The sequence below is a fragment of the Nilaparvata lugens genome, chromosome 4 (assembly GCF_014356525.2).
Source record: "Nilaparvata lugens isolate BPH chromosome 4, ASM1435652v1, whole genome shotgun sequence".
Taxonomy (NCBI): Eukaryota; Metazoa; Arthropoda; class Insecta; order Hemiptera; family Delphacidae; genus Nilaparvata; species Nilaparvata lugens.
In genome coordinates this window covers 73,303,056-73,375,144 of record NC_052507.1, presented here as the reverse complement: position 1 = coordinate 73,375,144, position 72,089 = coordinate 73,303,056, and the positions used below count along the sequence as shown (strand labels likewise).

The 72,089-nt window shown below is 36.5% G+C and overlaps 3 protein-coding genes across 3 annotated transcripts; 1 reads left to right on the top strand and 2 right to left on the bottom strand.

Annotated features, from left to right (window-relative positions):
* Positions 1-2,262: 2,262 nt before the first annotated feature.
* LOC111063919 lies at positions 2,263-9,427 on the bottom strand. The gene is made up of 4 exons (XM_039426412.1): positions 8,918-9,427; positions 5,585-5,641; positions 4,070-4,342; positions 2,263-2,297 (listed from the first exon to the last, which is right to left on the bottom strand). Exons 1-4 carry the CDS (start codon positions 8,940-8,942, stop codon positions 2,272-2,274), a joined length of 381 nt encoding a protein of 126 aa, XP_039282346.1. The 5' UTR covers positions 8,943-9,427; the 3' UTR covers positions 2,263-2,271.
* Positions 9,428-13,842: 4,415 nt separating this feature from the next.
* LOC111049174 (ATP-dependent RNA helicase dbp2) lies at positions 13,843-57,762 on the top strand. Its single transcript, XM_039426415.1, has 12 exons — positions 13,843-13,978; positions 22,955-23,472; positions 26,518-26,751; positions 29,231-29,340; positions 32,360-32,610; positions 35,731-35,896; positions 41,159-41,268; positions 43,576-43,708; positions 50,575-50,825; positions 51,759-52,060; positions 57,447-57,558; positions 57,613-57,762. Exons 2-12 carry the CDS (start codon positions 22,969-22,971, stop codon positions 57,717-57,719), a joined length of 2,280 nt encoding a protein of 759 aa, XP_039282349.1. The 5' UTR covers positions 13,843-13,978; positions 22,955-22,968; the 3' UTR covers positions 57,720-57,762.
* Positions 57,763-58,606: 844 nt separating this feature from the next.
* On the bottom strand, positions 58,607-66,761 carry LOC111049160. Its single transcript, XM_039426411.1, has 3 exons — positions 66,523-66,761; positions 64,755-64,935; positions 58,607-59,242 (listed from the first exon to the last, which is right to left on the bottom strand). The coding sequence occupies exons 1-3, from the start codon at positions 66,587-66,589 to the stop codon at positions 59,065-59,067; spliced, it is 426 nt and encodes a 141-aa protein (XP_039282345.1). The 5' UTR covers positions 66,590-66,761; the 3' UTR covers positions 58,607-59,064.
* Between the last annotated feature and the right edge of the window lie 5,328 nt (positions 66,762-72,089).

Here is a 72,089-nt window from a genome sequence, read left to right as displayed (position 1 = left end):
AAGTAAACAAAAATATTTTTCACAGATTTACAGATTCACGTCAGAGCCAAAACGTTCTTTTAAATCCTTTCCTACCGGTTTCTTTTATGTCCAAACCAGATCAATAAACAGTCACCTTTTTTGTATTGCTGATTAGGATGCTGGAGAAAGTACCTATGTATGTTTTAATTTAGAGTTTTCTTGGAATTTGATATGTTAATCAATGGCGTATCCAGACAAATATATTTCGGAGGTGGGATCAAACTTTGACGTCAAACCCAGGTGAACATTCTTCAGGGGGGGTCACTAGGGGGTGTGAGGGTATGAAGTTATCCCTCACTGAAGAGTGGTTCGGAAAATATTGAAAAATACCTTCCATTTGGTGCGATTTCACGCAAATTTCACTCAAAAACTAACATTTTTTTGTCTGCATTGGGCTACGATTTTTCCTTAAAAATATCATAGGCCTATGATGATTTTAAATTGAATAACAAATAGAATGGAATGTGGTAGAATTTTATAAGACATGCTATTGTTTTAAAAGAAAATGTTGTAGTAGGTACCCCTGTGTATTCCTACTCATTATTCAAGATAGTAAGACGTGTGTGTCCCCAGTGTCCCCTCCTCTAGATATGTCATACAGAGGCATTTTTTGAAACCCACCAAATGGAGAAGTAAGAAAAGTACAAAGTAATGGAAGTACCTACTCTAGATAGATATATATGGATGTATTTTTAAAGATGAAAAATAGGTTTGTTGATATATTGTTTGTGAACTTTCCGTATGCTTACAGTTGCCATATACATTCTCTGATCCCTCCAAGTACAGACCAAAAGGATTGCATAGCATATAATATATGAAACAAAATTATTTGAGCCTTCTGATGTCAATATAATTGAAAGATCTATAGATAAAAATCTGGTGTGGCGCACTCACACAACTTTCCTTGCCGTTATGAAAATTGATCACCTGACGCTAGTGTTCCCGCGCATCTCAAGTCTACTACTATTCAAAGATCTGAGCCAGCTGGTGACAGTACAATAACGCTATAGACACACGAGCTCTGCTATCTCTTCATAGTGAATGATTTAATAGAATCAACAGTAGTTGTCAACAGTCTGCAATTGAAATAATCACATTTTCTCGAATTTCGAGCTTATTTTCAAATTTAGGTAAAAATGTTACTAAACTTTAATTTTAGAGATTTTTATGCTCAATCTTTTCCACTTGAAATTTTTTGTTTAAATTGTATCTGAAGCCTGATAATTGGGAATCTAAAATCAAACTTTGCCTAGATGGGGCGGAGCTCCTGAAATTTTTACAGATATGGGACTTATGGCAGTTCATAGAACTTATCAATGCCTAATTTAGTCATTTAACAATGACTAATTGAGGTACGGTATGAATTTGATCAAAATCGTTGGAGCCGTTTTCGAGAAAATCGCAAAAAACCCTGTTTTTGACAACATTTTCGCCATTTTAGCCGCCATCTTTAATTGAATTTGATCGAAATTGTTCGTGTCGGATCCTTATATTGTAAGGACCTTAAGTTCCAACGTTCAAGTCACTCCGTTAATTGGGAGATGAGATAATATCGTGTACACACACACACACACACACACACACACACACACACACACACACACACACACACACACAGACCAATACCCAAAAACCATTTTTTTGGACTCAGGGGACCTTGAAACGTAGGTATAGAAATTAATTAAAAATTGGGGTACCTTAATTTTTTTCGGAAAGCAATACTTTCCTTACCTGTGGTAAAAGGGCAAGGAAAGTAAAAATCACTTGAAAATATCAATATTTAGGTAGTTATTGATAATATCAAATTATCCCAAGAATCTGCTTTTGGTAAAGCCAGCAGGCTACAGCTTTCTAAAATATTTCGGATCTTTCATTTGTATTTTTTTGTTCATCAGACTCAATGTTCAACCTAATATTTCTTCATATAACTATTGTTTTCGATTATAATACGAGAACGATATAAATCCACAAACTAGAGCAACGTTGAATTTCTGTTTGGAGCTCTTGTTGACTGAATTATTCATTTTTTGATTTCCCCATATTCACTGAACATCTCAAATAACAATCAATGTGAATTATACAGTCACGGGGAAACTGGCATTTTGTAGTTTCCAAGTGCAGATTGTGTGGCTCTATTTTAAGAATTGCTATTTTGAAATCATTATAATAAATAAGCTATCATAGGTCATAATCCTAACAAGAATCTATAAATTGTGAAAGGAAATCTGTCAAATCAAAAAGTTTTATTTCTCAAGAGATACGTTTCATGGTAACATCTGCAAAAGAGAAAATGCAGTAAAGTGGAATCCCAAAATGATGCTTATCGTTTTGCCTTATTCATTCACAATATGAAATTGAATAAAATTATCAATTTCTTCAATAAAATATAATAATATATAATAATAAAATATAAGTGGTAACTCAAAATGATGCTTTTAGTTTTGTCTTATTCATTCACAACATGAAATTGAATTAAATTATCAATTTCTTTAATAAAATATACAATATAGATTTCCAGATTATTAAAAATAAATCAATTACATTATAAGTCATTGTGACTGCCTGTGCTCAAATAAATAGTAGAAATAGTAGAAATAAAAACTACTAAGGACCGATTATTAGTTATGAATGTTAGCCTGTTAGTAGGTAGCTTAATATCATTGTAAAATGTTTGTCATGAATCAAACTCATAAGAAAATAACATTATTTCCTCAGTGATCATTTCAAGTGGATGACATTTCAGAAGTTGATATTCAAAGATTAGGAAAAATTCGACAGGGTTATGTTCTACTCCATCAAAAACTAGCCACAATTCAATATTATTTTTCTTCTTATGTAGTTATAGTGAGGTCCACTTTATAATGTCAGTATTTTATCAACTTTGGAATTGCTATCCTTGTCTATTATTCGACAAAGCCGGTGGTACTATCCTTTTCTAGGTCCACAACGATGCCAATTATGTTTTTGACTGTGTAGAAATATAATTAATTAATGCAGAGAATCGGCATCGCTATTCTTCTATCTTTATCCACTGCTATCTTTATCTTTAACGTTGACCTCACTATATGTAGTATTGGAGTGAATCTGGATTAAGTATGAAGGATTCATCTAAATATTTATGACTATAAGACCCCTCACTAGAATATTTTCATTTCAAACTTATCAAAAAGGGAGCATTCAAAAAAGCTAGAATTTAGCAATGATTTTAACAAAATTCATCAGTTTATCAATTAAACTTCAACTTTCATTCTGAGTTTTCTTTTTTATACAATTCTCAAGTTTATTGATGCTCCGTATACAGTATCCAGGTACAAGTTTATTACGACTACCTGGTAGTTCGAAACCCACGTAAATCATGAATCAATCTCATCATTCCTACCAATACTCATGCACGCAAGCTCGTGTAAGCTTATCATTATTCCTTGGGGCATGATTTTTCTTTTCAGTTGTTTTCAGACAAGTTTGTAGGGCAGGAAGCTCTCCGATTGGCTGATTATCAGCTTCTTCCCAAACGCCAACCCAATCAGCCAATCGTCAGCTCCGCTCATCCTGTCTTGACGAATCGTCTGAAAAACGCCTGAAAAAAGCCTAATTTGGTCTCGCCCATAATGTTGTTGTTTTTTTAGTCTCCTTTTCTAGTATTCTTGTCAACTCTCCTCATATTGTATTTTCAATTTTTGCTATTGTGTTAAAAAAATAATTATATCGAGTGACCTGGCTGGCTCAGGCCTGGTGTCAGAGTTTTCAGGTCGCAACTGATCAATTTCAGGGCCTCTGACATGACCTAATGACTGCTTTTTAGGCAGCCGGGACCGAGGACTTAATGTGTTCATCCGAAACAATATTGTGATGTATTTTTGTGATATTAGAAATTTTGAAAATATAAATTAGAATAATTAAACTGGAAATAATGTGATTGCTTACCAAGGCCACAGACTCGGTGAGTCTGGAACAATATGGTGTTGTATTTTTGTGATATTAAAATAGAAATAGAAATTATGAAAATATAAATTAGAGTCATTAAATTGAAAATAATGAGATTGCTTACCAAAGCCACAGACTCGGTGACAATCGAGCACCAGTTTGTTGGCATAGGTGCGGTTGTCAGAGCCACAGACAGGGTTGTACTGTTGGGTCACCCGGCATCCGGAGCACGGGGAAGTGAAGATCACTGTTCCCGGATTGGCTGGGTCCAGGTCCATTGGGGATATTGTCGACGGTGGTTGAGTGGGTCGCTGTTGTTGTTGTTGCTGCTGCTGTTGTTGAGGCTCTGGTCTCCTAACGGGCCGTTCACCACCAGGTAGATTCTCCTCCATGTCAGCTGAAATTTGCAAAATAACTATGAATATTGTACATTATATTATTGAATATCTTGGATAAAATACACCCAGTCAAATATCTTGGACAAAATATTACCAAAGAGAAAAGATGATATATGAAGATAAATCCCATATTATGATACAGATAGTTTATGTTCCAAATTTCAAGCCGATTTTTGTTAACTCAAGCCGATTACTATTTACTACAACCATAGAGAAAATATAGTACGGTACCTATGCTATCTTTTCTCTTTGCAACAACATACTGTCCATTTATTACTGTTTTGGCAGGGTGAGAGTGTAAGAACGGCACAGTAGTATGAGAGACTATAACAGTGTTATACATAGCTTCCCACAAAATAACTTCTAGGACTATCAGCTTGAGTTGACAGTGTAATTTGGAACATAAACGCCCTATACCATGGGATATCTTCTTATTCTATCTACTCTCTATCTATTATTCAATAGACCTATGATATTGACTGTACACTACATTGTGTAATTTGGAAAAATTGCTTAGAATATAGAATAACGTGGCGAGGTGTGTACAGTAATGTCCACTCTACTAGGTACCGTACTACTCAACAACGTTGTTAATATAACATGCTTCATAATATTACATGGTTGATTTATCTTAAGTTGTACCTTTATTCTTCACTGTCAAATTTTTGCTCATTTCTTATGAAAAAATCTGGTGTGGTGCACTCACACAACTTTCCGTGCCGTTATGAAAATTGATCACCTGACGCTATTGTTCTCGCGCATCTCAAGTCTACTATTCAAAGATCTGAGTCAGCTGGTGATAGAACAATAATGCTGGAGACACACACGAGGTCTGCTATCTCTTCATAGTGAATGAATTAATAGAATCAACAGTTGCAAACAGTTTGCAATTTAATAATCACATTTTCTCAAATTTCAAGCTTATTTCCAATTTTAGGTGAAAATGTTACTGGAGATTAATTTATTGTAGAGATTTTCATGCTCAATCTTTTCTACTCGGAATTTATATCTGAGACCTGATAATTGGGAATCTAAAATCAAACTTCGCATAGATGGGGCGGAGTTTCTGAAAGTTTTACAGATATAGGACTTGTGGCAGTTGATATAGCTTATCAATGACTATTTTAGGTAATAATTATTGTTATAGTTATTAATGAATTTATGAGTTAATTTATTATTAAAAAAACCTAAGGATACAACAGATAAATCAAAAATACCGTAAATATCAAAACAAAACTCACGTATCTCTTCGGGGAAATTCCAATCTTGAGCTCCAACTGTAGCTAGTAAGAATATCCCTGTAAAATTGAAATGAATTAATCATCTGCAATAAAAAATCTATTGGCAACATGCTGAGTATGAAACAATTCAATAAAGAATAAACCAGTCAATCATTTACGCATATTTATCAATACAATAGTCATACAGATAATCTATAATAGCCTCTAATAGATATCATAATCTGAAAAAGGGAAACTGATAAGCTTAGCTTGTATGCTACATAGAATAAAAGGAGGAAAAAATACGTTGCCAACTACGGTTTACCATGTAACAGGCTGGTAGAGGGTGTAAATGTAAGGAATGAAGGGTGAAGAGGAATTCATATGCCATGAATGATAGCTTATGTCATGTGATAGAGTTGCATGATAGCTAAAATATTCCCGATTGGACATCCTTCATAATCAATCATAACCTTCTAATTTGATTGTATGCTACTGGGTTGAATACTACTATTACACTACTAAAACACTACTATTACAGTAGTTTTGATAAAAATAATCTAGTTTTCAAAATACATTATTACTGAAACTGTAACCGTCAAAAATATGAAACGTGAACCACAAAATGTTTCATTTCTCAATCAACACAATGTATTGTATTTTATAGAGAAAGATAAATAATAAAAACATCAGATAAGGTAGATGAACTGAGAATCATCCAAAAGTATGTAGGATAATCATTTCCTTTATAATTAGGCTATATTTTGAAACATTGTGGTTACAGTATTCATTTGAGAGATTCATTTAATACCGTAATTACTGAGATTTGAGTTAAAGAGGGACATAATCTGTTTCATTATATTGTTGAAGCTAAATGTCTGATTTCGAATTTATAAAACACTGTATTCTTCTGTTATCAATTGTAAATAATAATACGCGTATTGTAGGTAGTCTTTCTAGCCTACCTATACACACAAAGTTTGCTTGATTATACTTTACAAGTTTTTTCATTGGTTATCCAGGAAACTGCAAGCTACTTATACGGTAACAGAATAACTATACAAACAACATATAAGCAACAAACTATATCAAAGAAACCAGTTTGATAAGATCATCAAACTTTTGAATTGACGTGTTGAAGTCTCGCATGAGCAATAATAATGTGCTAAAAAAGGGAATTCACTAGCAGAGCAAGCTTCTAGTGTCTAATCATGTTTACTTCAAATATCAACAGCATCAGAAAACCAGAGCTACTACCTAAAATGGATGGATGAAAATTGTAGAAATCTACATTTCATGTCATCCATAAGCGATGACAAGTACGTACAGTATATATATACTGTAGGGTACCTACATTATTAACATACGTAGTATATATGCAACCTAAGGTAATTTAAATTTTATTAATTAACCGAGTGAAGTGAGGTTTAAGATTCAAGTCGACGGTTTGGCATTTCTCTTAATGTTTAAATGTTCATATGTTGCGCATTTACGGCGAAACGCGGTAATAGATTTTCATGAAATTTGACAGGTATGTTCCTTTTTAAATTGCGCGTGGACGTATATACAAGGTTTTTGGAAATTTTGCATTTCAAGGATAATATAACAGGAAAAAGCAGCCTCCTTCATACGCCAATATTAGAGTAAAAATCAGACTATAGAATTATTCATCATAAATCAGCTAACAAGTGATTATACAGATGTGTGGAGAAGCTAGTCTATTGCTGTATTTCCATAAGGTCTATAGTTTCAATCAGGTACTTGTGGATGAGAATACTGCGTGAGGTCTACTGTTCACAGAACTACTAGTATAATAGTCTAAGCTCAAGGCAAGATCTACTACGTCTACTTAAAAACAGAAGATTTATACTCAAATATTAGTATTACATAAAATATTCTAATGTAGAACTAAATATATTCCGCTGGGATCAAGAATGGATTTCACTTGTAACTCTCTAAATTAAATATGATTAAATTTAAATATTTATTATAAAATATTATTCTACGCAGTACGTTATTCAAAACAAGTTGTCTGTTTTGAATTTGCAAATCTAAAAAGTCAATGAGCTATTTATTTGTAAACGAATGCAATTTCAATTCTCATTTCAACTTTATGTAGAATATTTAATCAGGAGGACTTTCTTCCTGAATATTTGAATATAAATTGTGTTTGCTAAACATACCTTGCAACTTTTTTACTCATGAGGACTAAATCTTATGAATTTTTCCAGTGTGTTACTTAATCAACTTTCTCTTTTGATGAGAAAATACCTACATTACATTGATGCTGAATATTAAGGGTACCGTATAGAACACTTTCAATCATGATTAGAAAATGAAAAAAATATATATATTGAGAATCAGGCTAATAGCAGCTCTCCGTTGGGAATAAAATGTAGCACTTTGCTATTCTCGTATCTGAAGATTATTATAGTACGGTACCAGTATTTTAAATTGGGAATAACAGATGAGCTGAAGAGCTTTGTTAATATAAACTCTGCTCATGACTTTCAAAATGTTTTCAGGATTTTAACCCTATTATGGCCTATACATTTTTCAATTGAGAGTTTTTTTTTAAATTAATTGATTAAACTTGAAACTACAGAGAATAATATGATGATTAAGTTTGACTTGCCTACATACCGTTTAGGTAAGTAAAATTTAATATTATAAGGTACTGTACTCGGGACCGCTTTGTCAAAAACACTATATAGTGAAAAAATAATTCTACTATCTTTTTTTAATAATTTTGTGTGAAAAGCGAATAAAACTTTAAAATTAAGGGTTACATTGGGTTACAAAATCCAGGTTGTTAACTCATTAAAATATCAAGTACTCTGTACATGAAGTTATTCTGAGTGAACAAGTAAATTGGAATTAATAACTCCAATAAATTTGATCTAATGTCACATTCGTCATTTAATTATTAAACAATATAGGCTATATTGTGGGTGTTTTTTCAGAGAAAGGCTATTTGGAAGATAATTAATTCAATTATTTTTCATAGATAAAGTACGGTACGGCACTTATAATGCTTTTCTGATTGAATTAACTGGAAACCTCCTCTTTTAATACACGTTTTCAATAATTATAACATTCTCAAATATCATTAGGACACTTGGATTTTACCATAGAAGAATATAAGGTGATTATTATTAAACGAAAATCCTAATAATATGAAATATAATCATATAGAAAAGATCGCATGCTATCTTTTCTCTATGACTATGATATAATAGAGTAATTCATGTGATAATTCAAAACATTCAACTTCAATCAATATATTATAAAGAAAATAAATCTCATATGCTATCTTTTCTCTATGATATAATACAGTGATAATAATTATCTCACCAACTAGAAGAGCTGCCGTTGCCATGGTGATAACTATCTGACAAGTTTGGTGTCTGCCGTATGCTCTGCTGTGATTACTGATTAGAGCACTCAGCGAGCAACTCAACTCTTCACATTGAACGAGACACGTACATTTCAACTGGAAAATCCAGTTTTGTACTCAAATCCCCCTCCATCCTAATCAGTTTTTTTCATTCAGATTCTGTCCCATTCTTACTCGCAACATTATTTCGCACTTAATTTCCTTTTATTTTTCCTGTTTTGTGAGTCTCTCTCTGTGTTGAAAGTGAGTCCTATCCTAATCTAATTCTTAGAGAGCGAGTTCTATCCTTATATCAATAGCGGTGTAGCAGTAGGCCTACTATGATATATATGAACCTATATATAATATGAACAACATATTTTATTCTAATAAGAATCCAGCCTTTACCGTATCTAGAATCCATTCTACTGAATATTTTCATACTGTACCGGTACTCTAATGTTATCTAATGCAATGACCCCCTGGAGGTATGTTTTAATAATTGAGGTATGAATTCAAGGAAAAGAGTGATTTCAATTTGAACAGCAACATGCCTGTACTGTATGTATTATCTTAAAAAAATAGAACAAGTGTATTTATAATAATGGCATTATTATAAAGTGTATAAATAATATGAATAGGATAAACGAGTACTGAGTACATATATGCTACCTATACAATATATACACATTATAATATTAATATACTCTAGTCATTATTATTAAACGAAAATCCAAATTAAATGCTGTAATTCACCCAGAAGACTTCTGCTACTGCAAACATTGACAACAGGGTAAACAGCTAGATGGAAATTCGATGAGCGCTACTAATCAAAAATTATTTGTCAGCCCGGGAAAATAATTTCCATCTAGCTGTTTACCCTGTTGTCAATATTTGCAGTAGCAGAAGTCTTCTGGGTGAATTACAGCATTTAATTTGGATTTTCGTTTAATAATAATAGTAATAATTAATTCATTAGCATTTGAATAATTGCAATATCTCGGTAATTTCTATCTGTATACAACTATATACAGTCCGTGCGAAGTTTGCAGCACGAAGCTTTATGGCCATATTTATTATTTCAATAAATTAAAACATTCATAGTTCGGACACAGAATGCATAACAATAGGTGCTCTTTACTCCGTGGTTCGGACCTCTTTAATTCGTAATCCTCAATAACTCGTAGTGGAAGCTCGGTCTCTTAAAAAACCTGTATAATTATAGTAGTAAATGCAATAATGTATTACGGTCCCCTCGATAATTCATAGTAAAATCGGACGATGGATAAGATCGTTGATCTTTATAATTTATTGTAGTACCGTATTGCTTGCGAGAACCTCTATAAATCGTATTATGTGGACTTTTTCAAACACCAGGTGTTCGGAAAATGTCTTATTTTTTATTAAATATACCGGTAGGTGTTTATATTGAAACAATGAACTAAGTTGAGGTGATGAATTTCCAGCTATCACAATTTTCTTAAAATATAATGACAATATTTCTGGCTGAAACTATAGTCTGTGCAAACCTTAGTTTGCAGCATTGCTCTTATGGAGTAGCATACAGTGCTGCCAGATTACAAACAATAAATTCAAAGAGCCTGTGAGCTAATAATAGTGTGAAAGAAGAGGAGGATCGTGGAGACGAAACAATAGGCTATCCTAAGGAACTATAAAGACTGGGTACACGCAGTCCCCATTTTGAGTCATAGCATAGCATTCGTTTCAACGGCTTGTATTGCTTTGCTTTGACAGTGGTGATTATATTTTGATATTTTTAATAATTCTAATTCATTATGGTAGGGTGCTCGGCAATAAATTGTGCTAATAAAACAGATTTAATAAGGGTTTCGCTTGTTTAGATTTCCTACAGATGAAAAAATAAAGGCAATTTGGCTTCAAATTTATTACTCTACATTGAAAGCATTTTCTATTTTACTAATTGATTATCTAAAAACAATATTTCATTAATAATTGACAATTATAATGTGAACTTACAAACTGTAGGCTACCATACCTATTATAAGGTACCTAATACAGGTAAGTGTTGAAGCTGAGCAGTGGCTTGGTTTACAATATTATCACTAGTTTATAGACTTACTTACAAATTCTCCTTGATATCATGAACTCTATAATGAATATTAATATTGTCTTCAAAAAATACCGATCCTAGTGGCTAAGAAGACTCACTATTACAATACACTTGTAACGGCAAGTCTTTCAAGCTTGTGCAAGCTACAGTAGTATTATAGCCTAGGCCTATATCTTTTTCTCATCCAAAATCGGACTGATATGAATAATATTTACTGGCCTACTGTGGTATTTGTGATTTTTACATCTAATAATAATCTATGCAGTAGTGAGTAGATTATTAATTATGATTGATAGAAACTTTTCCCTGAAGACTGCGCCATTCGAAAACTAATAATGTTGAGGCACAGGGTTGAAGTACCGGTACTACAGCTGGTCTAGTTTTGTACGGTACCGGGTTTTGTTTAATTAAATACAATCATTTTATTTTGTTTATTCATTTATTACATTCCCAACAGTATACACCAATTTCAAAAGAATACAATAGTAACAAGATAAACAAAAATAACAAGACAAATATAAATATGAGATACATAACATAAAGACTGTGTATTGTTTGTTCTGAACAATAAGTTCATTTTTTGAATGTATCCTTGTTGGAAAAATATTCTCATCAATTTATGAGCCACTTCAGTTCTTCAGTGATGTCAATGTAAATTCTGTCCAAAATCATACAACATAGCGTATACGGATACAATTCAAATTTGGCTCCTTCTTCTGTGACTCAAAATGGCGACTGCGTGTACCTGGTATTTATAGTTCCCTAGGCTATCCCAATGAGACGCTCATTCAAAAGCACTCCAAAGACCTTGAAGAACAAACCACTCCTTGTCTCAGACAGCACCGTATCGCGCATGCGTTAGCAACGGGTTTTTCCCGTTCCATTCAGTCAGATCTTTGAATGTAACGTTCTTTGTGATGAAGGTTACCGAGCACTGTAACTGGAGCCAATCGTCATTCTATTTGATGAAGATATTATTATCCAATGATGATTTATCATTAAATTCAATATAATAATCAATTTATTATTATTTATTTAATAAAAGAAAGAGTACTTTTGAAAAATATAATTAATAAAATATAACAGTTGTTATTTAACTGATGTTAAAAAACACTATAACTAAGTCAGCATATTGTCATTTCAAAACAAAAACCGAACCCTCAACCTCCCCTCTTACATTTAAAACATCAATAAACATAACTATTTGAAAAAAACTCTATTCCCTTCAAGCATATTGCAATTTCAAAGCAAAATCCTAACCTATCTATCCACCTTTGAAATATCAAAAAGCATTATTCTACCTGGACCCTAGCCCTTTCTAGCATATTGCAATTTAAAAGCAAAAACCTAACCTAACCTTATGGAACATTATTAAATATAATCCAGAAAAAACCTAACCACTAACCCCTAACCCCTTCACATTTAATAATTTAGTTTTCAAAGCAAAATCCTAACCCCCTAACCTATCCTTTCACATTTGAAACATCAAAAAACATAACTCTAACTGCACCCTAGCCCCTTCTAGCATATTGCAATTTCAAAGCAAAAACCTAACCTATCCTAATAGCACATTATCAAATATAACCTAACCTCTAAACCTTTCACATTTAATACTTTAGATTTATTCGTCATCTTTAGAACAAAACATAAACATGTGGTTCATTCCATGAACATGTTCACAAACATGTGGTTCATTTTATGAACATGTTCACAAACATGTGGTTCATTTCATGAACATGTTCACAAACATGTGATTCAAAGCAAAATCCTAACCGCCTAACCTATCCTTTCCCCTTTGAAACAGAGAAAACTCCTATAATAATCCTATAAAACTCCTTGTAATTCTGTGCTTTGAAACATCAAAAAACATAACTCCACCTAGACCCTAGCCCCTTCTAGCATATTGCAATTTTAAAGCAAAAACCTAACCTATCCTAATAAAACATTATTAAATATAACCTAAATAAAAACTAACCCCTAACTCTTTTACATTTGTTGAACTAGACAAGGATAGCAACACTATTGCAAATCGTACACTACCATTATAACGTGGACCTCACTATAGGTACTCAAAGAATACTTTTTAATAACTGTGACTGTTGCTGGCCATTACTCTGTTTCTGAGACAAAGAGAAGCTCCTCCTTGAAGATGCAGAAGATATCTCTTTAAGGTCTTTGGTACACTCTGACGCCACTCTTTTCCCGCGCTAGCCATCTCGGATTGACCATAATTCAAATTATGTCATTCCAATTTATGCATTTTCTCATAATTATTTACGAATGGTTGAGTTATTATCAATGGCTCTAGTTGAAAATGAGTATTTGGACAAAACTGATAATATCAATGTTATTATTTATATACTTATAAAACTCAAATACCACTGACTTCTCACTGAACGATTTGTGGAAAACTACTGTAGGCTACCCTATGGACTGCAGTGATTGGAATGTTCAACACATTATGGCCCGGTTGCACAAAAGCCGACTAAATTTTAAACGTGCTTAATTACACGAGACCCAGTCAGAAAAGGCCTTTTTGATAAGACGGATTCTCTGATTGGTTCTCATGGAATTAATCATGATTAAAATTTAACGTGCTTTTTTGCAACCGGCACTATGTATATTATGTTATATAAATATAATAATTATATTCATTTTATATGATAATTAGATGTACATTATATTAACTTTTGTCGTGTTATAAGTGACACCCTCAATCAAATTAACCGAGGCATGTGTGGAACGCATACTGACGGACGCACACTGCCTCGCCAAGTCCTGCATCAACGTATTTGATCGCCTGTCGGTACTGGTACTGGTACAATTACAAAGGTTTGAGGTTAGATACGAAATTTAGTACGAATTTATGAAAGTTGAAAATTACTGTTCATCATACCATTGACTGATTGAAAGTTGTATCTTTCTTTTCAACAAAAACAAAGATTTTGTAAGTAAAACATTTTTTATTATTAATAAAAAAGTTATCTGTATGTAACGAATTTTCTGATTTCTGGATATTAGGCTACGTTGCACAAACATTTTTTGATCCACGCTGATTTCAAACAAGGCAATTATGATTTTATTTATGAATAGCCTAGCTTTTATTGTACTTAGTTTTTATGGAAGTTACATTAATTTTAGTGTTATTGAAAATCACTTTACACTAAATATAAATAGAAATGAGTTATGCGATTTTTAGCTTACTTTTTGAAATAAATTCTTGTTGCTACAAGATCACCGGCAAGCACCATCATTAACTTATTGAAAATTCAATTTAACATTAACTTGACTTTTTGAAAATTAGTTTTTATTCTTCTAATCTTTTGCAGAATAATTAATAATTTCGTTTTTTTATTAACTCATGATATCCTTGTGATTCTTTTGACTCTTTGTAAACATTTAATTATTTTGAAAACTGTTAATCTATTCTATAGGTCTTGATCTTGTGCATTCTGCATGATTTAATGCTGTGTACACACAGAGCGGTCTTAGGGGACACACTTAGGGGAATATAGATGTATCAACATTTTTGATACATAATCAAATCAATAATTGTACTATATTTATAATAAAATATGTCTGCAAGATGTTTAGAGCAGAGTCCACAACCCCATAATAACCAGGGTAAGCTTTTTGATAAGTATATGGTGGTCAACATAGTCAAGAGCTCTGCTCAAATCACACAAGGTCAGTGCCAGGGACTCAGCATCCTTGAACACTGACCAATTCGCTCAGCCACTCGATTTACTGCATCAACAGTTGACCTCCCACTGCAAAAACCGAACTGCATACTTAAGAATAGGTTATTTATCTCAAAGAAATTTTCAAGTTGAGGCTTGATGACTGCTTCACCCACTTTTCCAAAGATTGGAGTCATTGATATCGACCTGAAGCTGTTCAAGCTCTGGTGATCACCCTTCTTGTAGACAGGAACGGTCCTTGAGGTCTTCAGAAAGTCAGGAAAGATGGCGTATCTCAAGCTACTGTAGTAAGAGGTTCTGCAATAGCATCCACCACCTCCCGTAGCATGAAAACGGACATTCCATACACGTCAGGGCTCCGAGATGGCTTGAAAGACCGGACAATCTTAATCAGGGCAGGTGGAAGAAAGACAGACGAGCATGCACTGGTGGAACTCGTACAGCCAGCAGCTCAACTGGATCACCATCAACTGTAGGCAGATCTCGCACAATGCTGTTTACCGACTCGATAAAAAAAAAGATGAATCATTAGGACTTGCAAAATCAAGCTGTCTTCTTGACAAGGGCCGATGTGAGTTTATCATATCCCATGCTGTCTTACAGCGATATGTTGCATTCTCAATCCTTGCAGCCGTTGCCAGCTTCCTAGCCTGCTCAATATGTTTCTTATAGATAGACTTTGCACGACGATATCTATCCATGTCACCAGCACTGCCACCAACACATCTAACCTTCAAAGCAAGCATGAGTCCCTTCAGCCTGGCAAGATCATCAGTATCTCTTGATGACTTCTCATACGGTTCTGTCATCTTAGGGGATTATCCTATTATATTAAGCGAGCAATTTCTTTATATATTTTTATATCTGGTTATTTATGTTTAACGGTTCTCGAAAACGGCTCTAACGATTTACACGAAATTTGGAACATAGTAGGTTTATGATATAAAAATTCGATTGCACTAGGTCTCATCCTTGGGGAAAACTCGCTGAACGACATTAAAAGGATAATTCATCCTTGGCTGAGACAGCTGTGGATAGTAAAAAAGTGAGTGAGTATGTGGAAAATCAAAATATCGCATCCCCGAAATTCATAAGATGACATATATAGCCACCTGTGAAATATAAACATGATCATTTTAGAGAATTGTGCCTTTAGAAGCCCTATCAACTGACACGAGTCTTATTTCTGGGAAAATTACAGGAGCTCCGTAAAATTCTTGAGAAAAATGGCGGATAATTACTAAAAAACAATGTTTTTCACGATTTTCTCAAAAATAACGACCGAATTTTTCCAAATTAATACCCTGTATAGTTATTTATCAGCTCTATCAGCTGGCATGAGTCTTTTTCCTGGGAAACTAATGGGGGTCCACCCCATCCTTGAGAAATGGACTTTGTAACCTCCTTCTCGTGCATGAGGTAGGTAGGTAAAGGAGTGTATAAAAAGAACACAAGTCGAGATATTTCATCTGTAGAACAGCTGTTTTGACGACTTTTAAAACATCATTGAATTTAACAATTTACACAAATGAAGGTGTTGTCATTCACTAGGGATTTTATGTTGCCAGGAAGCAGGTTAACAGGTATGCCCCCGAATAGGCCGGAGATCTACTATACTTCTTAAGTCGATGCTGGGGAGGCTTATGTCATCCACGTTGCGTGTTCTATAACTATGCTTATCTCGTCTTAAAGCCGGACTTTGGTTACACTAGGATGATGGATTCCAGGATGTATATTGAGATCACTGTGAGGATACCTGTCTGCTTGAAGAGTGGGTTACAGTGTTCTATGTAGTTTTCTCTAGTAGGATTCGCACTGCCCTTTTTTGTATCCTTAATATTCTCTCGAGATATCCCTGTGCTGATGATCCCCATGCGACGATGCCATATCTCAGTGTGACATAAATAATGAGTGATAGCGATTAGTGCTGTCCTCTCATCAGCAATATTTCTGTCGCGGATGACATATGTAGCAGAGGAGAGTTTTTTACACAAATAGTCCGTGTGTTGCCTCCAGGTCAGATGGTTGTCGATAATTACACCAAGGAACTTTGTGCTTCCACTGTTTTTATATTACTGTTTTGTGGTTCATCCTGGGTTTGGTTTGTTGGGGTGAAGTTCATGGTACTGTTTTTTCATTATTTATGGCCAGTTTCATTCTATCGCAGATCGAGGTAGCTTCAGTAAGAGTTGATTCAACTATATTGTTTCGATTTTCCTTTCTGTTGTTGGAAGTAGTATAGTTGTGTCGTCTGCAAATAGGATACACTTTTTGTTTTCTTGTAATTCATCCGGAAGATCATTTATGTATATAAGAAAGAGCAGCGGTCCCAGGATTGACCTTGTGGTACTCCTCTTTTGACTGATCGTGCTGTTGATTGAAAGTGATTATTTGATTTTGTCTTTGGAAATCCAGCTCTACATATTGTTTTCTATGTTGGAGGTAGTATTCAATCCACTTGAGTGCTCTGCCTTGAATTCTCATTTTATTAGTTTTGTTTTGAGTATGTTCCAATCGAGTACATCAAAAGCCTTCCGGAGATCGACAAACAGTCCTGATGCATATTTTTATCCTCCCATATCTTACACACCTCATCACAGAGTTTGGAAATCGCTGTGGCTGTACTATGATTTTTTCGGAATCCATGCTGGCTCGTAGACAACAGCCCGTTCGTCTCCAGATATGAATCAATTGATTGTATGCTGCCCGCTCTATAATCTTGGATACAATGGGAAGGTTTGCTATGGGTGTGTAGTTTTTTTGGATCGATATGGTCACCTGTTTTGAATTTGGGGTAGATCTTGGCTATTTTTAAGCTATGTGGAAATACTGCTTGTTCAAATGATGAGTATACTATGTGCACACAGTGGGTTCTAATTTCGTCCTCACAGTACCTTAGAATTTTCCCTGTAATTTCGTCATGACCTGAAGAGTTGTTTGTTTAGTCTCATAAGAATCTGGTTAATTCTGTGTGAGTAACTGCATCAAAGTGGTCGAATATTTGAGCATTCTCTGTCAATTCCAGATTATTGGGAGTATTATTATGTCCATTCAGTTCTTTTATTGACAGCATGAAGCCAGCGTTCAAGATGTTGCAAATTTGATAGGGATCTGTAATTTTTGATCTCGCACAGTTAGGTAGAGGTTCTCATTTCTGACATTTTTGGATTTTTTTCTTTCCTCATTTATCGTTCTCCACAAGACTTTGGTTTTATTTTCTGCCTGTTGTATTTCATTTTCAATTCGAGTTGCTTTTTGTTTTTTACATCCAGGTCATAAGCTTTTTTCATTGTCAAATGTTGTTCCTTGTCTTCCATACGGCCTGTGAGCATATACTTATCATATGCTTGCATTGTAGCATCTTTTAGTTTTGTGGTTTCTTCATCCCAAAAAATTTTGTTTTTTGGTAGGCTATGTTAATCTTCTTGGATTCTCTTGGCATAGTTTCATCTATGTTTCGATTTCCAAACTCTGTGATGAGGTGTGTAAGATATGGGAGGATAAAAAATATGCATCAGGACTGTTTGTCGATCTCCGGAAGGCTTTTGATGTACTCGATTGGAACATACTCAAAACAAAACTAATAAAAATGAGAATTCAAGGCAGAGCACTCAAGTGGATTGAAGACTACCTCCAACATAGAAAACAATATGTAGAGCTGGATTTCCAAAGACAAAATCAAATAATCACTTTCAAATCAACAGCACGATCAGTCAAAAGAGGAGTACCACAAGGGTCAATCCTGGGACCGCTGCTCTTTCTTATATACATAAATGATCTTCCGAGTAACGGGTGTGGTAACGAGTGTGTAGCCAGGAATATGTGTGCTCAATAGCTCATCTAGTTGTAGGCCGTGTTCGAGAGTATGAGAATGTCCGGAGTGTGAAAACTTATTTCCATCAATAGTCTGTCAATCTTATTTTGTAGGCCTCTCTGAATATTAAGATGATAGATTTTCAATGTATCGCATTATTCTTTGAAATTTTTTGTATTTGTCTTCCACTGAATGAGTCGTAGTTACTGGTTTCCAATTTACAAGGCCTAGTTGCTGTTTTAGTTTGTATAAATTTGCTTTTGAATAATTTCTGGCATACTTATAAGTGGCTGTTTGATGTTCGACTTTATATTTTATGTCACATAGTATGAGTGATGATCTGAAATTAAATTTGGGTATGCTATTGCTTTTACTTTTTTAATAGGTATATTAAGGTAGCACCCATCTATACTTGTGGCTGTTGTCTGGGTTTTTCTAGTAACCGGTATGTCATATATGTAGCAGCCGTGCTGTTTTAGCAAGTTGTTTAAATCTTTATAGGTTTGTTTATCTGTTTTCAGTATGTCTATATTTGTATCTCCTAGTAGTACTATGTGGCATTTCTTTCCTGAGTATTTTTGCAGTACACATTCCAACCTATTCAAGTATTCCACCTCTGTTCTAGGATCAGGTGATCTATAGGACCTACTAATATCAGATTCTGTTTCTTGAGTTGGACTTCGGCTGCTATCGTCTCAAAGATCCTCTCTGTTGGCTTCTGAAGTCCATCGAACACGATCTCTTTTATTCTTGTGGTTAAGGTGTCTTTTTTGTACAGTGCTATACCTCCCCACATATATACAGTTCGACAGAATTTGGTAACGAGTGTGTAGCCAGGAATATGTGTGCTCAATAGCTCATCTAGTTGTAGGCCGTGTTCCGAGAGTATGAGAATGTCCGGAGTGTGAAGACTTATTTCCATCAATAGTCTGTCAATCTTATTTTGTAGGCCTCTCTGAATATTAAGATGATAGATTTTCAATGTATCTGTTTTTTGTGTCTATTCTGTTGTATGTCCTGATTTGTTTGCTCCTGATCCGTAGTGCCGGCTGTGATGTGTTGACCTGGATGTGTTGTAGTTTTCTGTTTGTCTAGTTTGGATGAGGGGGTGAGGCTGTCTCGTAGTTTGGGTGCCGTGTGCCGCCCTCCTCCACCTCTCCAGCATCAAGTGCGCCCATCAATCTTTTGGCCAGAATCGTAGATCCTTCTATGTTAAGGTGAACTCCATCCCAATTTAGGTGATTTTTAGTGAGGTGCTGAGTGTTGTCTATATAAGTAGCGTTCAGCTGCCAGCACATAAATTTCAGTGCCTTGTTGGTTTCCTGTATAAATCTCTCATTTATGTCCTCACGCAGTGGGATGGATGATACATACCATTTTATGTGTGGAAAACGCTTGTTGTTGCTTCTATGGTGAGCCATAGAGGTCTCATCACGTGATTTGGGGTTTTTGACCCAAGTAAGTTATTTGAGCCTATGTTTAATACTACCTTAGTTGGCAAATTGGATTTGTTTTTTAGAACCCTGCTGACATCCTGGATTTTTCCACCTGGGATGATCTCTATATTTATGTCCTGTTCACTATTTTCTGTATAATACTAGTTGCATGTTTCAGCAAAGAGTCTCTATTATCAGTGGTGCATCACTCTTCTGCTTCTCAGACAGCTGTGAGTTATCGTCAGGCTGTGTTAATGGTAGCCTCTCTCCTGTTTTTGCATCAGGTGTATCATGTTTGGTGTATGTTTTGGGGTCGGTTTGTCCTTTGTTTGTCTGTATTTTATTTTTTGTCAAAACACCTTTCGTATTAGCTGATGGGCAGGGATTTTTTCCGGTATAACTTGTGTGGACGGGTGAGCAATGTAAATCTGTGTTGTTCCGGTTATTCTCTCCAGTAATTCTCTCAGGGATTCAGCGTCATTTAACAGGCGAATTGTGTCCTCTTCAGCTTTCTTCCTGATGGGGCATGTTGGCTCGGGATAGATGCCCTGGGTGAATTCAAATATGATATTTTCCAGTTTATAAACCACGTCTGCCTTCCTAGCAAGTGAATCTGAAATTCTGTCCCTATCGGATCTAAGTAGTCGAATTTCATCGTTAAGTTCCTTTATGTCAGCTAATAAAATCTTTATTACTCCGTCCAATTGATTAGATTGACTTAGCCTAGTTTGATTTGTTCTAGCTGTGAGTTTACAGCGTGTACAAGAATTAGATTCTTCGTTTGTCGATTCGTTGCTTCTATTCAGCATTGTTGAGATCTGCATAGCCTCGTTGTTTATGAGATTACTACAACTCTCACATAGCCATGGTTGCTCGGTGCATCGTCCCGCCTTCATCAAGTCATATTTTAGGTCGCTAATGCCTACACATTTTGTGTGGTACCATATGTCCTCAATGCAGTCGCTATTTGATATCGACCTGAAGCTGTTCAAGCTCTGGTGATCACCCTTCTTGTAGACAGGAACGGTCCTTGAGGTCTTCAGAAAGTCAGGAAAGATGGCGGATCTCAAGCTACTGTAGTAAGAGGTTCTGCAATAGCATCCACCACCTCCCGTAGCATGAAAACGGACATTCCATACACGTCAGGGCTCCGAGATGGCTTGAAAGACCGGACAATCTTAATCAGGGCAGGTGGAAGAAAGACAGACGAGCATGCACTGGTGGAACTCGTACAGCCAGCAGCTCAACTGGATCACCATCAGCTGTAGGCAGATCTCGCACAATGCTGTTTACCGACTCGATAAAAAAAAAGATGAATCATCAGGACTTGCAAAATCAAGCTGTCTTCTTGACAAGGGCCGATGTGAGTTTATCATATCCCATGCTGTCTTACAGCGATTTGTTGCATTCTCAATCCTTGCAGCCGTTGCCAGCTTCCTAGCCTGCTCAATATGTTTCTTATAGATAGACTTTGCACGACGATATCTATCCATGTCACCAGCACTGCCACCAACACACCTAACCTTCAAAGCAAGCATGAGTCCCTTCAGCCTGGCAAGATCATCAGTATACCACTCTTGATGACTTCTCATACGGTTCTGTCATCTTAGGGGATTATCCTATTATATTAAGCGAGCAATTTCTTTATATATTTTTATATCTGGTTATTTATGTTTAACGGTTCTCGAAAACGGCTCTAACGATTTACACGAAATTGGAACATAGTAGGTTTATGATATAAATATTCGATTGCACTAGGTCTCATCCTTGGGGAAAACTCGCTGAACGACATTAAAAGGATAATTCATCCTTGGCTGAGACAGCTGTGGATAGTAAAAAAGTTAGTGAGCGAGTGAGTATGTGGAAAATCAAAATATCGCATCCCCGAAATTCATAAGATGACATATATAGCCACCTGTGAAATATAACATGATCATTTTAGAGAATTGTGCCTTTACAAGCCCTATCAACTGACACGAGTCTTATTTCTGGGAAAATTACAGGAGCTCCGTAAAATTCTTGAGAAAAATGGCGGATAATTACTAAAAAACAATGTTTTTCACGATTTTCTCAAAAATAACGACCGAATTTTTCCAAATTAATACCCTGTATAGTTATTTATCAGCTCTATCAGCTGGCATGAGTCTTTTTCCTGGGAAACTAATGGGGGTCCACCCCATCCTTGAGAAATGGACTTTGTAACCTCCTTCTCGTGCATGAGGTAGGTAGGTAGAGGAGTGTATAAAAAGAACACAAGTCGAGATATTTCATCTGTAGAACAGCTGTTTTGACGACTTTTAAAACATCATTGAATTTAACAATTTACACAAATGAAAAAGTACTCTGAAAACAATTATACAGTATACACATATACAGTAGTCTGATCGTAGTTTCAAATATGTTGCCGCTAATCGTCATTATGTTATTCCCCTAAATTATTCTCGTTTAAGAATGAGGCTTTCAGTTCAATGAGCAAGGAAAGTTGTGTGAGTGTACCACACCAGATTTTTTATTTTGTTGTTGGTTGGCAGCTGATCAAATATTATAATATTGTAGACTCTATTCTTTTCAATGGCATTTGTGTTTATCTTAAGGTGCGTACAGATATAGGCGCCGCGAATATATGAGCAATTCACTTTTAATCAGCTGACTATTTCTGTATTTTTACAGAAACGGTATAAGATATAGATATAAAAACCTTGGCATCAGCTGATTAAAAGTGAATTGCTCATGTTCGCGGCGCGTAAATCTGTACGCACCTTTAGAAATCGGTAGCTGATTGAATATTGTAAATTTGATTCGTTTCAGTGACATTTGTGTTTATCTTAGAAATCGATAGCTGATTGAATATTAAAACTTGATTCGTTTCAGTCGCATTAAATCTTTGCTTGTCTTGTAGATTCGTTGCTGATTGAATATTATGTTGTAAACTTTAGCCTATTGGTTTCAGTCGAATTTAATTTTTGTTGTAGATTGACAGCTGATCATGTCGGATGACGGGTGGAATTCGGAGCCGGAGGAACGCACGCCTGTCCAGCAATCCTCCTTCAATAGGTCAGACGACAACAATTACGGCGAACAGAAATCACGCAACTTTGGCGAGCGTACATTCAGCCGAGGCGGAGGTAGGGGCGGTGATCGCGGTAGGGGTGGGAGAGGAGGGTTCAGTGATAGGGGCGGTGGCGGAGGTAGAGGGGGTTTCGGTGATAGGGGAGGGGGTGGAAGAGGGGGATTCGGTGATAGAGGAGGTAGAGGTAGAGGGGGTGGAAGAGGAGGAGACAGTGACAGACCTTGGAGAGGAGGGGAGTCGGGAGGTGGAAGAGGGGGTGGATTTGGCGGCGATAGAGGACAGGGGGGTGGTGGGGGTGGATTTGGCTCGGAAGGGGATGCAACAGTGCTGCAGGTGCCATCAAACTGTGTGGGAAAGATTATTGGCAAGGGTGGTTCTCGTATAAGGGACTTGGAAGCTGATAGTGGAGCCAGTATTAAGGTAAATTTTTTTAATTTATAAGTTTTACAAATAAAAAATTGTCAGTAGTCTGACTATTACCATAGAGAAAAAATCGCATAAGTAGATATCCCATGGTATAGGGCGTTTATGTCGCAACTTTTACTGTTATCTCAAGCCGATTACTGTCGATTATTGTCAATTTGTACTGTTTTGTTGGGATGAGAGTGTATGAATGGCATATGAGAAACTAGCAGCGTCACACAGCTTCACGAGAAAGAACTACTTGAACTATCGGCTTGAGATAACAGTAAAAGCTGCAACATAAACGCCCTATACCTTGGGATATCCACTTATGCTATTTTCCTCTATGCTTTTACATTTTTAGCTAACGACGGGAAATTCATGAACATTGATGATATTGATAAAAGCTTAGTTTTCCTCTTTTAGCTTCATATTATTATTATAGAGCATTATAATAATTGTATTGATATTTGTTTCGGATGGACAGGTTAATTACCGGTCCCGGCTGCCTAAAAGCAGTCGTTAGGTCATGTGAAAGGCCCTGAAATTGATCAGTTGCGACCTGAAAACTCTTGACAGTAGACCTGAGCCAGCCAGGTCACTCGATATTATTATCATTAGGCTATTATTATTATTATATTATTATTATTATTATTATTATTATTATTATTATTATTATTATTATTATTATTATTATTATTGAAAAATATTTTTTGTCTTCATAACCAAGTAGCCGGGGATCAATTCTGATCTCAAGACTAAATAGATGCAATTCAAAGCAGAGACTCATCTACTCTTTTCCAGATCAGAGGCTTAGAAACTTGCGTACAATATTAGTTGTACCAAGAACTGCTGCTTTCTGCATAATTTTATTATTATTATTGTATTGATAAATAAATTATTAATTAATATTGATTGATGATGGAAAGATTTGAAATATATTGAAGATGAAATTTGAAGTTGATCAATGAAAGCAAACAAAATTTATCGTCGAACATACTAACTGTCAGCCTCTAGTCAAAAGTAGCTGACTTGATCTTTCCGATGAAAGAATGCAAGAAGCTTGTAGCTATTTCAATTATTTGCTTCCTAGATTCACCATTGTAAACACTAGTTCAAACCTCTTAAGGGGCTTATCATCTTTCACAAATACGGTAATACTATATTTTATACCTCACTATTTAGTTTGATGCGTACATATAGGTCCTAAAGAGTTGGAAAATTGAAAAGTAGATTCTAGAATTCCAGAATCAGCTGTGAGCTGCATCTTGCGGCATTGAAAGATAGAGTAGAATTCTTCAATGTTGTTTTCCATCACGAACTGCTTATTATTAACGTCGAGTGCTTAGCTCTAGGGACAAACTAATTCCGCTAGATCGCTCCAGCTGTACTATTCACTTGTTTCCCGAGCATAGCAGGCGTAAAACCGTGCTTTAAAGGTACACATACCAGCGGCTATTATTGTGTCTATAAAAGAAGTTTAAGCATCAACTCCATTCATCAAGAACAGCGCTACAAGTTGCTATGAATTTTAATGTGAACGAACATTGAATGTGAAAAAGGAGTTTAAAATGCATAATTTTTTTCAGATTTTCAAAAACAAAGTTGACGTAATTTTTACTATATTGAAAAGGAGACTTACATATTTTTCTCAATTTTTTCTGACCAGTAGTTTTTGCAGGGAATGTGTACCATCTGCCTCAAAAAAATGACTTTTGAAGCCCTATTGTTAGCTAACAGAAGCTGATAAAAATGTTTCAATTGCATAGATTATGTCCTAAGAACCTGTCCAATAGATTAGAAAAAGAAAAACAAATTTTTTCGAAAAAAAATTATTGAATGCACAACCTTAAATCACTTTTATTAGCAATTAAAAAGAACGACTAGTTGTCAGATTTTTTCCAATAAATGAATTAATCACTCACTGTAACAACGAGATCTTTCGGCAGGTCTGCCATGACAACCAGGAAGATGGCGGACCTGCCGAAAGATCTCGTTGTCACAGTGAGTGATTAATTCATTTATTGGAAAAAATCTGACTGCTACTCATTCTTTTTAATTGGAAAAAGATAGAGTAGATCAATGGCTCTTATTAAATATCGATGGCTTGCAGTGCATTTTAACCTATCCTGAACTTTTTACTGATATCAATTCCATCTGGCCCGTAGATCGAACCTACTTATGCCACCTCGTCATTCTCCTTAGGCCGGTTACAGAGCTCGACCGACCGTCAGTGCGTATGTACCATCCTGACCATACGCATCCATACATCAGCTTTACACATTCAGAGCTCTCCTGACGAATCAACTGATCTGACTCACTAAATGGACGCGTTTACAAGTTGTTTAATTGCAGCTTATTATCCTAGTAACTTAAACGGAGGCGCAAAAGAAGTAGATATCAAGTTCACCCGATGGTCGCCCAAAGAGCATTTCAAAGGGAATTTAGTACCAAAGGGATTCTAGTTTGCTTGGGGATGAAGATACATTTTTGAAGATAAAACTACCTCAGAATGTCCATCAGAAATTTTGATGAGTTATTTCGAGCTTGTATCACCATTGGGAATACTTGCAGTCACTTTAAGCTATGGATCAAATAAATTTATATAATAATATATGATTTATCCAATAAAAATTTATAAATGTATAGAAAAACTCTGAATTCAAATATGACACTATTATAATTGAATTTATTCATTATGCTATTCAATTCAATATCAGCTGATTGTCTATGTTGCGATCGGGCTACTGATCAGTACAGCTCTGAAAGCTTCTATTTGCTTCAATAGTGCGTCAGTCGACCGATGGAACGGATGCGCACGAGCTCGACTGATGGTCTTCGTACGCTGTATAAAACGCATGGTCCTGACTATGCGCATGAGTGCCGTCAGTCCTGCTCTGTACGGATACATGGAATATCTATGGAAAAGACAAGCGCGACTGACGTACGCACTGACGGTCGGTCGAGATCTGTAATCGGCCTTGGGCTGAAAAATCCGAATATCGAAGTCTGTATTATTATTTATATATGGATTAATTCATTCAAATTGTGTGCTTTATTTAGGTTAACTCGAATGACTCTGGCCCCACAGCAGATGTCACATTGAGAGGAAGCGCAGAGGCGGTTGCGCGTGCCAAAGAAATGATCGAGGAGATCACCAGCTCACAGAGTAACAGCAGCTCTTATGGATCTTCTTCCAACAATTACTCCAACCCGTATGGATCTTCGTCCAATAGCTATCAAAATAGTGACGAACCTTCACCAATAATTGATTGGGATAAGATAAACCAAGACTATGTGAGTAGATTTCCAATTCCTTATAACGAAATTCTACATTTATTGAATTGTTCTCTCCACACACAGGCATAAGCCTTCATGGATGAGATGCATATTATAATTTTTTTTCTCTTTTCACATTTTGGTTTCATAAGGATTATTATGATTGTATACAGTGCACAATATGTATTATGATCAATCTTGATTGACTACAACATAATATAAGTGTACATGTTAATTCATTCAAAATTGAACTAATTATTATTGTGAAATATATTCAACTGTGTATTAAATTCATGCAATAAAATCCATTTGAATTTGAAATTTGAAAATTTGAAATTTGTTAGGTATAATATGAAATATTCTTCAATTATTATAGAAAATTACTTGTACACTCTTTAACCCCAACTATATTGAGGTCCACGTTATAATGGCAGTGTTTGATTAGCAATGGTATTGCTATCCTTGTCTATCATTCAACAAAGCAGATAATGCTATATCTCTCTCGCTTTGCTCTGTTGCCAAATCATCTTTTAACAATGAAGAATTCATAATTAACAAAATATTTCATCTTAATCATTAAAATCAATTATGAAATTATTGAAAAATATAATTTCTTGCTTAATAAAATATAATTAATTATTTTAACACGCTATCTCTTTCTCGCTTTGCTCTGTTGCCAGATCGTCTTTTAAGAATGTAGAATTCATAATTAACAAAATATTTCATCTTAATCATTAAAATCAATTATGAAATTATTGACAAATATAATTTCTTGCTTAATAAAATATAATTACCTATTTCAAATGAGAATGAACAGTATTAATATTACATCAATAAACCTGTATCAGCTACCATCTATTGAAGGCATTGACAAGATTGAGGATCGGCAACGTTCTGCTATCTTCCATCACTGCCATTATAACGTGGACCTCACTATAGTTTCGAGTAGTCATGCCATTTTAAAGTGTCAAAATGAAACTTGGCACTTGAAAAAGGCATAAGTGCTAGAAACTAGTTTTGTTATAAACCATTTAGAAATGGTTCTAGTAATTTTACTAACTTTCATAATAATTTAACATTCAAGTGACCCTATTAAAATACTTTATTAGAAATATTCTTTATTAGGTGAATTCGAGAGCTCTATACTCTCATACACAGTTTCAAATTATGAATTCAAAACATATTCTTCCATATTCCGACCTTCATTATTTTCGATGTGAGAAAATTATTAATCTGTACGAAGTAGGTACTAAATTTTAACCAACTTTGGTTCAAACAATATTGTTCTAAAGAAGAGTAGTTGAAACTGCCAACTACTGTTTTCTCAATTTGTTATTTATTTTGTTCACTGTTCATGATTCATTTCATGTCATGTAATTCATTATACCTAGAATTAACTACAGTATTAGTATGTTGAATCACATTCAACTACTAATGTCTCATTCCTAAATTTAGTAACCAGAGTATTGTGATGCTACTGACTATCAATGAACCTACAAAGTTTTGAAATATTATTTCGATTGAAGTGCTCTGTAAAACTGATGAAGTATTCAGTAATAAAATATCAGTTTCCTATGCTCAAGATCCACCCTTAATTTTATATTGTATAAATCACAATGGAAATTTCGGAATTATTCTACCATCTTGAAATGTAGGGTAGTTTCCGAAATACTTCCAAAGATTTTATCTCCATGTACAAGAATGAGGACTAGTCACATTGGACTAGTAACAGCTGAAAGTTGAAAATCATGCAGGACTATTATTTTCTCTCGTAAAACCTGAGTGATTTTTGCATTGAATTGGTTTAAGAATGACCATAAAATTAAATTAAAATGTAGCAGTTATAATTAATTTCTCATTAATAATTATTGAAAATCATGCAGCACTATTACTTTCTCTCGTGAAACCTGAGTGATTTTTGCATTGAATTTATTTAAGAATAACCGTAAAATTAAATAGAAATGTAACAATTATAATTATTTGCATAATTTTTTTTTAATTTTTGAAAACAATCATGCTTCACTTCAATAAATTACTTGGGTTCGGTTGCACAAAAGCTTGTTAAATTTTAAACATGATTGAATTCCATGAGAACCAGAGATGATTTTTTTGAAAAGAAGGCTTCCCTGATAGGTCTTCGTGGCATTTAATCGGCATTAAATGTTAACAGGCGTTTGTGAAACCGGGCCTTGGTCATTTTTTGAAAGTGGAACATAATTGTTTCCAGCAATTAAAAGTGTTAGATGCATAAAAGTACGTTCATGAATAATTGAAGTCATACCTGTTGTTCCTATTTTTTTCTATTCATTAATTAATACAGTAGTAAATGAGAAACAGGAAAACTCGGACCCCTTTCTTCCAAGTTCAATAAATTTTCTAATGGTTAATGCTGTATTAATCAAAGTTTGTGTTTTTCTCTTTTTCTTTCTCTAACGTTCAATTAATTTTCCAATAGTTTTTAACATTAATCAAAGTTTGTATTTGTTTTTGATCACAGGAAGAGGCACAGAAGAAAAAATTTGCAAATTTACCCCCGTTAAAGAAGGATTTTTATAAAGAGCACCCAAAAGTTACTGCTCTGACAAAGGAGCAAGTGGCAGTTATAAGGTAATTTCTTATTCTTATATACGGAATAAGTGTTCATTTATCAAACAAATTTTCACTTTTAGCTGTTCCAAAGCCAAAACAACATATTTTCAGGATAAGACCATATTAGGCGTTTTCCAGGTGTTTTCAAAGTCGGCAGAGCAGGAAGCTCTTTGATTGGGTTGGCGCCTGCAAAAATGCATAATATGATCTTACCCTTAGTCTATTGTAAGCTATAGCTAAAGTGAGGTCCACGTTATAATGGCAGTGGAGAAAGATAGGAGAACAGCGTTGCCGATCCTCCGCCATGACACTGCCTTCTATGGAGGATAGCTGATACCGATGTAACTGTTTATTCTAGTTGAAAATAATAAATTGTATTTATTCATCAAGAAAATATATTAGTCAATGAATTTTAATCAATGAGGTGAAATATTTTGTTAATTATTTAATATTTCTACATTGTTAAAAAACGATCCGGCAACGTTGCGGAGCTAGTAAAAGATAGCGCTGTTTGCTCTGTCGAATGATAGACAAAGATAGCAACACCAATGTAAATCAATTACTGCCATTATAGCGTGGATCTATTAAAGCTGTGCAAAGGCTAAAAATAAACTTTTTACTCGTGATATTTTTCAAAGTTTGTATATCATCAAGCTATCAAAATGAAAAAGTTTTCACAGGAAAAGATTTTTTTCTGATCATTACTTTTAGGCGATATGAGCGCCTAAAGTTTAAATTTTTGGGACAACATTTCAAATTCGGTACGATATAAATCCATGAGATTTAGAGGATGGATTCTTCATGGTATTGTTGATCTAGTAAAACAAAAATTTTCTGAAAATATCAATTTTTGGAAAAGTTATTCAATTTACCAAAAATAACTCAACTAAAAGTTATAAAAAGTTGAATATCTATCTTAAAAATTAATATTTTCAGAAACTTTTTGTCTTACTAGATAAACAATACCATGAAGAATCTAACCTCTAAATCTCATGGATTTATCTCTTACCGAATTTGAAATGTTCTGTCCCAAAAATTTTAACTTTAGGCGCTCATATCTCAAAAAGTAATGATCAGAGAAAAAATGTTTTCCTTAGAAAACTTTTTCATTTTGATTGCTTGATGATATTATACAAATCGAAAAACTTGGAGAAATATCACGAGTAGAAAGTTTATCTTTAGCCTTTGCACAGCCTCAAGAAAGATATCTCTCTTACTATCCAATTGAAATCCATATCATGTTTAGTCCGGGTCTTGTAGCTGTGCTTATCGCCGGAGGGTATGCTTATCTAGACTATAAGCCTCAACCCACACTTACGCGACTCAGGTCGAGAAGAGACTCGACTTAGTCGAGAGCATGTGTTTTCAAATGGTGACGTCGCGCGGAGACTAGAGTCGACTGGTCTGAGTGTCACCATTTGGAAACACCATGCTCTCGACTAGAGTCGACTCTCTTCTCCACCTGAGTCGTGTAAGTGTGAGTTGAGCTCAAAATTTAACATTTTTGAAAATGTATCTTTCCATAAGCAACAGATGCTCTTCTGTATCTTCTCAAAAGCAACGTGTTGCATCCTAGAAGATACACAAGGAGCTTTTTGGAGTTACGTCCTTTTAGCACAACACTGTTGAAAGTCTGGGTGATGTACCTTTGCCTACCGACTTACTTCAAAATTTTCACACTGGCTGCCGATACTCTCTCATATAGAAAATTATGGGTCTACGTTTTGGTAGAGAGTTAGTGGGGAGGATATTTTTAATATTCTTTCCGAAGAATGGACATTGATATGTCCAAAGCTCCGCCAATTTATGTAGATGCATAACAATATAATTATTATCTATAGTTATTATATTACAAATTGCTTTTTCATATCATATGCAGTTCAATAATTATTTTCTTAGTCTATATTATGTAAATTCATCTATAATTTTGCTGTATATTAAGCTGTATTGTATGTAAGTGTATAAGTCAGTATATATTGTAATCTACATAAATAAAGTACTCAATCAATCAATCAATATAGAGCCACCAGACCTGTGCCGTATCAAATCAAACAGCCGACTGTGGGAACAAATAGAGAGCAACCTATCCCTTCCCATACATCAATTTCTGAGTGATGAACCAGAAATAAGACTGAGATCACGAAGACCTCCATGGTTAAGTTGTAGGATGAGCAACCAACAAATCTTGGACACATGGAAAGAGCTGTGTGAACAGAATGAGATTGGAGGCACAGTAAATGTGACAGCCTCTCCAATAGGTTTTTCTCTCCGTAGAAAATTATGGGTCAGGCTCAATAGGATTAGGACCGGTTGCAGCAGGGCAAAAGCATCCATGTATAGATGGGATATTGCTGATTCTGAGAATTGTGATTGCGATCAAGTTCAAACTCGTCAACATATAACAAATGAGTGTCCAATGTACAGATTTCGAACAGGGGCTGTGGGCCTCCTCACTCTCACCACAGAAGCTATAGAGTGGCTGAGTGACCTGGAGGTTGACATTTGAAATATGGAGTTTGATTTTCTGTGTAGGGTACTTGAACCCAATAACTATTTTTTCTATGTTTTACATTTTGACAGAGCCATTTGACTGGCAATGACATTCTCATAATATTGTTTGATTTTTATTATTATTATGACAGCACTTCATACAGTGTAAATGATATTATTTATGTTCGTTTTCTTCCCTCACGCCATAAGCATATATATATCAAAATTTTCAATGGAAGCCTATCAGCTAACATGCTCTTTCCATTGTTGGTGATACGTTGCAACTCTCTCTCATTCATGAAGAATCTCTGTGTCTAGCGAGCTTCCTTTCTATCTAGGGTCTCTGAACCTGATGTTTTTGCAAAGCCGTGAATATTACCCCCGCGAACCATACCTTGCCTATATGCCGTTTCAAAATCACGGAGGCAGAGCTACGGGACGCCTACTGTAAGTTGATTCCTTGCAGCAAATAGTTTTATTTTTCAAATCGATTTTGTAAATGATAGTGTCGGTTTTCGTGGAGTTGATTTTGTAAAATTATTTTCAGGAAAGAGAACAACCACATCACAGTTTCGTGGGCGAAAGTGGGATGGAAAGAGGACGAGCCGGTGACAAACGTACCGATTGACGACATCCCGAAGCCGGTGACGACATTCGAGGAGGCCTTCCACAACTACCCGGGCATCCTCGAGCAGATCCGCAACCAGGGCTTTGAGAAGCCATCGCCCATCCAGTGCCAGGCCTGGCCCATTCTCTTGCGCGGCTACGATCTCATTGGCATTGCGCAGACTGGAACAGGTACACTCAATCTACTCAATAGCCCATATGAATAAAACCAGAGAAAATATTCGCCAACTGAATGTCATCTACCGTCAACATGGATGTCGATGTTCATGAAGCTCTTCTTGCTTATACTGCTTTTATAAATAAACCAATCTTACACTATGTACCCCGGTCAATAACTGTATAGGACATGAAAAGCCCTAGAATTTTAACTTCAATTGATTAAAAATATTTGTAGAAATTTTAAAAACATTGAGGGCCGGTTTCCGAGCTCGGGATTTAGCTAAGTTCTAGACTTTGAACAGCTGGAGTCAGAAAATTAGCTTTCAAAACGGGGCGTAGTCGTAGTCATTGTCATAGTCACGTTTGAATTAAATTTCGAAAAACTAAAAATTGGCATTAGACATCCACACTCATTAACAAACACAGAGCTGTTATTATTTGTGGATTTTGAATCATAATGAAAATCGAATATATTCTGATTACAAAAATATACTGTAATCGATTTCCACCAGCAACACAAAATAAAATTAAGAGCAAATAGTGTAAAGTTTCAGCTATTTCGAATTATTTAGGAATGTTTAATTTCGTCAAGGGAGAACGTTTCCAATTATAGAAATGAGAAAATAAAAACTGCGACTACGCCCCGTTTTGAAAAGCCAATTTTCTGACTCCAGCTGTTTAAAGTCTAAAACTTGGCTAAATCCCGAGCTCGGAAACCGGCCCTTAAAGAATTCAGGTTGTAATTCAGTAACCTGGACGGGATTGGTTATTATCTAGTTTTCATCAAGATTTGAATTTGATTTGAAAATGAGCTTCTTTCTTTATAATATTAAAAGTGATTGATATTAATAACTTAACGATCATGTACAGACTGTAATAAAATAAACATTTTATCTACAAATTAACATAACCTCAATGTAGATCCAAATCCAAAAACAAACAACAAAATGATACAAGCACCAAGCCGAATGTGTGGATGATGGAAAGTTCGCCTTTTGCCGAACATTCGTTAACTTTGATGTGTGCTAAAGACCTACACGGATCGGGAAACAACGAGCACGAATGTTCGCTGCTTGCCGAATAGGCAAACATCCATCCACACTACGCGTGATTGGGCGAGTAGCTAATCGGTGTTCGCTGAATGCCGCATATCTGGAGCTGGCTTGTGGATGAGGGAAAGTTTGCCTTTAGCCGAACATTCGTCCACTTTGATGTGCAAAAGACCCATACTGACCGGGAAAACAACGAGCACGAATGTTCGCTGCTTGCCGAATACCAAACATCCATCCACACTACTCGTGATTCGGCGAGTATGCTTGGTGTTCGCCGAATGTCGCATGTCTGGAGCCGGCTGAAACAACAAGCACGAATGTTCACTGCTTGCCGAATACCAAACATCCATCCACACTACTCGTGATTCGGCGTGTAGCTGCTCGGTGTTTGACGAATGCCGCATGTCTGGAGCCGACTTAAGACGAATCTAATCAATCATACAGATACTGGGAACATAACCTCATTTGTACTGCAAAATTCGGCAGAGAAACAAATCGAACTTGATTTCCAATACTTGAAGAAAAACACTTCCATGAATCAGATTTAATCTGTGTGACAACAACAAATAAATGTAAATAAAGTACGAAATATGAAGCATAATGAGTAATCAATAATCAATAGCCGCTGGCCCTGACTCAATCTTCTTCTTCTTTGGCTGTGCCTCCCATTTAAATGGGGTCGGCATTCCTTCCTCTTAGTCTGCCTCTCCACAAAGCCCTATCCAATGCTTCCTCTCTCCTCCAACCAATCTCCCGCGAGTCAGCCGCTATTCTGTCTCCCCACCTCGTCCTCTTACACCATCCAAAACCAAATCCTGCACTCTTCATCCAACATAATCCTCCTCCCGTCGCTGTACATGCCCAAACCACCTCATCCTTGTCTCCTGCATTTTCTTTCCCAGTGGTCCAACTTTTACAGTGCCTCTGATCAATAATCAATAATAATTATTACAGAGTAGAGGAAACGAAAGAAAACGAAAGACATCCCAAGGCTTAGCCTGTGAGGAATGGAGATTTGGGATAATCCTTGATTTAATTATTCATCCCAAGTTATAATTATTCGAATAGAGTTATAATTCAAGTTAATCATAATTACTCAATACAAAGACTAGACGTGCCTAACTTTATCATTAACTTTAACGTTAACGTAGGATCACGTTATAATGGCATTGGAGTAAAGCGTTGTCGATTCTCTGCCTTGCCTCTGCCTTCTATAGAGGATGCCGATACCGGTATATCTGATGAAATATTGACTGTTCATTATTGTTATAAATGATCAATCATTTTTTAATTTTTTAATAAAATATAGCCTATTTTTAATGATTCAATAATAAATTTCCATAATTGAGATTGGATATTTTATCAATTATATTTCTACATGTTAAAAAACGATCTGGCAACTTTGAAGAGCTAGAGAAGGATAGTCCTATCTGCTTTATCGAATGATAGATAACGATAGCAACAATAGTGTTAATCAAATACTGCCATTGTAACGTGGACCTCAATGTACTTGAAAAGTGATATTTTATGTTTTGAAGACGAAGGTCTAAGACCTGAAATTTATTTCCTAGAAGAGAAATTAAGGCTGATGTTGGCATCAAAACCATAAGATTGAATGAATGAATACTTGGATTTATTTATTTATTTAATCATTCAGAATTACACAACTTACAGAAAAGTACCACATGCTTATAAGCCCAAAACGGTTCCAATTCTAATTTATACAACAGTCCAAATGTAGCTAGGTTATGTGTCACAAAATTCTTCAATTACACACTCAACAACACCTGGAGAATAGCATCTGGTTGCACAAAAGTCTGTTAACTTTTAATCCGGATTAAACGCCATGAGAACCAATCAGAGAAGCCTTCCTCTCAGAAAAACCTTCTCCGATTGGTCCTCGTGGAATGTAATCATGATTAACATTCAACTTGCTTTCGTGCAACCGGGCCTAAGTCTATGAGAGATATTTCAAATCCTCCATACTTCATTGGCCATACCTGTATAATACTTTTAATTGTATGAATAAATGTGTTTATAATACACTGTTTTGTACAACTTTGCAACTTTGATTGTTCAGGAAAGACTCTGGCATTTCTGCTGCCAGCTTTGGTTCACACCGATGGTCAACCCGTGCCCCGTGAGGAGAGGGGAGGCCCCAACGTGCTCGTGCTCGCGCCTACGCGTGAGCTAGCTCTGCAGATTGAGAGTGAAGTCAAAAAATACCACTACAAGGGTATCAGATGGTCAGTGAGCTCCACACATTGTCGAAATTAATATTTATTCATTTGTTATTCATTCATACAATAAGTACATCATAAAAATGTACAATCTACATTGTCATTGTATCTAAAGGTGCATTTTCGTTTATGCGTAAATTTCTGCAGTCGACGACGACAAGCATTGTTGACATTCATATTGTCCAAATTTCAAGTGTGCTAAAACAGCTGATCAACTTTTCATTATTTGTCTTTATTATTAAAGGATTAAACATTTCTAATAATATCAACATATTGCCATTTAAAAGTATAAAAAAGTATAAGCTCAACCTGCCCCATTAAAACATAATTGAACATAATCTTTTAGGTTATGTAGACAAATTGAAATCTACCCAATCTGAGATTCTCGACGGCAACGACATTTACGCACAAACGAAAACCCAGCTTTAAATCGTCAACAACGATCGTGAATCATTTTTATCGTTTGCTTGGTCTGTGTGTCGAGTTCTTCTTCTTCTTCTCAATGTCTAGTTTTGGCTGTTCTACCAACAACTTCCTTGTCCTTTGATAAAGTTTGTATGGCTTTTTACATACTGAAAAATCTATAGTGTGGTCTACGTTATAATGACAGTGAAGAAAGATAGAAGAACAACGTTGCCGATTCTCTGCCTTCTATAGATAATATATTATACCGGTATATCTGATGTAAAATATTAAGTGTACATTCTTGTTTAATATTATTTACAATATAATAAAAGAAAGAATTGGTTTATGCACGTACGGGATAGGAAATTCACGAATGACGTATCATCACATCTGGACTGATCAACTTGAAATTTTGCAAAATGTATGAATTCAGGGCTACTTTCTTGTATTTATAAAATAGAATTATAGTACCCTTTAAAATTAATAAAATAATAAAACAAGAATACAAATTGTAACGTTTCAAATCTCTACAAATTGTATCGTTGTTTTATTATTTTATTAATTTTAAAGTGTACTATAATTCTATTTTTGAAATTTTGCATATAGATTCTTGATTTACCAAGGGTGGTTATTTTAAATCCTTCAAGATTTCAGTTTGTCAAGTTTTTAATTGAACCCTTGCGGAGCACGGGTTACCTGCTTGTCAATAATATTTCATTCGCCAAGAAAATAATTATGTGCGCTTTGAAGAATGAGCCCAATTTGAACCTGATCCGATAAAGTATTGAAAAGTTAGGTTCATTTTTAGGGTAAAATTTCTGAATAAAGAGCCGCCATCTTGAAACGGGAATGAATTTTAAAATTTTAAATACATACGTTTCTGCGCCTTGCTTCAAAGTACTTGTATACCAATTGTTATCCAAATCGGACCATAGCTGCGATTGTAACTGCGGTACAAACAAACAGACAAACGCCGATTTACTTGAAACAGAATTCGCTTCGCTCATTCAATGAGTTTCTACAATTAGTCCAGGCAATGAATGCTCAAAAAAAAGGTAAAGAGGGAAAAGTCGGGAAGACAATTTTCGACCCGCAGTTCTGTTTTGGGTAGTAAGGAGGTAAACATATCAAAAGTCTCCACCCCTACCCCCTGTGCTAAGGGTGTGGGGGTGGTTTAAAGGTACCATTTTTTGGTTTCTCGCATAAAACTCAAAAACTATGTATGCTAAGGAAATTATGGAAGCTCAAATTTTAATCGTTAATACCTTTGATTTGATTTGATTTGAATTTTGTTATATGACAGTCATAGTCCTTAGGATACATGGTTTTTGAGTTTTATGCGAGAAACCAAAAAATGGTACCTTTAAAACACCCCCACACCCTTAGCACAGTAGGTAGGGGTGGGGACTTTTGATATGTTTACCTCCTTAATACCCTAAACAGAACTGCGGGGTTAAAAATTGTCTTCCCAACTTTTCCCTCTATATAACCTTTCCTTGACTGGACTACAAATTTAGATCAGATATTATGTTAATTAATTAAATTTCTACATTGTTGAAGAGCGATCTGGCGATGTTGTAGAGTTAGGAAAGGATAGCGGTATCGGCTTTACGAATGATAGACAAGGATAGCAACAAAAATGTTAATCAAATACTGTCATTATAACGTGGAACTCACTATTACTCTTTCTTTGTCACGTATCCACCATCGCCTTGATATAAACTTTGATATGTTGTATTTCTCTTTTTATCATCGACTTGAACTTCAATTTTTTATTAGATTCATCAATCTTCATTCATAAAGCAACGTTATTTCGATCCCATTGACAACAATTAATTCTTAATTCTTACTCAATCCAGCATTGATCAATTCAATTCAATTTCATTTATTGCCAATTAGAATATTCAAAACATATTACAAACTCTTTATAATATGACATATCATTAAAAATATAAATAAATAAGCATAATTACTCATACATATACTTGAATAAAATTAAAATAAAATATAAAATCTAGGCATCACCAGCAAAAAGAAAATCTTTGCCCGCTGGTGAGAGTTGTAAAACAGTAAAAGAAAAACATATTTCGAAATAATGCAGAAAGTTAAAGTTAAATTAAACTAATAATTACAAAATTTTATAACAGCAGAATCATAAAAAATCAAACAAATATTGTGCAGAGAAAAGACTATAAAATGAAAATAAAATAATCTAAATTAAATTTAAGGGAGAATATAACATTAAGAATATATAACATAAGAGAGAATATTTCTTTACCTTAACTAATATTTAAGGTAAAGAAATATTCTCTCTTATGGATTTGATGAGATTTGTTATACAGTTCCAACGCTCACATGGCTTTTGAACTGTACGGCTCTTGCAAGTCATGTGTACGGTATGAAATATTTCACTTTCATTTGTCATCTTTGCACCCGGCTGCTCAAACTTCTGTTAACTTTTAATCCTGATTAAATGCCACGAAAAGTTTTTCTGATTGGTTCTCGTGGCATTTAATCAGAATTAAAAGTTTACAGGTTTTTGTGCAACCAAGCCGTAATCAATATTATCATTCATCTTAAATTTGGACTAATGTATTGACATGATTATTCAGACTTGATCATTAAGAAATTTAACTCACTGGCTGGTTATCCCATTACTTGCTACGTTCTTTTCATGTAACCATTGTTGGAATATAACCAACGGATAAAACCCAGCAGCTATTTTAGTAATTTGGAGTTCGAAATATAACTGAGTTCAATCATTTGATTATCAAGGTGCTGAACAAATATAACATTCCTAAAAGATATATCTACCATTGTTTGAAAGAGATACTCAAAGTTAGTTGCATTTCAATAAAACTTCCCAGTTGAAAGGCTATTTGGATACTGTAACTAAATTCAGTTAAAGAAACATTTTCATTGTTCTTTCAATTCTGCAATCATTTAGGGCCGGTTTCCGAGCTCGGGCTTTAGCCGAGTTCTAGCAGGACCTCCTATATACTACCGGACCTGAGCCTAGAAAAAAAATGGCCGCCGTATGTGGTGGTCTTATAGGAATTTCTACTGAGAAAAATCACTAATCAACTGTTAGAGAGCGTCTCAGTTCGTCGAAATCTCAGTTTGTCTAGTTCCCCTTTAAAATATCATTGCTGGCACCACATACGGCAGCCATTTTTTTATAGGCGCAGGTCCGGCTTATAGGAAGTCTTGGTTCTAGACTTTAAACAGCTTGAGTCAAAAAATTGGCTTTCCAAAACGGGGCGTAGTCGTAGTTTTTATGATAATCTTTATTTTCTCCTTCTATAATATTGGAAACGTTTTTCCTTGACGAAATAAAAAATTCCTAGATAATTCAAAATAGATGAAACTACACTATTTTCTCTTATTTTATTTGTGTTCAATTTTCTTGTTTTTCGAAATTTCATTTTCGCCACACTGCACAGAAAGCAGCTGTTTTCCAGTCCCTACGTAGATCTGAAAGACATTGTTTGCAGACGACTCTCGTCTGACGTCAGAACAGGTTTCTTTCCGGCCTAGGCCGGAAAGAGTACCCTTTCCAGCCGCTAACATGGAACTAAGAAAGGTGATCAAAAAACAGCTGATCAAAAAACTTTTCATTATTTGTGTTCATTATTCAATAATTAAAACATTTATAATAATATCATCTTATTGTCATTTGAAAGAATGAAAAAGTATAAACTCAACCTCCCACATAATTGAACATCATATTTTAGGTTATTTAGACAAATCAGAATAAAAAATAAAAATACTTGGACAATTTCCTGATATTCAGATTACCTCAGATTTGCTAGAGCTATCACCTTCCACTTCTTCTTTCGGAAGTGCTTAGTAAACAACTATTCTCATATATATATATATATATATATATATATATATATATATATATATTGTGTATTTTTATGTGTGGCGAAAAATAGCGTTCGCACCACGGGCAAAAATGTTTTTCCGGCTTTCAATCTTTTCTAGTCCTCGGCCTACGGCCTCGGACTTGAAAACCGATTTCGAGCCGGAAATAGTTATTTGTGCAACTAGTGCGCAAAGTGACAGTTTGCTGCACTGAAAGAAACGTTTACGCCCGAGCCGTAGGCGAGGGCGGAATGGTTTCTTGAGTGCAGCAGAGGAACTTTGCGCACGTATTTCACATTAAGTTTTTCCTACAGTTACCATTGAATATGAAAAGTGGGTAATTATGGGTAAAATTGCCTGAAATCCATCAAATGTTTTTCTGTGTAATTTTATTATTGATAAAAACCTTAATTTATTGTCAAATTGAATAAAAATGTTGTCCTTGGTTATAATTTCTGTAATCAGTGCAGCAATGGCCACTTTTCAACGTAACTGTAGGAAAAATATCATTTTCTGCTCTAGGTGCGAAATATACTATTGAACGTGGACTGCAACTACGCCCCGTTTCGGAAAGCCAATTTTCTGACTCCAGCTGTTTAAAGTCTAGAACTTTGCGAAATCCCGAGCTCGGAAACCGGCCCTTCAATTATTCAAAAACAATATTTCTGTTATTATATTTCGTTGGAACATGATCCCTGCATGGTTTTTATTTCCTGATAAGAGAATATTTCTATCATAATTTCAGTTTTGCTAATGCTACCTTCATTTTATCCCTGTTATGTTTTACTTTTTTAAATTAATTCCATACCCTCTTTCAACCCTCTATGACCAATTTATTCCGAATCTTGCATTGTTGTTGGATTGATTGGAGAGTGTTGAGCATGTTATGTATCGTTTACCCGAAGCGTCAATGATTGTGTTTTGTTGTATGTATTTTGAGTTGCAGCCCTTTCCTTTCTCGATGTGCTTTTGATGTTGTTGATTGATTTTTTATAGTGTTTGCGTTTATGGAGGTGGAAGTAGACGCGATCAAGTAAACCTGGTGAAGCAAGGCGTGGAAATAGTTATCGCTACACCTGGACGACTCATGGACCTTGTTCAGGATGGTTAGGCTAATCTATTTTTATTATAGTGAGGTCCATGTTATAATGGTAGTGGAGAACATCGTTGTCGATTCTCTGACTTGCCACTGCCTTCTGTAGAGGATAGCTGATACCGGTATAGGGGACCAGAGGTTCGAACGCTAGCGCTTCCGTCTTATAAAATGTAGATCAAATAATTACAGATGTAATAAATACTTATTTTGAGTGATGATTATATAAGTGTATGAATTGGTTCAGTTAGTTTTATAGCTGGGAGTTTATTCTTGACGACACCTAACGTACATTGAAATGTATTTATTGCTGGATTAACATATTCTATTTTATTCTATTCTATTCAGAGGTTGAGCGCCTGAATTCAAATGTAAAAATAATCTCACTTTGAATGAATTTGTAACATTTTGGTTTGACATGAGCTCGAACACTAGCGCTTCCATGGAGAAGATGTGATCTTTCCATAGGGAACTTTTGGCACCAGAGATCGCGTAAGTTGATTTTTCAGTCAACTTCTGCTCCCCTATATCTGGAGTAATATTAACTGTTCATTATTTTTTTAAATGGACAATTTTAGTCTATTCGTCAAGAGATTAATTAATAAACTTTAATAGTTGAGATTAAATATTTTGTTAAATCAATATATTTCTCCATTTTAAATACAATCTAGGAACATGCGGAGCTATAGTGAGGTCCACGTTATAATGGCAGTGGAGATATATAGGAGAACAGCGTTGCCGAACCTCTGTCTTGTCAATGCCTTCTTTAGACGGTAGCTGATACAGGTTTATTTATGTTATATTAACTGTTCATTCTCGTTTAAAATAATCAATTAGATTTTATTAAGCAAGGAATTATATTTTTCAATAATTTCATAATGAATTTTCATAATTAAAATGTAATATTTTGTTAATTAATTATGAATTCTACATTGTAAAAAGTTGATCTGGCAACAGAGCAAAGCGGAAAGGAGATAGCGCTATCCGCTTTGTTGAATGATAGACAAGGATAGCAATTCCATTGCTAAACAAACACTGCCATTATTACGTGGACCTCACTATAGAAGAGCTTAGCGCTATCTGCTTTGTCGAATGATAGACAAGGCAATGAATGATAGCAATACCAATGTTAATCATTGCAGATACGTTATAATTATTATAACGTAGACCTCACTATAGTTTAATTTATCAAATGAAGAAGTTGTTTTATTTTATAGAATCACCTTCAATCGAAAGGTATCATTTTATATTATTTGATGGTACAATGCTCACTTGTAGAAAAAATGAAATCAAATCCAAACAAAGATCAGTTTTCAAATTCCAAGTGTAGTGGTTATTCACTATAAGGATTTTTTCATTTCCAACCTACATCAATTTTGTAAACTGAGTAGTTTTGATGTGCATGTGAGTGTGTGTTATGCTTTCGATGTGAACCATTGTTGTGTCTTTATAACATTGGTGGCATGAAAAAGTTGAAATTTCGAACATTTTGGCAACATGGATAAATATTTGTCCACGTCTTGTTTATTCAGAGTATAATGTGTGGGTAACTCACTGTCAATTATTCCCGTTCAAATATGAATGCGTTTCAAGCTTTTTACATTAATTAATAATTATTAAACTTGAATTTAAAAAACACTTATGGATTGAGAATGCACTTACATCGGTAGTGACGATCGTTTCGACCTGTTGTTGGTCATCATCAGACCGTAGGAATTTACTCTAATGTCAAGGTTCAACATGTCAACTACATGTAAAGCTGCGTACACATATTCGCGCTTCCAACCCGCACCGAGCACGCTCCTCCCTCGTACCACCATCGAACCACAGTCGCTCCGCCTACGCACCCATCATGAACGTTACGGAAGATGTTAGATCTTCTCGCGCTCCCCAGGCGAACAACTCTTGCTCGCCGGTCGATCATCAATCGCTCTGCTGGAGTGACGTTCGGTTGCGGAGCAGAGCGAAAGTCTGTACGCACCTTAATGTAATCATGTCAACTTGACATTGAAGTAAATTCCTACAGTCTGATGATGACCAACAACAGGTCGAAACGATCGTCACTACCAATGTAAGTGCATTCTCAATCCATAAGTGTTTTTTAAATTCAAGTTTAATTTTATAGTGAAAAATTATGAATATGCAACAGAGTAATAATTATTTATCTACGAACATCAAAATTATTTTTTTACATTTTCATTTTAAATCGACCGTTTCCATTTTGATTTTTTTTTTTGTTATTTCTATGCAATGATATTGATTATTTATTGTGATATGCCATGTTACTGTGTAGTAAAGGTTTAGTTGTTGATGGTTTTAGATGTTCTGGATGTATCCGCTGTAACCTATCTGATTCTGGACGAAGCAGACAGAATGCTTGACATGGGATTTGAGCCACAAATAAGGAAGTCTCTACTCCATGTGAGACCTGACAGACAGACTGTCATGACAAGGTGAGACTTTATAAAGTTTCATTCACTATGTTCATATAGTACACCTCGACTTAGTACAGACCTCGTAATCGGTTTTTTTTTGGGGGGGGCGTACCCTTGAGATGTACTGTATATATTTATCAATTTATTCAATCATTTAACTTGAATAAATACATGATGTACATAATACATTACACATGCATGCATGCATGCATGTACATGCATGTACATAATACATTACACATGCATGCATGTACATGCATGTACATAATACATTACACATGCATGCATGCATGTACATGAGAGAAGAAAAACTAATTACAATATTATTTCTAGGCATCACCAGCAAAAAGATAACTCTTTGCCCGCTATATAGATTATGAATATAGATTCTTAATTCAGATGGATGTAAATTTAGGATTTTTGTTATATTCGATCAACAATACCATAAAGAATTTATCCTCCAAATCTCATGGATTTATCTCTTACCGAATTTGAAATGTTCTGTCCAAAAAATTTAAATTAAGGCGCTCATATCTCGAAAGTGATGATCGGGAAAAAATGTTTTCCTGAGAAAACTTTTTCATTTTGATAGCTTGATGATAATAATTATAAGAATCGAAAAACTTGCCCTATTACCACAGGTAAGGAAAGTATTGCTTTCCGAAAAAAAAAGGTATCCCAATTTCCAAGTTTCTATACATTTCAAGGTCCCCTGAGTCCAAAAAAGTGGTTTTTGGGTATTGGTCTGTATGGTGTGTGTGTGTGTGTGTGTGTTGTGTGTGTGTGTGGTGTGTGTGTGTGTGGTGTGTATGAGTGTATGTGCGTCTGTGTACACGATATCTCATCTCCCAATTAACGGAATGACTTGAAATTTGGAACTTAAGGTCCTTCCCCTATAAGGATCCGACACGAACAATTTCGATCAAATGCAATTCAAAATGGCGGCTAAAATGGCGAAAAAAATGTTGTCAAAAACAGGGTTTTTCGCAATTTTCTCGAAAATGGCTCCAACGATTTTGATCAAATTCATACCTAAAATAGTCATTGTTAAGCTCTATCAACTGTCACAAGTCCCATATCTGTAAAAATTTCAGGAGCTCCGCCTCATCTATGCAAAGTTTGATTTTAGATTCCCAATTATTAGGCTTCAGATACAATTTAAACAAAAAATTTTGAGTGGAAAAGATCGAAAATGAGAATCTCTACAATTAATGTTCAGTAACATTTTCACCTAAAATTAAATATAAGCTCGAAATTCGAGAAAATTTATTATTTCAATTGCAAGCTGTTGGCAACTGTTGATTCTATTAAATCATTCACTATGAAGAGATAGCAGACCTCGTGTGTCTCCAGTGTTATAGTCCTGTCACCAGCTGGCTTAGATCTTTGAATAGTAGACTTGAGATGCGCGGGAACACTAGCGTCAGGTGATAAATTTTCATAACGGCAAGGAAAGTTGTGTGAGTGCGCCACACCAGATTTTTAGCCTTTGCACAGCCTTAATTAATAATAATTATTAAACGAAAATCATAATTATTTTTTTTACATTTTTATTACAATCGACTGTTCCATTTCGAATTGTTTCGTTATTTCTATGCCATGATATTGAATATTTTATATTATACAAGTCAGTGCTTTTTTGTAAAAATGAATAAATTTACTGTGATATGCCATGTTACTGTGTAGTGAAGGTTTAGTTTTTGGTGGTTTTAGATGTTCTGGATGTATCCGCCGTAACATATCTGATTCTGGACGAAGCAGACAGAATGCTTGACATGGGATTTGAGCCACAAATAAGGAGTCTCTCCTTCATGTGAGACCTGACAGACAGACTGTCATGACAAGGTGAGATTTTGTATTGTGACATCCACTTTATAGCACATATCTATATTATATATAAAAGCGAAATGGCACTGATTGACTTACTCACTCGCAGAACTAAAGATCTACCGGACCAAAAACGTTCAAATTTGGTAGGTATGTTCAGTTGGTCCTTTAGAGGCGCACTAAGAACGGATTTGGAAAATTTTCAAAGGTACGCCCAAAATCTGCGTTTTTCCAGGGTTTTCTCAGCTTTATCGAGAACAAATGAACAGAAAATGTTCAAATTTAGTGCAGAAGCTCAGCTAGGGTGAAATAATGTTGTGTTAGAAGGAATTTGCAATAACGTCAAAGATACGCCCCTAAATTAGCGTTTTCCATAGTTTTTTTTTGCGTTTTCTCAGCTTTATCGAGAACAATGAACAGAAAATGTTCATATTTAGTACAGAAGCTCAGCTAGGGTATAATAATGTTGTGTTAGAAGAAATTTGAAATAACGCTAATGCTACCTTCATTTTATCCCTGTTATGTTTTACTTTTTTAAATTAATTCCATACCCTCTTTCAACCCTCTATGACCAATTTATTCCGAATCTTGCATTGTTGTTGGATTGATTGGAGAGTGTTGAGCATGTTATGTATCGTTTACCCGAAGCGTCAATGATTGTGTTTTGTTGTATGTATTTTGAGTTGCAGCCCTTTCCTTTCTCGATGTGCTTTTGATGTTGTTGATTGATTTTTTATAGTGTTTGCGTTTATGGAGGTGGAAGTAGACGCGATCAAGTAAACCTGGTGAAGCAAGGCGTGGAAATAGTTATCGCTACACCTGGACGACTCATGGACCTTGTTCAGGATGGTTAGGCTAATCTATTTTTATTATAGTGAGGTCCATGTTATAATGGTAGTGGAGAACATCGTTGTCGATTCTCTGACTTGCCACTGCCTTCTGTAGAGGATAGCTGATACCGGTATAGGGGACCAGAGGTTCGAACGCTAGCGCTTCCGTCTTATAAAATGTAGATCAAATAATTACAGATGTAATAAATACTTATTTTGAGTGATGATTATATAAGTGTATGAATTGGTTCAGTTAGTTTTATAGCTGGGAGTTTATTCTTGACGACACCTAACGTACATTGAAATGTATTTATTGGTGGATTAACATATTCTTTTTTATTCTATTCTATTCAGAGGTTGAGCGCCTGAATTCAAATGTAAAATAATCTCACTTTGAATGAATTTGTAACATTTTTTGACATAAGCTCGAACACTAGCGCTTCCATTGAGAAGATGTTATCTTTCCATAGGGAACTTTTGGCACCAGAGATCGCGTAAGTTGATTTTTCAGTCAACTTCTGCTCCCCTATATCTGGAGTAATATTAACTGTTCATTATTTTTTTAAATGGACAATTTTAGTCTATTCGTCAAGAGATTAATTAAATAAACTTTAATAGTTGAGATTAAATATTTTGTTAAATCAATATATTTCTCCATTTTAAATACAATCTAGGAACATGCGGAGCTATAGTGAGGTCCACGTTATAATGGCAGTGGAGATATATAGGAGAACAGCGTTGCCGAACCTCTGTCTTGTCAATGCCTTCTTTAGACGGTAGCTGATACAGGTTTATTTATGTTATATTAACTGTTCATTCTCGTTTAAAATAATCAATTAGATTTTATTAAGCAAGGAATTATATTTTTCAATAATTTCATAATGAATTTTCATAATTAAAATGTAATATTTTGTTAATTAATTATGAATTCTACATTGTAAAAAGTTGATCTGGCAACAGAGCAAAGCGGAAAGGAGATAGCGCTATCCGCTTTGTTGAATGATAGACAAGGATAGCAATTCCATTGCTAAACAAACACTGCCATTATTACGTGGACCTCACTATAGAAGAGCTTAGCGCTATCTGCTTTGTCGAATGTAAGACAAGGCAATGAATGATATCAATACATTCAATACCACGTGATACATCCAATATCACAATGATATCAATAATCAATACCAATGTTAATCAAATACTGCAATAATTGCAGATACGTTATAATTATTATAACGTCGACCTCACTATAGTTTAATTTATCAAATGAAGAAGCTGTTTTATTTTATAGAATCACCTTCAATCGAAAGGTATCCTTTTATATTATTTGATGGTACAATGCTCACCTGTAGAAAAAATGAAATCAAATCCAAACAAAGATCAGTTTTCAAATTCCAAGTGTAGTGGTTATTCACTATAAGGATTTTTTCATTTCCAACCTACATCAATTTTAAAAACTGAGTAGTTTTGATGTGCATGTGAGTGTGTGTTATGCTTTCGATGTGAACCATTATTATTGTTGTGTCTTTATATCATCGGTGGCATGAAAAAGTTGAAATTTCGAACATTTTGCCAACATTGTCCACGTATCTTGTTTATTCAGAGTATAGTGTGTGGGTAACTCACTGTCAATTATTCCCGTTCTAATATGAATGCGTTTCAAGCTTTTTACATTAATTAATAATTATTAAACTTGAATTTAAAAAACACTTATGGATTGAGAATGCACTTACATTGGTAGTGACGATCGTTTCGACCTGTTGTCGGTCATCATCAGACCGTAGGAATTTACTCTAATGTCAAGGTTCAACATGTCAACTACATGTAAAGCTGCGTACACATATTCGCGCTTCCAACCCGCACCGAGCACGCTCCTCCCTCGTACCACCATCGAACCACAGTCGCTCCGCCTACGCACCCATCATGAACGTTACGGAAGATGTTAGATCTTCTCGCGCTCCCCAGGCGAACAACTCTTGCTCGCCGGTCGATCATCAATCGCTCTGCTGGAGTGACGTTCGGTTGCGGAGCAGAGCGAAAGTCTGTACGCACCTTAATGTAATCATGTCAACTTGACATTGAAGTAAATTCCTACAGTCTGATGATGACCAACAACAGGTCGAAACGATCGTCACTACCAATGTAAGTGCATTCTCAATCCATAAGTGTTTTTTAAATTCAAGTTTAATTTTATAGTGAAAAATTATGAATATGCAACAGAGTAATAATTATTTATCTACGAACATCAAAATTATTTTTTTACATTTTCATTTTAAATCGACCGTTTCCATTTTGATTTTTTTTTTTGTTATTTCTATGCAATGATATTGATTATTTATTGTGATATGCCATGTTACTGTGTAGTAAAGGTTTAGTTGTTGATGGTTTTAGATGTTCTGGATGTATCCGCTGTAACCTATCTGATTCTGGACGAAGCAGACAGAATGCTTGACATGGGATTTGAGCCACAAATAAGGAAGTCTCTACTCCATGTGAGACCTGACAGACAGACTGTCATGACAAGGTGAGACTTTATAAAGTTTCATTCACTATGTTCATATAGTACACCTCGACTTAGTACAGACCTCGTAATCGGTTTTTTTTTGGGGGGGGCGTACCCTTGAGATGTACTGTATATATTTATCAATTATTCAATCATTTAACTTGAATAAATACATGATGTACATAATACATTACACATGCATGCATGCATGCATGTACATGCATGTACATAATACATTACACATGCATGCATGTACATGCATGTACATAATACATTACACATGCATGCATGCATGTACATGAGAGAAGAAAAACTAATTACAATATTATTTCTAGGCATCACCAGCAAAAAGATAACTCTTTGCCCGCTATATAGATTATGAATATAGATTCTTAATTCAGATGGATGTAAATTTAGGATTTTCGTTAAATAATAATTATGATTCTTAATTCACCGAGGATGGTTATAGGCCTACTTTAAATTATTCAAGATTCCATTACATCAAGTTTTCAGTTTGTAAAGTTATTTATTGGTCCCTTGCGGAGCATGGGTTACCTACTAAATTATAAAGCCTAAAAAAATCTTGTACAATGAATATAAGATAGAATAACATAATAAGTGCCTTATTAAAATACCTTATTAGTCTCTATTGAAGTCTCTCTTGTCTTTATTATTATTCAAATAAAGTATAGGTACTTTATAGCAAGTATAAATGCTATAAAGCAAGTATAGCTACTTTATTGACGTCTCTCTTCTCTTTCTTATTTAAATAAAATAAGTATAGCATCTAGGCTGTAAATTGTAATTTTCCAAATGATATTACTATTAATTCAATGATTAGTGGTAGTTTTTCATGTGCAATATATTTTTGCAGTTGTAGAATTGTATGGATTATTAAGCAGATAATTGAATTGTGTTTCTTGTCTCAATCAATAATTTCATTCAAATCAACACAATATAATAATTTTTGCAGTTGTAGAATTGTATGTATTATTAAGCAGATTATTGAATTGTGTTTCTTGTCTCAATCAATAATTTCATTCAAATCAACACAATACAATATACATAAAAGAAATCAAAACACAAAAAACAATCAAAAAAAATTTCTAATGCAATACAAAAACAGGCTTCATGGCGGGGTGTGCTGAAAAGAAAGAAAGGAGGAAAAATACCTAGCCAACTATGGTTTCCCATGTAATAGGCAGGTAGAGGGTATAAAAGTAAAGAATGAAGGGTGAAGAGGAGAAGAAAAGGGGAAGTATCGGAGAAGAAAATAGGAAAAAAGAGAAAAAAATTGTAAGCGCGTCCACTTTCAACAAATGTATCTAAAAGAATTGGCCTTGACTTGTTTTTGTTGCGGTTTGTCAGCGCAACTTGGAATAAGAATAAGAATCTTTATTCGCCATTAAACAAACATAGATGCAATAGGCTTCGTCAATTAACATAATACATAGTCAAACATATATCACATAAATCATGAAAAGAAAATTAATTATAATATAGGTTTTCAAGTTACAATAAGTTATCTCAGTCCATGAACTCTCTTTAATATTAAAAAATGTATTATTATAAAATTGGCCGATGGTAGTGTGTAAATTGTAGTATTAAAAATAATCAATTCAATTTTCTGTAATTTAGTTGTAGTTTTTTCATGTGTAACATATATTTGTAGTTGTAGAATTGTATGTATTATTGGGCAGATAATTGAATTGTGTTTGTTTGTTTGTCAGCGCAACTTGGCCATTGGGCGTGCGTATGCTTGCGAAGACCTACATGAAGGACCCTGTGTCGGTGCATGTCGGCTCACTCGATCTGACGGCCACTCACACGGTCGAGCAAGTGATCGAGATCATGACCGAGGAGGAGAAGGAGGAAGCGCTGATGAGTCTGGTCGCCAACATGCAACCCGACGACAAGATGATTGTCTTTGTCGGCAAGAAGGTGCGCGCCGATGCGCTCTCCACCGATATGGCGCTCAGAGGTAACACTCAATCATCTAGTCAACACATTATCTAATTCAAAAAATCTATATTGACATCAACAATATCAAAAATAATCCATATAACAGTTGTTGAAAACACAAAGATTCCTGAACGCAATATTACTCTATGTATTGAAATTCTCAATCTCAAATTTGGCGTCCCTCAGGGTTCAATCCTGGAGTGGGCCCACTACTCTTCCTGCTGTATATTTCTGATGTGCATACAGCGATATCTGACAAGATGCCACTTTACACTATATGCTGATGACACCACTCTTCTTTTCTCGGATAAAGATGTGAATAATTTTGAAATAGACATGTATATCTCCACCAATGCTGTTGTTCAGTATTTCAATGAAATCTGATTATCAATTAATTCTATGAAAAGCCAAACTATCCACTTCAAATCTGCCGCTACTCTTCCTCAATGATGTAGAAGGACACAGTTAATATGTTGGGGGTGTACTTTGATGACAGGTTGACATTGGCAATGCATGTTGATGATATTGTAAAGAAATCAAGTAAAAGTCTCTTCCTGTTAAGAAATCTTGCGAAGTATTTCCCACAAAACACTGTTAAAGTTGCATTCTTTGCTACTTTTTACTGCTACCCCACATATGGTATAGAGCTTTGGGGTTGTACCACAAAGGAAAATATGGAGAGGGTCTTTATATTACAAAAGAGGGCTATACGGTATATAGCGGGCCTTGGATTCAATCACCCCTGTAGGGATGCGTTCAGATCATTTTCACTGCTGACAGTGTCTTCGATTTACAGTTTTAGAATAATTAATACACACTGTAAAAAATAGAATGGACCTGAGACTTATCTCCGATACGCACTCTTACAATACTAGAGGCAAAAACTTTACAATAAGTAATAAGAAAAATATTTTTTTTGGTTGAATATAATTTATGAATTGTGTGTTGGTAGGAGTGGACTGCGACTGCATCCACGGCGACCGTGAGCAGTCGGACCGCGAGCAGGCACTGGCCGCGCTGAAGAGCGGCAGCGTGCGCATCCTGATCGCCACCGACGTGGCGTCGCGGGGCATCGACATCCCCGACGTGACGCACGTCGTCAACCTGGACTTCCCACGCTGCATCGAGGAGTACGTGCACCGGGTGGGCAGGACGGGGCGGGCGGGCCGTGAGGGACAGGCCATCTCGTTTGTCACGCGACAAGATTGGGGACAGGCCAGGGAGCTTATCACCATACTCGAGGAGGCGGGACAGGTCTGTATAAAACTCCTGTTCTATTCATTACTAGTTTATGAAACAACGGTTTTTACTTTCCTTGCCCTATTACCTATAAGGAAAGTATTAACCTATAAGGAAAGTATTGCTTTCCGAAAAAAATTAAGATACCCCAATTTCTAAATTTCTATACGTTTCAAGGTCCCCTGAGTCCAAAAAAGTGGTTTTTGGGTATTGGTCTGTATATGTGTGTGTGTGTGTGTGTGTGTGTGTGTGTGTGGTGTGTGTGTGTGTGTGTGTGTGTGTGAGTGAGTGTATGTGCGTCTGTGTACACGATATCTCATCTCCCAATCAACGGAATGACTTGAAATTTGGAACTTAAGGTCCTTACAATATAAGGATCCGACACGAACAATTTCGATCTGATGCAATTCAAGATGGCGGATAAAATGGTGAAAATTGTCAAAAACAGGGTTTTTCGCGATTTTCTCGAAAACGGCTCCAACGATTTTGATTAAATTTATACCTTAAATGGTTATTGATAAGCTCTATCGACTGTCACAAGTCCCATATCTGTAAAAATTCCAGGAGCACCGCCCCATCTATGCAAAGTTTGATTTTAGATTTCCAATTATCAGGCTTCAGATACAATTTAAACAAATAGATTCAAGTGGAAAAGATTCAGCATATAAATCTCTACAATTAATGTTCAGTAACATTTTCACCTACAATTGAAAATAAACTCGAAATGCGAGAAAATAAGATTATTCAATTGCAAACTGTTGGCAACTTTTGATTCTATTAAATCATTCACTATGAAGAGATAGCAGACTTCGTGTGTCTTCAGCGTTATTGTCCTGTCACCAGCTGTCTCAGATCTTAGAATAGTAGATTTGATATGCGCGGGAACACTAGCGTCAGTTGATCAATTTTCATAACGGCAAGGAAAGTTGTGTGAGTGCGCCACACCAGATTCTTTTAAAGAGAGTTTCTATTGAGCGAAAAAAATTCTATTGAGTCGAATTCAGCTGAAAATGATATACTTTGCTCTGGTTCAATCTATAATTCAATAATATGGGATAACCGTGTCTGGGGGCTGTTATAACTCACATTTGGAAGAACTTTTCTTTTGTCAAAAATTGATCATGAAAACTATTCTAAATAAACCTAGACTTTTCCCAACCAGTTTGACTTTTCAAGAATTCGATGTTCTCGCAATCAGGAGACAACTTATATACATAAGCAGTGAAATCATTAATACAATCCCCGAACAGTATATCGAATGTACGAAAATAACTAAAAAAGGATATTAACACCTGGATCAAATGCAATTACTTCTTCTCTCTATGAGATGTTTCTCTTCAAAGTTTACTCTTCTGACTTATGTGCTTGCTTATTCTGCAATCCTTTGTAATTCATCTAGTATTACAATTTTTTTTAACACCTGGTCCTATCGGTTTAATTTTTCCATCCCTTATTATTCTTCCCCCATCCCATCCTTTCATATCTACCGTATATTTACTTTTCCTGATACCTTTTTCACCTTCTCAAGGATTGAAGGTTTTCCTAGTTCATGGATATCCATAGTTGGAAAACCCCTTCAATCTTCCATCCTTTTTTACACCACTTTCTTTTTATTTTGTTTTAATGTGTATTGTTGTTGTTTGCATGAATTTTTTTGTTATTCTCTGTATTAAACTTGTATGTGTGCGTAAAAATAAATTGAATTGAAATTGAAAAAAGTCTTGTACAAAGTGTGCCAGAGAAACTTACTTATTTGAAAAAAATCCCGCGCGGTGAATTGGTCGTGTAGAAAGGGGAAGTTCCCAAGCTTATCCTCCCTCAAGTAAGTAGCCATCATGCCCCGGCTCTAGAGAGCAACGAGCCTTCACAGTTGAGAGCTTCTTTTCTAATGGTCGATCACTTGTTGTTGCTACGCAACGTGCCTTCCGCGCTCGATTTGAAATTCCTCCTCACAGACACGTTCCTGGCTGTAATTCGATTCTGTCGAGGGTCAACTCATTTCGGGAGTGTGGAAGAGTCGCTAAACTCAGAAATGGACTTCAACGAACAATCAGAACTCCAGAAAATATCGGAAGAGTGAGGCAGTCAATTGTGCGTTCTCCCCGGCGTTTGGCTCGCAAACACGCAGCTGTTATGGCAATTTCTTACTCCACTGTTCGACGAATTTTTCATGAAGACCTTCAATTTCATCCCTATAAATTGGCTGTTGTTCAAGAATTAACTAAACGCAATTTTGTTGGGAGATCGGGCTGACCCACTCCAAATCGCTCCTAATTGAGATGAGGCGTCCTGGAAAGTTCCCTCGATTGAAGTCAAGTTCAGAATGCTCCTGCACAATTAAATAAATAATAAATAAAATGTTTATTTCCTAAAAAAACTACATCAATTACACAAAATATTAGATAAATTACAATATTACATACAATAGTTAGTTACAAAAAATTCTTTTAATGTGTCCTCTACTTGTTTAGTTTTTTCTGTGTAGAAATTGACCTACTCCACTATGGCGAACCATGTTCTAGAGTAGGTTTTGTTCGTTTTTTGTGCATATTATTAATTAGTTAGTGTTTAGTAAGTCATCAGGTGGTTAGTTGTTATTTGAAATTATGTTTTCTATGTTCTGTCTTCCTTTGCTCATCAACCAATTGTGTACTATTGTTTTGAACTTTCTAGGATGATTAATCTGTTTGAAATTTGCAGGAAGTAGATTATATAATTTTGGTGCTAAATGATTGAAATGTCTCTGGTATAATAGTGCCTTCTTTGCAACACTGGTGATGAGAAGATTCCTGTATCTGGTGTTGTGGTTGTGGTTTCTGGTTTGAAATGTTGTTGGGTTATTGTGTAAGTAAGTATCTCCTTGGAGTAAAGCTGTCTTGCATCCATCACTTCAAACTCATTGAATAGCTGGTCTGATGAATAGCGTGGAGGCTTCTGGTACAATTGCCATCTTGTATCGATGGAAATGAAGATCGTAATGAAGAATTCGTCTCACAGGACGATCGGAAAGTCTAAGATCAGACGCATGTTTGCGCGCAGAACACTGTGGTGATCTCAACATTGAAACTCTCGCTGCCTGAATGTTCTCGAGTGACCTAATGGGCCGAGGGACTTTCTTCGTCTTGTCGCATTTGCAGTTTGTCTGAACGTAGTGACCCACGTAACAATTGATTTCCGGTCCGGGACAGTAGCCAAAGGGGCTAAATTAAAGCGATTTCGAAATGCGCGCTAGGTGATCACAGAACATCCGCTCGAAAAATAAGTCTCAACGGCAAATTCATTCTCAAGCTTCTCATTGTTCCAATGCATGATGGCGAATGAACATGTCGGAAAGAAAACTTTATGATCTGACCTCTCTAACGAAACCAAAATTGCTCTACTACGACATCAGCTGACTGAAAGGCGTTCACTTTAAAAAAGGAAGTTTTGCTTCCACACCCGGTATACAAGTCAACAAAACTAATAACTATAGTCGATTCATAGCAATGAGAGACTGTTTGCTCATGTGTGAGTATAAAAGTAGTGACTGACACCCGCTTTTCATTGTTCGACTCATAAATACCAGTTCAACTCCTAGAACCAAGTATACAGCCTTGTACACACGTCCGTACAGATTCGCGCGAACAATCGTATGTACACTTGCCTCGGCATTGTACGTCCTTGTGGACGTGTTCCACGTATGTCTCGGCATTCAAAAAGCTATCTGATTTGCAGACGACACGAAGACATGGTAGATGTAAATTTTCCACAACATGACAACAATGGCGTCATTCCATCATTGAAGATAATTATCACAAAATGCAGCTGTGTCATTTTATTTTAATGACTTATATAATAAAATCGAAAATAAAACTTAACAAACGATGTTGGTGGGTTGAACAATTGTAGGTTGAATTAAGGAAATGAATTGCTACATGACATAAGATATGAGATTGACAATAATTCAAACTTTATTAGGATGTCAAAACATTATTTTGTTAATATAATGAATCTAATTCAACTAGTTATCCAAACAAATGATACATACCATCATGAGGGAAGCAATAACTTTACAAGAACGATTGGCTCTAACTTTGAGATTCTTGGCATTAGGCGATTCATTTGTTGGTTTCCAATATCTATTTTGAATCTCAAAAAAAGAAAATTTCTACAATAATTCCAGAAGTTTTGATGACCTAATCAAAGCACTTAACACTGTCCCACAAAATTGACAGTCTTCCTCAACGAAATTAGCCATAAATTGAATCAAATACTAAATTGCTGTCCATTTTAAACTAACTCTGCTCATACACATGACAAAACAAGATTCTCCAAAAGATTAGCTTCAAGATTCACCTTTAAGGAATACTAGTTCAAAGTTTGAATAAATCTCTCTATAGATAGCCTAGCTATCTAAAACGTATAATATCATATTGAAGATTACAATTTTAATTAACAACTCTGATTGATAACATAAAACAAACACAAGATGATTTGATAGTCACAGTAAAATAATATGTGAGCTATACTTTTTTGTAGGAACCCTGTAGAGAAGCTATTTTCACTTGAATTATGCAGTTCTAAATTTGTTAATCATGATACAAATTATATACTCCATGCATGTTTCTATTTAAATATTTGACAATCCACATATCCTACAAAATTACAAAAATCCTACAATTTACAATATTAGTTATTGGATCACAATTTGATTTGTCATTCATTAACCTAATTTATTTATTTATTTATTTATTTGTTCATACAATTACAAATCATAATGAATATGATCGGGATAGAACAACAGGCATAGCCCAAAACTATTCTGTTCCCAAATTTTGATAAATAATAAAATGTCCGAAAAAATAGGTTATGTTATAGGTTTGTTACTGAGGAAAGTTAAAGTTCAATTTCTGTCCAAAAATATATATGAGCTAGAAATTTTGATTTTATAATGATTAAAATACCAAATTATAGTCAAATATTGCACTTAATATCACCCCACTTTGAATAAATTAAGTTATTTCAGAAAATTTTGAAGCCAAAAATATACACACAACTTTCCACTAGGCACAGCTGTTTATTCAGCTTTTAATTCATTGGAATTAGGTTATGACGCCTTCAATGTTTACGTTTTGCCTCACCCGTATGGCAAAAACGCGTCCACACGTACATTCAATGCTCGCCCGAGGCGCCTTTGAGCACGCCAAAATACCGACAGGGTTCCGGTTCGCCCACATGCCTCAGCGAACAGTGTACAGACGTGCGAATGCAAACCCATACACGTATGCTCACCCGAGGCAAACGTACGTGTGTACACCGTTTACTAAGAACAGAACAGTGCGTAGATCGGCACTAGCTGAGAGGTTACCAAATGTAATTGTTCATAAAATTGAATTTTACATTGTTGACTGTTTGTGTTCAGGTGGTTCCAGAGGAGCTGGAACAAATGGCTGAGAGATTTGCTGCGATGAAGCAGCAGCGCTCCGAAGGTGGCGGTGGAGGGGGTGGATTCCGAGGGAGACGTGGAGGCGGAGGTGGTTACGGTGGAGGTGGTTACGGAGGAGGCGGTGGAGGTGGTTACGGTGGAGGTGGATACGGAGGAGGCGGTGGAGGTGGATACGGAGGAGGCCGCGGTAGAGGAGGCGGTGGTAGAGGTGGTTTTAGAGGCTCTAGGCGAGGGGGAGATAATTGGTAAAGCCGACGACTAAGCATTCACATTATTCCTGCTTCTGTGATAAGCATAGTAATTATTACTACTTATTCTATCTTTGTTAATCATTTACATACATACATTTTGAGTATGTATTTATTGTAAATATATTTATAGTAATGAGTAACTGCATTTTTTTGGAGTGAATTCCAGTTTATTTCACTTAAAGAATATACTCGTTTATATAATATACATTTTGTTTTGTAAATTAGTATCTTTTCATTCAACCCTATCATTTCACGTATTTTTGTTGCTTGCTATAATAAGATACGTTTGACTATAATTCAGGCTGAGTTATTCACTGAAAAATAAAATCTTTCCTCCATTCTCAGATCAGAAAAATCACTCATCTTCAAATGCTTATAACCACAAAATAGAAAATTGTTAAAACTCAAGAATGGAAGTGAATTCCGCCAATGTGATGACTTATTATTGTTTCTCTCGTCAAGTACTATCATTCCTCAGAGTTTGAGCGATTCTAATTTTTTACTTTTGACCATTTCATGAAAAATGCAAATCTCCCAGATTTGGTTGATATTCGGGCTATAGATAGAGGTTGACCTAACAAGTGTCATGCTATATTAAGAGACGTTTCGCTATAATTCAGGGTAGGTTATTCACTGAAACATAAAAATCTTATCTCCACTCTCAGATCAGAGAAATCACTCATCTTCAAATGCTTATAACTCTTGAATAGGAGTGAATTTGGCCAATGTGATGACATATTATTGTTCCTCTCGACAAGTACTATTATTCCTAAGAGTTTGAACGATTTTAATGTTTGACCATTTTTGCAAAAATCCATGATTTATGTTGTCACCCATCTTGACAAATTTACTGATGTTGAGAATTTGAATATGAAATTCCAATATCGATTTGGTTTGTTAACGAATGATAATAGGTTCTTTTCGTGATGATATATCCCCCACCCCCCACCTCCCCAGGTTCGAAATTTCGACTTTTAAATTTAGCTTCTACTTAGCCAATTAATTTCTATTACATGTACAAACAAACATCAAACAATATTTTGAAAATTTATGTTTTTAGAAAATATACAGTAGAACAATTTTATTAAATTTACTAAATTTTAGTCTGTAGCTTAATCGAAGATATTATTAATTTTATACTTGAGTAGAAAACTATGTTATAGTATCTCACCGGTTGGTATGTAACAATCTAACAATCTTCATGAACGTTTTATATTTATCATTCACCGTATTATGTCATGTTTAGTTACATTCATCATCAGTACAGTATCTACGGAAAATAATAGATCTTAAATAACATGAAATATTGACTAATACTGATACAACATCTTCATCTTTACATATCATGTACCATTGTACATTGTAATGTTTTGTAGTCTCTTCATAATTTCCGAAATAATATTGATTAGAGTGGATCGATTGAAAGCTATAGGACACTGGAAAAGTTGTTGGTTGTCAGTCTTCGACAAACAGCCTGTGGGAAGCAAAGAGTTTGGCACAATCCTGTTCACCCAACTATTCCTGAAACAATCACAAAATCAGTATTACAAATCATTAGAGAAAACATAATTTAGTTTTAGTAGAACAGGAATTATTACACATATTACTTGTGCAAAGTACTAATTTAACAATAGGATGCCTATTTTAAGGCTGTTCAAAGGCTAAAAATAAACTTTCTACTGGTGATATTTTTCAAAGTTTTTCGATTTATATATCAAGCTATCATAAAGAAAAAGTTTTTTTCAGGAAAACATTTATTTTCCTATCATTACTTTTCGAGACATGAACACCTAAAGTTCAAATTTTTGGGACAGAACATTTCAAATTCGGTAAGAGGCTGTGCAAAGGCTAAAAATAAACTTTCTACTGGTGATATTTCTCAAAGTTTTTTGATTTGTATATCATCAAGCTATCAAAATGAAAAAAGTTTTCCCAGGAAAACATTTTTTCCAATCATTACTTTTTGAGATATGAGCACCTAAAGTTTAAATATTTGGGACAGAACATTTCAAATTTGGTAAGAGATAAATCCATGAGATTCAGAGGATAAATTCGTCATGATATTATTGATTGAATAAAACTTTTTTTTTTTTTGAAAATATCAATTTTGGAGAGAGTTTTTCAATTTACTAAAAACAACGTTTGGTTGAGTTATTATTGGTCATTTTCTGGTGAGTTGAATAACTTTCTCAAAAATTAATTTTTTCTAAAAAAAAAATGTTTTATTCAATCAACAATACCATGAAGAATTTATCCTCTGAATCTCATGGATTTATCTCTTACCGAATTTAAAATTTTCTGTTCCAAATATTTAAACTTTAGGCGCTCATATCTCAAAAAGTAATGATCGGAAAAAATGTTTTCCTGAGAAAACTTTTTCATTTTGATAGCTTGATGATATACAAATCAAAAAACTTTGAGAAATATCATCAGTAGAAAGTTTATTTTCAGCCTTTGCAGACGCATATACGCTACGGTACCGTACCAAAAATATATAACATTGTTATTTTTGAATGATCATAGGGAGCTCCTATACTTTTGACTTAAGGCGTGAATATTGTCAACAATATTAATAAGCCTACTCAATGCAACTTTGAATATTTTTATTGAATGAAAAAGACTAAGAAATTGTCAAAAAACCACTGATTTATTGATAAATAGAAAGACCGGTTTCGGTTATTACACCATTGTCAATCTCTGATAAACTAAAACTAAATACAAGAGCAGCAGAATTTATACTAGTAGGCGAGTACTGCTATTGGTCGAGGGCATGAACGCCTGCCATTGGCCTAGCTAGACAGTCTCCTCCCCCTCAACGGTGGGACAAAATGGCGGCTTAAGCAACAGAATCGCCATGATAATAAAATTTACTTTATTTACTTTAAAAGTAAATTTTATTATCATGGCGATTCTGTTGCTTAAGCCGCCATTTTGTCCCACCGTTGAGGGGGAGGAGACTGTCTAGCTAGGCCAATGGCAGGCGTTCATGCCCTCGACCAATAGCAGTACTCGCCTACTAGTATAAATTCTGCTGCTCTTGTATTTAGTTTTAGTTTATCAGAGATTGACAATGGTGTAATAACCGAAACCGGTCTTTCTATTTATCAATAAATCAGTGGTTTTTTGACAATTTCTTAGTCTTTTTCATTCAATATGAATAATTACCACAATATCAACTTCTCAACTACACAAAAAATTGAATATTTTTCTTGACTTTTTACTGCTTTCAATAGAACAGCTGAAAAAATTCAGCGGTATTTTGAGCGAGTTTCCAGCCCGGGGCTCGCAAATGAAGAATATGTTTAACAGTCCATTATTTATGTGACAACATTTCCCTATAGCACTATTATCGTAGTGGTTATTTAAGATTGGTGAATAATAATGGTACCATAGTCAGACACTTCCTCTGTAAACAAAGCCATAGTGCAGTCTGGTGACGTCAGCAAACGTAGAGCTCCTACACCAATAAAAACACCAGCTGAAATAAATGATTTTTTATTGGTGTAGGAGACCTACCTGTGCTGACGTCACACGAATGCACTACGGCGCGGTTTTTTTACGGAGGTAGTGACTCAGACATGCGCAAGTTCATCAGCTCTGTCTCTGATTTCCCAACTATATATACTAACACACAATCAATTATTAGTGTAATTCAAATTCAAATATCAAATCAAATTTATTTATTTACCAATTCACTAGAAATTCATAAAATAACACTTATCAACTAATATACATTGGTGTGGCTGGAAAAAGAAGCCTTGAGCTCCAGCCACGAGTTCGAAAATATTCTTTAAATTATTTGTACATTTGCCGTGATAATATTCTAAAATAGGCTACAAACTAAAAGATAGTAAACCAAAAACCAAAAATATGTATGAATAAAAACAAAAATCAATTCTTGAATCAAAAATCAACAAGCCCAATAATAGAAATAGGTAGGCTAATATAGAAATTATAATAATAATAATAAAAAAAAATTCTTTTTTCAGGTAATCAAAAAAAAACCAAGTTTAAATTGAGCGTGTTAAAAACAAGTTATAATTATAGTAATTTAGTTTTCAATTTTAAAAAAGTATTCTCTTTTACCCAGGATCTTATTTTATTTAATTTATTACTTGTAATTTTATCCCTAATGAAATCGTCTGGTATTCTATTTATTAGCTTATCGCTCTGGAACTTGAATTGATGATTGCTGGTTGTCAATGCAGTGAAATTTATACTGTAAGCACTTACACTTGCTGGTCTTAAATTGTAAGTGACATTGCGTTGAGTAAATAGATGTGTATTCTTATTTATGAATATAATTAAGTTTGTTATGTACGTTTGGCGAAGCGTTGGTAAGTTTATCTCATCAAATATTAGTCTGCTAGGATAGCGTCTTGGTCTTCCTTGCGCAGCCCTGATGATATGCTTTTGAATAGTAAAAAGTTTATTGAAATGGGTGTCAAAGGCTGCTCCCCATACTTCTATATTGTAGTGGAAGATTGAGTGAGCATATGCATTGTAAATTGTTCTGAGAATGTTCAAGTCTTTCAATTGATTAATTTTGTAAAATATTGTAATCAAGTATTTTAATTTATAACAAAGATTTTGGATGTGAATGTCCCATTTAATATGCTGATCAATCGTAATTCCTAAATATTTCATTGACTTAACTCTTTCTATAGTTGAACAAGTACAGTGGGAGTGTCGCAGTTATGATTATGTATTATTAGTTTTAAATGTTCTGAAGGTTGACCGCTTCTATTAGGCGAAAAAGTTATATATTTAGTTTTTATTGTATTTAATGTTAGAATATGACTTTTTAACCACGACTTGACCACTGAGAGACCGCGATTTGCACAGTTGAATGTTTCATCCCAAGTTGAGCCAGAAAAGATTAAAGCAGTGTCATCGGCAAAAGATAGAGCAATACCATTCGGAATGCGTAGTTTCAATAAATCATTCACATAAATCAAAAACATAATTATTCTTATTGTATAGTTTTTTATCACAGCACAATCACATAGATACAGCTCCCCGTCTTTCGGAGGAGATGATAATCCGTCGGTCACGTCTACCTAAAAAGTAGTCGTCATCTATCATCATCATCCCTGTCACTCATTACCCACGCACAAGCCTAAGAGCTTTTGTGGGCATCACCCTCAGTATTACTATCATTATTGTTCTACCTTTGTGGAGTGTTTCTTCAAATAAAAATGTCAATATCAATCATTTCAAAAAATACTACTCAAGAAGTTCAATCCTGTTTGTAAAACACAATTTTTTGAAGAACAAGCAAAACCATGTTATATGCTACTAAAATCAAAATAGTTTTTTGTCATTACAAAACAGAATTTGTATAACAAAGTCAAATACATTTACATAATGTGAAAGTAAATTTACATAAACTATAAATCAGTTGTTGAACTCTCTTGTAATTTTAGTCAAGATTATCAGGTCGAGAATACAGGTGTACCGTACCTGTCTTGATTAGTAGATACGGTTGTTAGTAGAACTATTGTTGAATTGTGTAATTTTGCCAAGATGAATAGATTATGGTCCGTTCAAAATTACTTCTGACTTGGAGGAATATGCGGTGCAGAGAAATGGAGGGAGATCAGCCAATTACAGTAATTAATAGAGTCATAGGTGGAAGCGCAGTTGCCAATTTGTCAGTCTGCTTTCAGACAGGAAACTTCGCATGTGTAGCATGAGCACATGAACAGTCACTAGAAGTTGGAGAACGCTGATGGCCGCTTCAAAATGGCAACATGGCGCCTCTGTATCCCTCCCGCTGTATGCTTTCTCTGCTGCGCATGTCCATCCCAAGTAAGAAGTAATTTTGTACACAGTATATAGTGATGTATTCAGATCCTGAGTGACCTGATCTCAACACCGCCGGCTCTTGCCAATCTTTTGAACTAAGTTTTTTTTTATTCTGTGACAATTTGTCAAGGTTATGACTATATATGTATATATAAAAGCGAAATGGCACTCACTCACTCACTGACTGACTCACTCACTCGCAGAACTAAAAATCTACCGGACCAAAAACGTTCAAATTTGGTAGGTATGTTCAGTTGGCCCTTTAGAGGCGCATTAAGAAATAAGGTGGATTTGGAAAGATTTCCAAAGATACGCCCAAAATCTGCGTTTTTCCAGCGTTTTCTCAGCTTTATCGAGAACAAATGAACAGAAAATGTTCAAATTTAGTACAGTAGCTCAGCTAGAGTTTAATAATGTTCTATTAGAAGGAATTTGTAATAACGTCAAAGATACGCTCAAAATTAGCGTTTTTTGGTTTTTCTCAGATTTATCGAGAACAAATGAACAGAAATTGTTCAAATTTAGTAAAGAAGCTCAGCTAGGGTGTAGTAATGTTGTGTTACAAGGAATTTTAAATAATGCCAAAGATAAGCCCAAAATCTGCGTTTTCCAGCGTTTTTTGCGCTTTCTCAGCTTTATCGAGAACAAATGAACAGAAAATGTTCAAATTTACTACAGAAGCTCAGCTGGGGTGTAATGATGTTGTGTTGGAAGGAATTTGAAATACACGCTCAAAATTAGCGGTTTTTTGTGTTTTCTCAGTTTTATCATCAAGTAATACACAGAAAGAGTTCAAATTTGGTACAGAGGTTTAGGTAGGGTCTAAAAATTTTGCGATGTGACTTTGATATCTCATCAAAGATACGCCCAAAATCAGAGTTTTTCCAACGTTTTTCTCAGATTTTCTGCGTTTTCTCAGTACTTTGATTTTCTGATGGATAATAATAATAATAATTTTTATTTGTTCAATACAGTACAGTCATTATGAATCACAACTATAGGAATGAAGCATGCTCAAATGCAGTCGAGCGAAGCGAGCCCGCTCATCTCATTTTTTGACGATCTAGTCGGGGGTCCTGGCTAGACCGGATATGGCGAACGAAGCGAGCCTGACGGCTAGTACAGGTATATAGTGTTTGTACTTACGACGCGATCTATCGAGGAGTGCCTGGTCATTGATCAAGACATTGGAATCATGGGAATTAAATTAAGTTTGACTACTCACTGAGTGATGCCGTCAATGATTTTGTCCCAACTAGAGGCTCTTCCGAGAGCGACATTCTCCACAGCTGAGTTGACCACGCTGCACACCCCCTTTCGCCAACACTCGCCCGAGTCGATGCCCATGTCGGCCAAAGTGCTCTCCATTCTCTCAATCAATCCACGGGCGCTCGCCTCGCTGTAACCTGCAATTTCTCCACAAAATCCGTTCCATTATTTACAAATTGGATATTTATTTATAGATGGATAGATTCAAAGCGGACTATAATCAACAGAACAAACCAAGTATTAGCTTATACAGATGATGTTGTCCTAGCCTCAAGAAATCAAGATAGCCACAAAGAAATTTTCAACAAAATGAAGGAAGAGACAGGAGAGGTGGGTCTTGAAATTAACATTAATAAAACGAAATATATGAGAATGTCTGCTAATCAAGCAAGAAGGCAAGTATAATAATCTGAAAATAGCCGATGACTGTGTTAGAAGGCGTCAGAAAGTTCAAATACCTTGGGGTAACCCTGACAGCAGACAATAAGACCAGTCAAGAAATATACATAATCGAATATAATGATGGGGCAACAGAGCATACTTTGTTAATCAAAAAATATTTTAAAGCAGACTAATATCTAGGAAAACAACGGTGAAATGACGCTAGTTAGACTAGCTATGTAACCTATGGGGCTTCTCTCTTAAACAAAGATGAAAAAGCATTAAGGTCATTTGAGAGAAAAATGTACAGAAGAATCTGGGGACCAACGTGTGACGGAGGAGTGTAGAGAGCCAGCTTTAATAGTGAGATAGACCAGGCCATTGGAGGAGGAAAATATGATGCGATTCATAAAAGCCAGAAGGATTGAATGGCTTGGACACAGCCAGAATGAGAGATGAGAGGATGCCATCACGACTGCTGGAGGAAAGAATGCTTGGAACGAGAAAGAGAGGTCGACTATGGACAAGATGGCTGAACGAAGCGATATTGAAGACCCCCGTGTGCTGGGCGTAGCAAACTGGCAACGGAGTGCACAGGATAGAGACGAATGGAGGCGCTATGTTGAGGAGGCCAAAGTCCACCCAGGATGTAGAGCCGGATAAAGTAAAGTAAGTAACGATTCAAAAATAGATATTTATTTTTGAAAGATTATAAAATTATTTTATAAATAATGGTTTTGATTTAAATAAAACATATACAGAATATATCTTTACTCATCTATGATCGGGAAATAATATATTTTTTGTCATAGTCATTCAATCTCAGCTGTTTTCCATGCCGGTAAACAGCTGTTTTCAGAACAAATAAACATATGATTCTCTTTGATACAGTGTTGTTTATTTTTCAGTATCATTATTGGTACAGTATTTCTATTATTAGTATTTATCCTTCTCCTGAAACAAGAATTTTATTCAAACTTTGATATTAGTAAGTATTGGGAGATCAAATAAATAATTGAAAGCCTTTTCGACTTTTGCAAAACTAATAACTGCCCTCTAATATCCAGGATTTGCAATTCTTTAATGCAAAATAACCGTTATAAAATATGATGTTCAAAAGGTTCACGGTATGATTTTGTACATGAAATAAATTAAAATCACTTCACTCATATGGGCTATTTTATTCAAATTAATAAAAACAATATAGAACTTGTAGTACGGTACCCTTTTATTAAAACATTTTAAAAACTTTAAAACATGTTCAAGTTTACAATTTTTATATTGTTTTTATTAATATGAACTAAATTATTGTTGTATTGTTTGTTCTAATGTGATAAACTGACCGTAGTGTAGAGACGGAGGAGACGGAATCAATAGTCGAACCAAGCTGGGTACTACGAAGACAAGCATGAAGAGTATGACACTGGTTACAACCAGAGACTTGGCATTGATGTCAATGATTGGCCTCGGACCTCCCGTCTGCAGGTGACTCGATCCAATCGGTATATGCAGAAACGGCACAGCAAAACACTATTTCCAACTGAAACGAAAACATCATATCAAATTGATTATTCATCACACAGTTCCGAACAAAGGTATAGTTTGTATCAATATAGCGCATTGTCAAAAATGTATATTTTCATTCAGAAATTAGCTTGAAACATTAACTGGAAATAAATAATCACTTCACTTATATGGGCTACTTTATCCAAATTAATAAAAACAATATAAAACTTGTACCGTACCCTTTTATTAAAGTTTTTAAAATGTTTTAATAGAAGGGTACTACAAGTTTTATATTGTTTTATTAATCAAATGGAAAGTATAAATTCATGAAAATACAATTCGGCTTCAGTAAGTGAGAAAGAAAAACATAATATGGAGTCATAACCGTTATTCAAATAATACAGTAGTGACACACTAAAGCTGTGTTTACACCAAAAGTTATTAACAAAATGTTAATAACTTAATCCTTATAGATTCTATTAGATTGAACATAACTTATCATACACATGATGAATATATGTGTTTGCCAAGGTCCCTTTCAATCTAATAAAATCTATAAGGATTACCTATGTTATTAACATTTTGTTAATAACTTTGGTGTAAACCCAGCTTAATACATTGATACCTCCCTCGCGTTCGCTACCTTTCAGCCTGCCGCTCTGCTCTGCTCCCCACGCCACGCATCAACCAAATGAGTGGTTGACCCACCCGCCACCAGGGTGCGCCTCAGTCGCCGCCACCCGTTCCTGCGTTTCTATTGGCCGAGCACCGCCGGCCAATAGCAGCGCAGGTGAACTCGGGGACTGTGAATAAAAGGGGACTACTCAGCTACCCTCGATAGCACTTGCTCACTAGCAGCCTTCCACTGAAGAGCCAGAAGAGACCACCAGCCGAGACCACTACCAGAGACCACTACCAGCCGAGACCACTACCGAGACCAGGAGCAGAGCAGCGAGCAGGCCAATGAGGGAACCACGGCGAGACTAACCGCAACCTGAGGTGTCTTCCTTGTCTACTACCCAGCCGATGCCTAGGAGGAACCGAGCCGGCCGCCGAATCCAGAAGAGGAGGGCCCTACGTCGGCTTTGCCAGGTGGAGGAGAGGCTGAGGCTGTACACCGCCGCGCCAGCTGCGCCCCAAGACTTAGCGCCCCAGCCTAACAACTGGTGCACGGTTCTGGATGCGCGGGTTGGGTGCCGAACCGACATCGGAGTGTGTGCAGCAGAAGCCTACGACCCTGCCTGCCCGGGGTTTGACCGAAGGCCCCTTCTAAACGAGGAAGTGGTCGAGGAGGTCCTCCCGGCGGAGATTCGGCACGACCTCTGGCTAGTAGATCACCCGGTCAGCCCTCTCCATAGCCCGGGTAAACCAGAGTGGAGACTGCGAACCATTGACTTGAGCCCCTGCCGGCCTGCTCTCGCACCAGACGGCCCTGCCCGGGACCCTCGCGCGGCGTGGTATCGCGCCAGTCGACCACTACTAAACATCTAGCCTGCCTTGGTCCCTTTTCAGGGCCACCAGCAACAAACTTGGCCCTTTTCAGGGCCACCAAAAGCCATTTTTTCAGACAGTGGTAACAAACTCCTTGCTCGACCCGAGTGACTAGCCCAATTGATGAACGATCCACACCTTCCGCCATATCAATTATTGGCACCTGCCAACGTGGGGCCACTCACTGTATGGAGATACAGTAACCCGTTACCACTGTCAAAACTTTTTTTTCAAACAAAATGTCAACCTAAATTTTCAACTAAATGTATGTCTTAAATTTTTCATCTAAATGTATGTCTTGAATTTTTCACACAAAAAAATTCAAACTTATTTTCTTTCAACAAAATGTGTCTCTGAATCTTTCAATTCAGAATACCTGTCTGGGAACAGGCAATTTCCCAGTGGCGCCCATACACCTGAACATGGTAGCAACTAGAACCGGAGCCGGAGACAGTGGAGATACGACCACCGAAGATTCGATGCAGTCAACCAGCCAGCACACTGAGTCTACATTCGCCGGCTGGCCTGCACAGACCACCGGTCAAACCGACAGCAGCACAACGCAGCCACCTGCCTTCACCAGCAAGCCCACTCGACCAACCACCCTGCAACCCAGCGCGCTGACCGTCAACCTGCCTGCTCCACCGTCAACCTCTAGTCACGCCACTACCGCAACCAGCAACATGGCCAACTTACTGGCTCCAGCCATCAGCTACACCGGCAACCTCAGCCAGCTGACCAGCATAGCGACCCTGCTACCGTTCTTCCGCGGCAAGCTCCATGAAGACCCCATCACCTTCATGCGACAGTGCACCGAGCTGCTACAGGGTCACCACATTCCCAGCTATACCTGGGTCATGCTTCTAAAAACGCAACTACAAGACGACGCCGCCGCCTGGTGGAGAGACTACGGAGAATTCATCACCACCTGGGAACAGTTCCATGACCGACTTCAGGCCCGTTTCTCGGGAGCCCATAAAATCGCAGCCGCTCACACAGAATTTTATGGCACCACCCACAAACCGAAACAGCCAGTGGAGCGATTCATCCGTCAGAAGCTCCAACTACAGCAGCGCTTAGGAACCAACCTGGCTGAAGACAAGGTGATCGCCCTGCTCATCGGTCAGCTGAGTTCCGAGCTTCGCACCCTAGTTTGAGCTGCTCATCCCACAAACTATGAAGAGCTGATCATGATCGCCAACGACCTGGAAACCGACCTCAACAGTCAACCAAAATATAAGCCGCCTCAACCTACGGCACCCGCAGGGCCACCCCATCGAGAGCCGCCGCCGAGGTTCAACTACAACCAGCTTCCTCAGTGTCATTACTGCCCGGCCAAGCATTTGTCAGGGCAAGCAAATGGCAGGGAAACGGCGATACTGGAGAGACTCGGACTCCACCCCTCCAGCACGGAAAGTAGGAGTCCACTACACTAACGATGAGGTGCAAGACCCGCAGCCCAGCCTCGCAGGTCACCACCCCAACTACAAGCGATAACCGTCACCGAACCGGCCAGCCAGTCATTCCTTGGTCATGCCACCGTGGATCCTGCCAGCGTCACCAAGCCTCCTTCCAACGTCACTGAAGACCCCTCGCTCTTCTTGGCTGACGGAGACTCTCCACGGTAACTAGCAGCCACACCTCCACGGGCTATCAAGAATGACCCAGTACCAGTCCTCACCCGGGTCACCGTCTCACAACAGCAACCGCGTTCTGCACACCTTTGCGCGTCAACCACCCAGCCGTCACTCATGACCGTCTCACTCACAACGGATCGATCGCCTACCCGTCACGCCATCGTAGACCCTGCTAGCGTCGCTAAGTCTCCTTCCAATGTCACTGAAGACCCCTTGCTCTTCCCGGCTGACAGAGACTCTCCACAGCACCCAGCAGCCGCGCCTCTACTGGCCCGCGAGAGGACAGCATCACCAGCCGACGATGAGTGCGTCATCGACCACCAGCCTGGGGAGGAACATGCAACTGTGACCCAAACGCACCCACCACCTACCGGGATCGCTGTCATGGACGGAGTCACCAACACTGCCCTCGCCGCAGTCGACGACCAGGTCACCAACGCTGACCCAGCCGCATTCAGCCACCAGGTCACCAACACTGCCCCAGCCGCAGTCAGCCACCAGGTCACCAACACTGACCCAGCCGCCGTCAACCAGCCGGTCACTAATACTGCCCCAGCCGCAGTCAGCCACCAGGTCACCAACACTGCCCTGGCCGCAGTCACCGACAAGGTCACCCACACTGCCGCCCCAGTAGTCAACAACCACATCACCAGCCCTCCGCCCAGCCAAGCACCGAACCTAGCCGTGATCCAGATAGACGAACAGACTCTACTCCGGATCCCTGTCATCCTCGTGGGTAAACAACTACACGCTCTACTCGATTCAGCCACAACGCAAAACTTCGTGAGAGCTGCCCACCTCGACCACGGTACACGGATCCAACCGCTGAAGCTACCTGTACTGCTGGCCAACCGTCCCACTAGCTGCAAAACGGCCATACAAGGACATCTGGAACTCCAGATCCAACAGCACATTCAAAATATTCCCTTCCCAGGTCTACCTGACCTACGCGAAGACATCATCTTGGGACGACCATGGTTTCGGGAGAATAAGGCAGTGCTTGACTTTGAGCAAGACAGGCTAATCTACGGCAAGACACAGCGAGATACGATCTTCTGGATAGCACAACCACCAGTCTCAGTAGAGATGGACACTCACCTGGTTGACAAGTTACTAGAAGACACGCCCAGCGACCAGCACCGAAGTTAACAGTATTACTGCAACAACACGCAAAATTGTTCATGGAGCAGATGCCACCCTCCATCACCACGGCCGCCACCATGACAATTCAACTCAACAGCTCAGAAATACGCAGCCATCGGCCTTACCGATACTCACGGGAGAAACTGCAAATTATCGAGTCCGAAGTTGCCGCCCTCGAGGAACGCAACCTGGTAGAAGCCAGTGATTCGCCTTACAACTCTCCAATCGTCGTTGTCCCCAAGAAGGACGGCACATCACGGTTCTGCATCGATTACCGATGGCTGAATTCCATCACCGTTCCAGCCACGGCACCGCAGATGACCCTACAGGACGTCATTCGAAGCCTGAGAACTTCAAAAATATTCAGCTCACTCGACCTACGGATGGGATACTGGCAGGTACCACTCGCACCCCAGTCTCGACCTTACACGGCCTTCACCACTCCCTACGGCGAAAAGCTACAATTTAAGGTCATGCCTTTCGGCCTACAAAATGCACCCAGCTGCTTCCAATCCATGATGAACAAGGTACTGATTGGATACGTCGACAAGTTCTGCTACGCTTATCTCGACGACATCATTGTGTACTCGGATACCTGGGAAGAACACTTACTCCACTTAGCCAAAGTGTTTGAACGGTTAAATCTATACAATCTCTCTGTCTCAGCAGCAAAATGCCAGATCGGCCGCAAGCAACTTAAATACCTCGGTCACACAATCACCTCCAAGGGCAACCAAGCAAAACTGCAGGCTATCCTAGCTGTGACTTCTGCCCAACCACCCACCACCAGAAAGAAACTGCGAGAATTTCTCGGAGTAGTCGGCTGGCTACGAGAATTTTTACCCAACGCCGCTGACGTTTGTGTGCCTCTGTCTGAGCTACTTAGCACAAAGACGCGATGGAAATGGTCACCAACAGAAGAGACAGCTTTCCGCCGCCTACAAGCATTGACCGCCAACATCCAACCACTCTGTCGACCAGATTTCTCCAAGACCTTCATCCTACAGACAGACGCCAGCAAGGTCGGTATAGGGGCTGTCCTATACCAAGAAATCAACAATGACCGTAAGGTGATCGCATACGCCAGTGCCAAGCTGAACCACATGGAACAACAGTATCACAGTAACGAACAA

Bases quoted from the DNA above. Each gene is read 5' to 3' on its own strand.
- LOC111063919 (XM_039426412.1), bottom strand. From the start codon at position 8,942: ATGGCAACGGCAGCTCTTCTAGTTG. The intron at 4,343-5,584 runs GTGAGTTTTGTT...TGCAAATTTCAG, and splicing joins GAATTTCCCCGAAGAGATAC to CTGACATGGAGGAGAATCTA. The intron at 2,298-4,069 runs GTAAGCAATCTC...TCTCTTTTGCAG, and splicing joins TCACCGAGTCTGTGGCTTTG to ATGTTACCATGAAACGTATC.
- LOC111049174 (XM_039426415.1), top strand. From the start codon at position 22,969: ATGTCGGATGACGGGTGGAATTCGGAGCCGGAGGAACGCACGCCTGTC. The intron at 26,752-29,230 runs GTGAGTAGATTT...TTTTGATCACAG, and splicing joins ATAAGATAAACCAAGACTAT to GAAGAGGCACAGAAGAAAAA. The intron at 43,709-50,574 runs GTGAGACTTTAT...TTTGTTTGTCAG, and splicing joins AGACAGACTGTCATGACAAG to CGCAACTTGGCCATTGGGCG.
- LOC111049160 (XM_039426411.1), bottom strand. From the start codon at position 66,589: ATGCTTGTCTTCGTAGTACCCAGCTTGGTTCGACTATTGATTCCGTCT. The intron at 64,936-66,522 runs GTCAGTTTATCA...GAGAAATTGCAG, and splicing joins TCCTCCGTCTCTACACTACG to GTTACAGCGAGGCGAGCGCC. The intron at 59,243-64,754 runs GTGAGTAGTCAA...TGATTGTTTCAG, and splicing joins ATCATTGACGGCATCACTCA to GAATAGTTGGGTGAACAGGA.